The sequence below is a fragment of the Apium graveolens genome, chromosome 2, assembly GCF_009905375.1.
Source record: "Apium graveolens cultivar Ventura chromosome 2, ASM990537v1, whole genome shotgun sequence".
Classification (NCBI taxonomy): domain Eukaryota; kingdom Viridiplantae; phylum Streptophyta; class Magnoliopsida; order Apiales; family Apiaceae; genus Apium; species Apium graveolens.
This window is the reverse complement of record NC_133648.1, coordinates 4,573,571-4,645,659: the sequence shown is the minus strand read 5'-3', so window position 1 is coordinate 4,645,659 and position 72,089 is coordinate 4,573,571. Positions and strand designations below refer to the sequence as shown.

The window sequence follows — 72,089 nt, the reverse complement described above, 5'->3', positions numbered from 1 at the left end:
GACTCAAAGGCTAATGAGTCATTGACTGATTTATATGATAGATTTGTCAAACTCTTGAATGATTTGTCACTGGTTGATAAAGAGTATGATCTTGAAGATTCAAACCTTAAATTCCTGTTGGCTCTTCCTGAAAGCTGGGATTTGAAGGCAACAACAATAAGAGACAACTATAATCTTGATGAAATGACTCTTGATGAAATTTATGGGATGCTCAAGACTCATGAACTTGAGATGGAACAAAGAAGCAAGAAGAAAGGAGGAAAGTCAAGGACAATTGCTCTTAAGGCTGAAGAAGAATCCCCCAAGGCATTTACCTCAAATAAAGGCAAGGGTAAAGCTCTCTTCACAAAGTCTGATACTGAGTCATCAAGTTCTGATGACTCATGATGACTCAGAATCTGAAAGCTTGCCTGAGACGGATGCTGATGAAGAGATGATGAAGCTGTGTGCCCTTATGGTGAAAGGAATCACAAAGATTGCATACAGGAAGTTCGGGAAGGGAAAGAAATTTTCCAGGAAAGGTGCAAGTTCTGATAAGAAGAATTTCAGAAAAACTGAGGGCAAAGGAGGAAAGTCTGACAGAGGAGATTATACAAATGTCAAATGCTATAACTATGGTGAGAAAGGCCACATATCTCCTGATTGCAAGAAAGTGAAGAGTGACAAAGTCAAGGCTCTTATCACAAAGAACAAAAGCTGGACAGACACCTCAAATTATGAAAGTGAGGAGAATTATGCCTTGATGGCAAATGCTGATATGGCAAGTGCTGAAAGCAGTTCTGAAGCTGCTGAGTTAAAGGTACCTCAAACTACTTATGCCTTTCATACTGATGATATTAATGAGTTGAGAAGATATCTTAAAACCATGTTCATTAGCTATAGAGATCAAACTTTAACATGTGAAAGATTAACTTCTGAAAATCTTGCTTGTAAAAAGAGGAATGATTATTTAGAAAAAGAGTTAGTCATGTTCCATCAAACTCAGAAAGATAGAGATGATGCTTTCTATGTTAGGGATGAAGTGCTTAAAATGAATGAATCTCTAAAAGCTGAGTTAGAAAAGGAAAGAGAGATTATCAGGACTTGGACTAACTCTGGCAGAACAACTCAGAATTTGTTAAGTAGTGAAAACTGGAAAGAGGGCTTAGGTTATGGAGATGATAAGAATGATAAAGGAATTATAAAAATTAAGCCTATAGTTGTTAATCAAAAATCTAAGTTAAAGCCTGTTAAGTTTGTAGCTGTAAGTCTGATAATGAGAAATCAGAAGTTAAAAATGAACTAACTTCTGACAAATTAAAACAGGAAAAGACAACTGAAGTTAACGTAGGCTTAATGACAAAGAAGCAGCTTAAGCATAAGCTGAAAGATGTTAAGAATGCAAACAAGGTAAAATCACCTAGGAAAAATAGGTATGGAAAGGAAGGTGTGAATAAAAGCAATGATTATAAGCCTGTTCCTGATGCTCCTAGAAAAACGTGTCATAACTGTGGAAGTTCTAACCATCTGGCTTCTTTTTGCAGGAAGAATAAGAACATAAACTACTTACCTTCAAAGTCAGGAGTTAAGAGTCAGTCTGTTAGATATAAGCCACAAAATCCTTGTTTTCATTGTGGTAGTTTATGGCATTCCATTTATACTTGTAAGGAATATCATAGTCTGTACTATGATTATTATCAAATAAAACGTTCTTTAAAGAAAGTTAGCATTGTTCCTTCTAGTGTAAGTTCTGATTCAAAGTCTGATAGTGTAAATTCTGATAAGAAAAATGTTAACATAAACTCTGATGCTAAATCCGCTGCAAATGTTAACAAACTTAATAAGGCCAAAGGATCCAAGCAAGTTTGGGTCCTTAAAACTAATCATTAGTGGTCTTTGTGATTGCAGGGCAACAGAAAAAATATCCTAGTTCCGGACAGTGGATGTTCAGGACATATGACTGGAAATAAAGCCCTGCTATCAGACTTTGTGGAGAAGGCTGGCCCAAGTGTTTCTTATGGAGATGGCAACATTGAAAAATGTTGGGATATGGTAATATCAATCTTGGGAATGTCATCATTAAAGAAGTAGCTCTAGTCTCAGGACTTAAACACAATCTGCTAAGTGTTAGTCAAATTTGTGACAGAGGTTATCATGTGGATTTCTTTGAAGAACACTGTAAAGTTATTAGTAAATCTACAGGCAAAGCTATTCTGAAAAGATACAGGCATGGTAACATCTATGAAGCCAAGTTTTCAACAAGTACTGATGGTTCTGCAATCTGTCTGATGAGTAGAACATCAATTGAAGAAAGCTGGAATTGGCACAAGAAACTCTCTCATTTAAATTTCAACAGTATAAATGAACTAGTCAAGAAAGATCTTGTGAGAGGACTGCCAAAGTCAGTATTTGCTCCTGATGGCCTTTGTGATTCTTGTCAGAAGGCTAAACAAAGGAAATCCTCATTCAAGAGCAAGACTGAATCATCAATTCTTGAGCCTTATCACCTACTACATGTTGATCTATTTGGTCCAGTAAATGTCATGTTTATTGCAAAGAAGAAATATGCTATTGTCATAATGGATGAGTTCACCAGATACACATGGGTGTATTTCTTGCACACAAAAATTGAAACTGCATCTATCTTGATTGATCATGTCAGGCAACTGGATAAATTGGTCAAAGATTCTGTGAAGATAATAAGAAGTGATAATGGTAAATTTGATAATGGAAGAGTTCTGCAAAAACCATGGAATCAAGCATGAATTTTCTGCTCCTGAAACTCCACAGCAAAATGGAGTGTTGAAAGAAAGAATAGAACTCTCATTGAAGCTGCACATACAATGCTTGACGAAGCAAAGCTTCCAACCTATTTATGGGCTGAAGCCGTGCAGACTGCTTATTTTACTCAGAATGCAACACTCATTAACAAGCAAGGAAAGACACCATATGAGATGGTGAAGAAAAAGAAGCCAAATCTAAAGTATTTTCATGTATTTGGATGCAAATATTTTGTTCTTAAGACTCACCCTGAACAGCTATCCAAATTTGATCTAAAAGCTGATGAAGGAATCTTTGTTGGATATCCACTTTCCACAAAAGCCTTCAAAGACTATAACTTGAGAACAAGAGTGGTCATGGAATCTATCAATGTCTCTTTTGATGATAAGAAGATTAAATGGACTTGAAGATTTCAATGATCATGATCAGCTGATATTTGAAAATGAAGACTTAAATTCTGATACTGAAAATCCCAACAGTCTAAATCCTGATACTGCAAACTCTGATGTATTAAACTATGATGTTATTGAAACTGTGGTGACTACACCAAAGGAAGATGCACCTATGCAAGGGGAGCATACTCAAGATACAACCACATCTCAAGAAGTATCAGAACATACAACTGGCTCTTCAAGTTCTGATAGTTCTGAAAACTTAAATTCTGAAGGATCCAACTCAGAGAGCATAGTTTTAGGGGGATCATCAGAAAATGTTGATGAAGATAGCATGGATCATGGGGGAGCATCCAGTTCTAGAGAAAACCTTCCATCTGCAAGGAAGTGGACTAAATCACATACACCTGACTTAATTATTGGAAATCCTGATACAGGTGTCAGAACTAGAACAACTACTTCAAGTGAATGTCTTTACAATTCTTTTCTTTTTCAGACTGAACCAAAGAAAGTGGAAGAAGCTCTTCAAGATGCTGATTGGGTGTAAGCAATGCAGGAAGAGTTAAATGAATTTGAAAGAAACAAAGTCTGGACCCTAGTGCCAAGACCAAAGAACAGATCTGTTGTTGGTACAAAGTGGGTATTCAGAAACAAAACTGATAGTGATGGCATAATTACAAGGAATAAGGCAAGGTTGGTTGCAAAAGGATATTCTCAACATGAGGGAATTGATTATGATGAAACATTTGCACAAGTTGCTAGATTGGAAGCCATAAGGATATTTTTGGCTTATGTTGGTCACAAAAAGTTTACTGTCTTTCAAATGGATGTGAAAAGTGCTTTTCTCAATGGAGAATTGGAGGATGAAGTATATGTTGAACAACCTCCAGGCTTTGTAGATCCCAAATATCCTAATCATGTCTACAGGCTTGATAAAGCACTTTATGGCCTTAAGCAAGCTCCAAGAGCATGGTATGAGACTTTAGCTCAGTTTCTTCTGGAAAGTGGTTTTAATAGAGGAACTATAGACAAAACGATGTTCTACCTCAACCATGGAAAGGACTTACTTCTGGTTCAGATATATGTTGATGATATCATCTTTGGTTCTACAAATGACAGACTTTGCAAGAAGTTTACCAAACTGATGCAGTCAAGATATCAAATGAGTATGATGGGGAAACTTAGCTATTTTTTGGGCCTTCAAGTCAAGCAGAATGAAGAAGGCACTTTTATTTGTCAAACCAAGTACACCAGAAATTTGCTGAAGAAATTTAGAATGCAAGATTGTTCAAGTGCATCCACTCCCATGGCCACTGCAACAAAACTGGATAAGGATACTGGTAAATTAGTAGATATTACTGATTACAGAGGTATGATAGGCTCTCTACTCTATCTAACTGCTAGTAGACTTGATATCATGTATGCTACCTGTCTTTGTGAAAGATTTCAAGCAGATCCAAGAGAACCTCACTTAACAGCTGTAAAAAGAATTTTCAAGTATCTTAAGGGAACAACTGATCTGGGACTGTGGTATCCCTGAGAATCAGATTTTAAACTAATAGGTTACTCAGATGCAGATTTTGCAGGTTGCAAAATTGATAGGAAAAGCACAAGTGGAAGGTGCCAATTTCTTGGAGGCAGATTGGTTTCTTGGTTTAGCAAGAAATAAAAGTCAATTTCCACATCAACTGCGGAAGCAGAATACATTGCTGCAGGAAGCTGTTGTGCACAGATTCTTTAGATGAAGAATCAGTTACTGGATTATGGGTTAACATATTTTAAAATCCCTATTTATTTTGATAATCAAAGTGTTATTGCTATGACAGGTAATCCAGTTCAACACTCAATGACAAAGCACATCAGCATTAGGTACCACTTCATAAGGGAACATGTGGATGAAGGTACAGTGAAATTGCACTTTGTTCCAACAGATCAATAACTAACAGATATCTTCACAAAACCACTGTGTGAAGCTACTTTTACAATATTGGTAAATGAACTTGGAATGGTTTCAGGTTCTTTCTCTAAATCTGCTTAGCTTTTATTCTGATGCATCAGACTTTATGATCAGTATTTTCAGAAATTACTCTCTTTGTGTATTCTGTGCTTAATTGAAAATTGCTTAAGTACTGATTGTTGTTTGATGTGAATTTCTAAACTTTGATAGTGAACTAACTGTTTCTGTGACTATTTAATCCTATGAGGATAACTGTGCTAGATGCTGACCTAGTAGTCTTTAACATACTAGAGATCCCATGTTAAAAGTAATTATTTATGTGGAAATCTATTGACATAAGCAAATCCTGATATTGAGCTTAGTCATGTTACTTTGTCTATCTTATTACTAAGTCAAAAACTAGAATAATGCTTCTCATCTGTTAAGTTCTGATGTTAGTAAATCTGATGGATGTACTAAGTGCTGATAAACCTCACTCATCAAAAGAAAAAGTAAAAGAAAAGGGAATAAAAATCAGGTACTCCTTTAAGATCTAGAGTAAAAATGTGGAAGGGATGACCCAAGTGCATTGCTGGTATTAAGTAATATGCATCAGAAAAGCAAATAATTATTTTTCTTGGTGACTTTTCACATTCTATGATTACTGGAGAAATACTCTGATAAAAGCATAAATTCTGATAAGCAGTCGTGACTCACTTACACTGAGAAGCCACTATAAAATGGAATTTCAAAAGATGCATAAAATAAGCACAAAATAGTTGAGGTGGACTCGTGCATGAACTCATTCAAAAGTAAATTCAGAATAATGACAGATTTTTAGTAAAGTTCTTAGTTATGCCTTATTTCTAAGATGTACTGAAGTGAATCAGACTTTACTCTTTGTCTGATATTTTGCTTAATGCACACACTTACACTCCATATGAATGATGAAAATTACTGTGGCGTTCAATGTTATTTTAGATGAACAGTTTATATGTCGGATTGCATAAATTCTGAGGACAAGTTCTGCTGGAAGTTCTGATGAATAAGTTCTGAAGAACCGAAATCAGAATTTGTGTGAAGAATCATAGAGATGGGCATTCATTTTTTGAGTTAAGATATCATGTTCTGATGACTGTTAAGTTCTGATATAAGTCTAAGTGCTGATATTAAATTCTGATCCTATACTTGACTTATTTGTGGTTAAAAACTGAAACAGTCTTATTTTAAATCAGAATATGTACGGGTGAGATATTAACAGTCAATACAATTAGGGTTAGTGGAACACGTACATGCACAGTAATATTTACTTGTTTCTTGTACGCATTAAACCCTGTTTTACACTTCCAATGACTGTTTTTCTTCTTCCCAGTCTAGGGAGACGAGGTAGAATTATTTCTACCTATCAGCATTAAATTTCCTTGCGTCTCCTGGCATTCTATTGCCTATATAAACCAACACCTCAAATCAGCCTACACATCATTTCTTTTCTCACATACTCACTCTCTTTTCCTTCATACCAACACAATCATGGTCAACTACAATATGTTTTTAAACTACGAGACCTTCAACATGGAGTTGAGCTGTGAGGATTGGCAGCAGGAATGGCACGTAACTGTCATTCCTGATGAGAATTGGGACTCGGTTCCCCATGAGGTTCTCACACACCTCCTGTTCTTTTACATGGACTACCATCGCCATCTGGAGCGATTGGAAGAAGAAAGGCTGGAAGCTCTCCGCCAACAAGAGCGAATCATTCGACTCGCTATTCTTTTTGTAGATAGTCGGAAGAAGAAATAATTTGTTTTCTTCTTCCTGTTTTTCTTCATCGTTAGCTTTGTCTAGCTTCTTAGCAAAGGACAAAAGTTGTTGATGTTGGAGTTTGTAGCTTAGGACAGTCTTGTAATGTTCTGATGTAAATTTCAATTTCATGAATGTATTCTCTTAATATATTAATGGAATTTTATATCTTTGCAAGATTTTGTCTCTGAGATGTTTGCAATTTTACTGGATTTTTAAATCCTGATATATCCATATTCTGATGACCATTTTAATTGCTGATATAAATTAAGTTCTGATTCTGAAATGTCGGTACTTGTTTACTTGATTTATTTTTTGGTCATTCTCACACTTCATATTTTTTCAGAAAATGGGTTTTGCAGTAAAAATGATTAAAAAAGTGGGAATAGTTTAAATTTTGAATTAAAACTGACTTACCTAAATTAATGGAATTACTTGGTAAGTGGAACGGTTTTTCCTTGAAAAACTGCATGTGATAAGTCATGATTACTGTTTTCCTGTGCCCATTAACTATTCATTATTGCTGCATGTCTGACAGGTGTCCAACGGTTATTTTTTTTAACCATGTATAAGTAAGAGAGAGAGAAGATTATACAATCTTTTATTTACTTTTACACTTTATCTCTCTTTCTTTACTTTTACTCTCTCTCATCTCCTGACGCTGTTTTTCATACAGGCATTTTGTCAAACACCTTACAGGCAAACTTATTTCGTAATTTTTCTCATGGCACCTAAGGATCTGATCATAGATGGAGCCAAGTTTGTTCCCAACAACTATGCTGCCATCTTAAATCATGATGAAGCTCCATCTGAGTTGCACTTTGTGCAAGATCTTCTTGCACACAGTGAAATTGGGTATGCATTGACCCAGCCACCAGTCTTTTCAAGCCAACAAGTTCTAACGTTTTGGCGGACTGGACATTTTGATAATGGTGGTGCTACCGATACTCCCAGCATTGTTTTTGAAGTCAATGATGTTGAACATGTGGTAACTCCTGGAACAGTTCGCAAGACTCTACGTTTACCAGAAGGCTGCATTTTCTCAACACCGTAGGAACCAGTTCTACAGCAGCTCATGGCCAATTTGGGATATGAGAAGAGTTTGGCTAAGCTTAGACAGTTGAAACGAGCACATATCAGAAAGGAATGGAGCTTTTTCTTCGACTGCATCACTAAAGCCTTCGGGAATAAGTGTTCCAACTTTGATGCCATTCCAATAATGAGTCAGTACATCGGGTATGCTATTATTAACCAAACTCATTTTGATTTTGCAAGTGTTGTGCTAGGTTTTATAGGGGATAGGATGACAGAGGATAGGAATGTTGTCTACTTTGCTAGATTCTGTCAGCTTATATATAATTTATGTTGTGTTGATGAACCCTAACCTACCACTGACTTATTTCCACCCTTTAAACTTGCAAAACGGGCTTTTAATGACTTGGTAAATGCTGATCTTAAGAAAACGGTGGTTAGACCTTTACAGATTCCTCAGTCTGTAAAACAGATCCTGGTAAATGCTGATCCTCAAACCTATAGATCTGTTTATCCTGATGTTCAACCTACCACCACATCCCAAACACCACAACAACCATCAGAACATACCACTCATACATCTATACCTCAATCCTCTATCAGAACACATCTCAAACCTTCATAGATAGCTCAACCTTCATCATCAGCACATACTGTGAAGCCTTCATCTTCCAAGCCAAGAGGACAAAGACTGTCCCTCAGACACCACAGAAGAGAAGGAGGACTGTTCTGAGAGATGAGTCTGATAGTGAGGAACAGGTTTCTGCATCAGAACCTGTTATGAAAGAAGCTGAGAAGGTCCCTTCTCAGAAGGATTTTGGAATTGGGGGATCTAAGCTTCTCAAAAGGCTTAGAAGAATGACTTATGCTGAACCTCCCAAGGAATCCCCACCTTCTAAATGATACAAGAAACAGAGAGCTAAAAGGCCAACTTCAGATGATGAGGAAGCAGCAACTAAGGAAGGAGATCAGGAATCTCTGATCTTAAAAGAACCAGAATTTGTTGAAGCTACTGCATCTCCCTCTCCATTGTCCCCAACTCAGGAAGCTGCTACCGATAAGGCAAACACACCATCTGTGTCTCTTGTACATGAAACTGTATCTCCTGTAGACCCAGGCACAAGTGCTGAAATTGATATTCACAACCTGGCTGTGCCTGAGGTTCTCTACTTAGAAGTTCCAACAGCAATTAATCCATCAACAACACCTTTTACTGATGCTACTCAAACTTCAGAATTGTCTACAACACCTTCTCTGCATCTAGATGTTGATGATCAGAATATAGGTGAGCATCAGGATATGGCTGTTGATCAGAACTTGGAAACAGATCAGCACTTAGAGGATGATGCTGAAGCCTCAATTGCTTCTCATACTGTTGTTTTATCAGAAGATGTTGATTCTGTCAGTTCTGATGCTTCAAATGCTGATACTACTGGTGATGCTGCTATTAATGCAGATGCTGATGCACCTCAACAAACTGTTCATAAATCTGAACTAGTTAAGAAGTTTGTTACAAGAGCAACACCAGTACCTTGGAATGAAACTCCTAGAGGACAGGAGTGGAATAAGGAATGGAACTCAGTTACCTTTGTTCCATCTGAAAAGATTCTTGCTGAGCACTTGGCAAAAGCTGATGAAATGTTAATTAATGATGATTTCAAGACACAGCTTCGAGTCACTGCATTGAGTACTAGACATCTTCAAGGTCTCCATTCAACAACTCATGCAGAGTTACATAAAATTCAGTATGAATTGCTCAAGCAAGAAACGACTCAGAAACTTGATAAGAAAAAATTCTTCCAACCTACATTTGACAGAGTTGCTTACATTGAGAAGACCCAAGAGAAGCAGCAGTCTCAGATTGATGATATTTTGAAAAATCAAGCTTCTCAGCAATCTCAACTCGATGAAATCTAAGCCTCAGTGGAATTGCTTGTCTCTCTTCTCTTACCTGCTGATACCAAAAAGGGGGAGAAAGTAATTAAGTCCAAATGCAAAACTGTTAAGACACTGAAGGGGAAGGATGATGAAAAAGATGATCAGGGAAACTCTGGAATGGGTGGAGGTCATGGTCAAGGTAGAAGTTTCTCATCAAGAAGAGCTGAAATTACAAGTCACAGGACAAGTTTTGATGCTGGAAAAAGAATTATTTCTGCTACTGGTAAAAGGATAAGTTCTGATGAACTTTTGGATCTTGATGAAGAAATATCAAGACAACTATTTCTGAAAGAAAATCCAGGAATGGACTTTGAGAGTCTGATGGAAGAAGAAGCTAGACTTAAGTCAGAAAAAGTCAAATCTAAATCTGAAGCTTCTGTTGGTAAAAAGAAACTTCTAAAGGTCAAAGGCATTGTGATAAAAGAAAGGTCAAATCCTGAAGTAACCAAGGCTAAATCACAATTGCAGATAGATCCAAGGTCCAAGGGAAAAGAGAAAGTTGGTGAACCTATCAAGGTTTATGTGCCTCCTGTGGATGAAGAAATTACTGTTGAAGATGTTGATCTTGCTCTGACTTCAAGAAAAATTTCTAAGAGAACCTCTGACATGGCTCAAGTTGTTCAGAGTCAAGATATAGTTAGTTCTGATATCTCAAAGAAACAAGTAACCTCTGACATAGCTCAAGTTGACTTGATATCAGAAGATAAATCAAAGGAAACCTCTGACATTGCTCATGTTAAACCTTCAAAGTTACTCCTACCAGGATTTACCAAAGCCAAACAGACTCAACCTTTGAAGACTGCATCAAATGGTTTTGAAGCAAGAGTGGTTACTGGAAAGGAAGCAAGAGATAAATCTGGATTGGGTAGTGCTGATGAAAGAAGAATACAGAACACAACCAATGATCCAACTTCCTTAAGTGAACCAGGTATTGGACCAACTCCTGAAAGATTGAATCAACTAGAATCTGTACAGATGGTTTACCATACCTACTTGAAAGAACACATCTTATTGTACTTCATGACAGATGGTAGGGTTTATCATATAAGGGAAAATGTCATTCCACTGAAGTATTTTGAAGAATTGGAACATGTATTATTCTTACTTCAAGTGAATGAAAAAATAACAGAAAGTGCTGCAAACTATTTGAAGAGTCAAATTCAGAGACAGAAAAGGCTTTATTCTGTAAAGTCTGACATCACATATCTTCCAAAGTACAGAGATCACAAGGGTGATATTGTTGAGATGAAGCCTAACTCTGCTAAGATTATAACTACCTTTCTGGGTTACAAGGCTGTGGAATTCAATCTTGAGTCTGACAAAGCATATTTGATCAGACTGGATTAGGACATAAGGAAAGCTAAAATTAATGATCTCAGGGCTGCAATATTTCAAACTGGTGAAGATTCTGCAGAACTTAAAGATGCTAAAAGAAGGATGATTGATGAACTCAGATATGCTGAGAGATGTTTGTTAAAGAACTATCTCAGAACAACTCCTGACATCAGAGAGATCAGAAAGTGAAGCCAAGTCAAGATCTACAACTGCTCAAATTCTGATATGTATACATACTGAAGTTGTTATCAGAAGTTAAAGTTGGTAAAGCCTTAAGGACTGTAAGTTGTAGTTATCTAGTCAAATTCTCATGCATTTGTACTTAATGTTTTTGACATCATCAAATATCTGTTAACTTGTATATTATGCTAATTTACAAGTTGGGGGAGATTGTTAGATATATTTGATAATGTCATGTCTAATATGATTTATGTTTAGTTTTCAGATCTTACTTAAACAGGAAAAATCAATACTTAACTGAAATCAACACTTATACTGAAGTCAGAACTTAAGTCATCAGTACTTAAGGTTCAGGGGATATTTATCAGAAGATAATATCAGGACTTAAAGGAAACGTTCAAATAAGGAAGGCGGCTGATTGAAAGGAAAAGAAGATCAAGACAAACGTAAGAAGTGATATGCATGAAGAAGGAATTCTATGAAGAATGGAATACTTGGAAGAAAAGATATCCGATTGATATATTTTAGGAAGCAGAATTATATTCCATATCAATTAGCGATTATCTTGTAACTGTGTAGTATATAAACACAGACATAGGGTTTACACTATAAGTGTTATCATTATCGAGAAGATTATTAATTGTAACCCTATCAGCTCTCGTGATATTTGTTCATCACTGAGAGAGGACAGTTCCATACTGTAACAGAGTTTATTATTTTGAATAAAGTTTGTTTTCTGTTACTTGAGTTATTAGAGTTCGATTTGATTGTGATATACACTGTATTCACCCCCCTCTACAGTGTGTGTGACCTAATACTTTCTGAGAAGAAATCTTCTCAGCTTCTACAACAACAGGTTCTGATAGAGGAACCTGTTCCTCATTATCTGACTCATCTCTCAGAACAATTTTCCTTCTCTTCTGTTGTGTCTGAGGTACAGTCTTTGTCCTCTTGGGTTTTGAAGATGAAGGCTTCACCGTAGGTGCTGAGGGTTGCGGTTGAGAAGTTTGAGGTGTTTGTGTAGAGGTGGTAGGTGATGATGGATGAGGTTCTGATGGTTGGACATCAGGATATAGTTCAGTGTATTTAACTGGATCATAGGTTATTAAGGCTTGTTGGACAGATAAAGGAACTTGGAGGGGTCTTAATACAGCCTTCTTATTATCAGTGGATAATAAGTCATTAAAAGCTCTTTTAGCTAGTCTGAATGATGGAATTAATTCACTAGCTGATTGGGGCTTATCATCACAACAAAAACTATAGATAAGCTGACAGAATTTAGCAAAGTAAACAATATTTTTGTCTTCTGTCATTCTATCCCCAATGAAACCTAAGACAGCACTTGCATAATCAAAATCAGTTTGGTTAATGAGAGTATACCCGATTTGTTGGCTGAATATGGGGATTACATCGAAATTAGAGCATTTGTTTGCAAAAGCCTTGGTTATGCAGTCAAAGAAGAAACTCCATTCCCTCCTTATGTAAGATCTCTTCAACTGACCCAGCTTTGCCAATGTCCTCTCATACCCCAAACTGGCCATCATGTTTTGAAGAACTGACTCCTCAACAGTAGAATAAACACAGTTCTCAGGTAGCTGCAGTGCTTGTCGAACCGTGGCCAATGTCATGACATGTTCATCCTCCCCTGATGAAAAAATAATACTTGGGGACCCTTGAGCACCACCATCATCATATACTCTGCTTCTCCAGAACTCCAGCACTTGAGTACCAGAGACTGCATCAGGTTGAGTCAGAGCGTACCCAATATCAGAACTAGTAAGAAAGTCCTGAATGAAGTGAAGTTCTTATGGAGCTTCTGACTTGTTAAGAATAACAGAGAAGTTATTAGGAACAAACTTAGCCCCATTGAAAATTACGTCTTTTGGTGCCATCTCTGTAAGAAATTATGTGAATAAGAGTATGTTTGCAAAGTGTTTGTAAAAAGTCCTGAGAGAAAAACAACTTCAGAAAATAAGAGAGAAAGAGAGAGAGAGAGAGAGAGAGAGAGAGAGAGTAAAAGAGTTTTATAATAGAAAAGTAAGTAAAAGATTAGAAAATCTTTTATCTCTTATATATATACTTTCTCCACTTAACAGTTGTATTTTTGAAGCATGGGATACACTTTACACCTGGCACCATGTGAACAGTCAGTAAACGGTTAGAACAAGAGTTAATGGGCACGTAAAATAAGCAATAATTACCGTGCACATGCAGTTTTTCAGGACATACACGTTAACCACTAACCCATAATGATTATGACCGTTTTATCTCACATTAAGCAATATTCTGGAAAAAAAATATTATCATTCAAGTAATGACCAAAAATAAACCAAGTAAATAAATACTGCCACATCAGCATCAGAACTTGATTATTATCAGAATTTAAAAGTCATCAGAATATGGCTCCTTAACTCGAAAAGTGAATGTTTATTCCTGTAGTTCTTCACACAAATACTGATACGGTTTCCTCAGAATTTAATCATCAGAACTTGTCCTCAGAATTTATGCAACTGACACTTAAACTGTTCATCTAAAATAACATTGATCACCACAGTAATTTTCATCATTCATATGGAGTGTAAGTGTGTGCTGTGAGCTAAATATCAGACAAAAAGTAAAGTCTGATTCACTTCAGTACATCTTAGAAATAAGGCATAACTCAGAACTTTGCTCAAAATCTGTCATTAGTCTAAAGTCAACTATAGAATGAGTTCATACATAAGTCCACCTCAACTGTTTTGTGCTCATTTTATGCATCTTTTGAAATTCCTTTTTACAGTGGCTTCTCAGTGTAAGTGAGTCACGACTGCTTATCAGAATTTATGTTGTTTATCAGAGTATTTCTCCAGTAATCAGAGAATGTGAAAAGTCACCAAGAAAATTTTATTTTGCTTTTCTAATGCATATTACTTAATACCAGCAATGCACTTGGGTCTTCCCTTCCACGTTTATTGTTCTCTAGATCTCAAAGGAGTACCTGATATTTACTTCTTTTCTTTTTCTTTTGATACGTGAGGTTTATCAGCACTTAGTACATTCATAAGATTTACCAACATCAGAACTTAACAGATAAGAAACACTATTCTAGATTTTGACTTAGTAATAAGATACACAAAGTAAACTTCAACTAAGCTCAATATCAGAATTTGCTTGTGTTAAAAGATTTCCACATAAACAATTACTTCAAACATGGGATCTTTAGTATATTAAAGACTACTAGGTCAGTATCTAACACAGTTATCCTCATTGGATTGAATAGTCACAGAAACATTCATATCACTATCAGAGTTTAGAAATTCACATCAGACAGCAATCAGCACTTAGGAAAATTTGCATTTTAAGCACATAATACACAAGGAGAGTAATATATGTAAATACTTATCATAAAATCTGATGTATCAGAACAAAAACTAAGCAGATTTAGAGAAAGAACCTGAAACCATTCCAAGTTCATTTACCAATCTAGTAAAAGTAGCTTCACACAGTGGTTTTGTGAAGATATCTGCTAGTTGTTGATCTGTTAGAACAAAATGCAATTCCACTGTACCTTCATCCACATGTTCCCTTATGAAGTGGTACCTAATGCTGATGTGCTTTGTCATTGAGTGCTGAACTGGATTACCTGTCATAGCAATAACACTTTGATTATCACAGTAAATAGGGGTTTTAGAAAATTCTAACCCATAATCCAGTAATGGATTCTTCATCCAAAGAATCTGTGCATAACAGCTTTCTGCAGCAATGTACTCTGCTTCTGCAGTTGTTGTGGAAATTGACTTCTGTTTCTTGCTAAACCAAGAAACTAATCTGCCTCCAAGAAATTGGCAGCTTTCACTTGTGCTTTTCCTGTCAATTTTGCACCCTGCAAAATCTGCATCTGAGTAACCTATTAGCTTAAAGTCTGATTCCCTAGGCTACCACAATCCCATATCAGTTGTACCCTTAAGGTACTTGAAAATTCTTTTCACAGCTGTTAAGTGAGGTTCTCTTGGATCTGCTTGAAATCTTGCACAAAGATAGGTAGCATACATGATATCAGGTCTACTTGTAGTTAGATAGAGTAGTGAGCCAATCATACCTCTGTAATCAGTAATATCTACTGATGTACCAGTATCCTTATCCAATTTTGTTGCAGTGGCCATGGGAATGGATGCACTTGAACAGTCTTGCATTCCAAATTTTTTTAGCAAATTTCTGGTGTACTTGGATTGACAAATAAAAGTTCCTTCTTCATTATGCTTGACTTGAAGGCCCAGAAAATAGCTAAGTTCTCCCATCATACTCATTTGATATCTTGACTGCATGAGCTTGGCAAACCTTTTACAAAGTCTGTCATTTGTAGAACCAAAAATGATATCATCAACATATATCTGCACCAAAAGTAAGTCCTTGCCATGGTTGAGATAAAACAATGTTTTGTCAGTTGTCCCTCTGCTAAATCCACTTTCCAGAAGAAACTGAGCTAAAGTCTCATACCATGCTCTTGGAGCTTGCTTAAGGCCATAAAGTATTTTATCAAGCCTGTAGACATGATTAGTAAATTTTGAGTCTACATAACCTAGAGGTTGTTCAACATATACTTCTTCCTCCAATTCTCCATTGAGAAATGCACTTTTTACATCCATTTGAAAGACTGTAAACTATTTGTGAGCAGCATAAGCCAAAAATATCCTTATGGCTTCCAATCTAGCAACTGGTGCAAATGTTTCATCATAATCAATTCCCTCCTGTTGAGAATATCTTTTTGCAACCAGCCTTGCTTTATTCCTTGTAATTATGCCATTACTATCAGTTTTGTTTCTGAACACCCATTTTGTACCAACAACTGATCTGTTCCTTGGTCTTGGAACTAGAGTCCAGACTTTATTTCTTTCAAATTCATTCAACTCTTCCTGTATTACTTGCACCCAATCATCATCTTAAAGAGATTCTTCCACTTTCTTTGGTTCAGTTTGAGAAAGAAAAGAATGATAGAGACATTCATTTGATGTTGCTGTTCTAGTTCTGACACCTGCTTCAGGATTTCCAATAATCAAGTCAGGTGTATGTGCTTTAGTCCATTTCCTTGCAGATGGAAGGTTATCTCTAGAACTGGATGCTCCCCCATGATCCATGTTGTCTCTAAAACATCTTCTGATACTCCCCCTGAAATTATGCTCTCTGAGTTGGATCCTTCAGAATTTGAGTTTCCAGAATTATCAGAACTTAGCCCATCAGAACTTGATGAATCAGAGCTTGAAGAGCCTGTTCTAGGTTCTGATGCTTCTTGAGATGTGGTTGGATCTTCAATATGCTCCCCTTGCATATGTGCATTTTCCTTTGGCGCAGTCACCACAGTTTCAATAACATCAGATTTTAACCCATCAGAATTTGCAGTATCAGGATTTAGACTATCAGAATTTGGCATATCAGAATTTAAAACCTCATTCTCAAATCTCAGCTGATCATGATCATTGAAATCTTCAAGTCCAGTAATCTTCTTATCATCAAAAGAGACATTGATAGATTCCATGACAACCCTTGTTCTTAAATTGTAGACTCTGAAGGCTTTTGTGGAAAGTGGATACCCAACAAAAATTCATTCATCAGCTTTTAGATCAAATTTTGATAGCTGTTCAGGATGAGTCTTAAGAAAAAAACACTTGCATCCAAATACATGAAAATACTTCAGATTTGGCTTCTTTTTCTTTACCATCTCATATGGTGTCTTCCCATGCTTGTTGATAAGTGTTGCATTCTGAGTAAAACAAGCAGTCTGCACAGCTTCAGCCCAGAAGTAGGTTGGTAACTTTGCTTCATCAAGCATAGTTCGTGCAGCTTCAATAAGAGTTCTATTCTTTCTTTCAACAACTCCATTTTGCTGTGGAGTTCCAGGAGCAGAGTATTCCTGCTTTATTCCATAGTTTTTGCAGAACTCTTCCATGATCGAATTCTTGAACTCAGTGCCATTATCACTTCTTATGATCTTCACAGAATCTTTGACCAATTTATCCAGTTGCTTGATATGATCAATCAAGATAGATGCAGTTTCACTTTTTGTGTGCAAGAAATACACCCATGTGTATCTGGTGAACTCATCCACTATGACCATAGCATATTTCTTCTTTGCAATAGACATGACATTCACTGGACCAAATAGATCAACATGTAGTAGGTGATAAGGGTCAAAAATTGAAGATTCAGTCTTGGTCTTGAATGAAGATTTTCTTTGTTTTGCCTTTTGACATCAATCACAAAGGCCATCAGGAGCAAACACTGATTTTGGCAGTCCTCTCACAAGATCTTTCTTGACTAGTTCATTTATATTGTTGAAATTTAAATGAGAGAGTTTCTTGTGCCAATCCCAGCTTTCTTCAATTGATGCTCTGCTTAACAGACAGATTGCAGAGCCATCAGAATTTGTTGAAAGCTTGGCTTCATAAATGTTACCATGCATGTATCCTTTTAGAACAACTTTGCCTGTAGATTTGCTTACAACTTCACAGTGTTCTTCAAATAAATCCACATGATAACCTCTGTCACAGATTTGACTCACACTCAGCATATTGTGTTTAAGTCCTGAGACCAGAGCTACTTTTTTAATGATGACATTTCCAAGATTGAGATTTCCATATCCCAGAGTTTTTCCCATGCTGCCATCTCCATAAGAAACACCTGGGCCAACTTTCTCCACAAAGTATGATAGCAGGACTTTATTTCCAGTCATATATCCTGAACATCCACTATCAAGAACTATGATGTTTTTCCTGTTGCCCTGCAATCACAAAGACCACTAATGATTAGTTTTAAGGACCCAGACTTGGTTGGATCCTTTGGCCATATTAAGTTTGTTGACATTTGTAGCGGATTTAACATCATAGTTTATGTTAACATTTTTCTTATCAGAATTTACAGTATCAGACTTTGTATCAGAACTTACACTAGAAGGAATTAAAGCAACTTTCTTCAAAGAAGGTTTTATTTGATAATAATCATAGTACAAACTATGATATTCCTTACAAGTATAAATAGAATGCCATAAACTATCACAATGAAAACAAGGATTTTGTGGCCTATATCTAACAGACTGACTCTTAACTCCTGATTTTGAAGGTAAGGAGTTTATGTTTTTATTTTTCCTGTAAAAAGAAGCCATATGGTTAGAATTTCCACAGTTATAACATTTCTTTCTAGGAGCATTAGGAACAGGCTTATAATCATTGCTTTTATTCACACCTTCCTTTCCATTCCTATTTTTCCTAGGTGGCTTTACCTTGTTTACATTCTTAACTTCTTTCAGCTTATGCTTAAGCTGCTTCTTAGTCATTAAGCCTATGTTTACTTCAGCTGGCTTATCCTGTTTAAATTTGTCATAAGTTAAATCTGCCTTAACTTCTGTCTCAGTATCTTTCATCTTTTCAGAATCAGACTTTACAATTTTATCTACAAACTTAACAAGATTTATCTTTGGCTTAACAGTTTGCTTAACAACAGTTGGCTTAATTTCAACAGTTCCCTTATCATTCTTATCCTCTCCATAACCTAAGCCCACTTTCCAGTTTCCACTACTTAGTATATCCTGAGTTGCTCTACCAGAGTTAGTCCAAGTCCTGATTATCTCTCTTTCCTTTTCTAACTCAATTTTCAGAGATTCATTTATTTTTAGCACTTCAATCCTAACATAAAAGGCATCATCTCTATCTTTCTGAGTTTGATGGAACATGACTAACTCTTTTTCTAAATAATCATTCCTCTTTTTACAAGCAAGATTTTCAGAAGTTAATCTTTCACATGTTAAAGTCTGATCTCTATAGCTAATGAACATGGTTTTAAGATATCTTCTCAACTCAGTAATATCATAAGTATGAAAGGCATAAGTAGTTTGAGGTACCTTTAACTCAGCAGCATCAGAACTGCTATCAGCATTTGCCATCAAGACATAATTTTCCTCATCTTCAGAATCTGAAGTGTCTGCCCAGTTTTTCTTCTTTGTGACAAGTGCCTTACCTTTGTCACTCTTCACTTTTTGGCAATCAGGAGATATGTGGCCTTTCTCACCACAGTTGTAGCATTTGACATTTGAGTAATCTCCTCTTTCAAACTTTCCTCTTTTGCCTTCAGATTTTCTGAAACCTTTCTTATCAGAACTTGCACCTTTCCTGTAAAACTTCTTTCCCTTCCTGAATTTCCTGTATGCAATCCTTGTGATTCCTTTTACCATATGAGCACACAGCTTCATCATCTCTTCATCAGGGTCCATCTCAGGTAAACTTTCAGTTTCTGAGTCATCATCATTATCAGAACTTGATGACTCAGTATCAGACTTTGTGATGAGAGCTTTTCCCTTGCATTTCCTTGAGGCAGCTGCTTTAGGGGATTCCTCCTCAGCTTTAAGATCAACTGTCCTTGACTTTCTTCCATTCCTCTTGCTTTTTTGTTCCATCTCAAGCTCATGAGTCTTGAGCATCCCATAAATTTCATCAAGAGTTGTTTCTTCAAGATTATAGTTGTCTCTTATAGTGGTGGCCTTCAAATCCCAACTTGCAGGAAGAGCTAACAGGAATTTAAGATTTGAATCTTCAAGGTCATATTCCTTGTCCACTAGTGACAAATCATTCAAGAGTTTGACAAATCTGTCATATAAACCAGTTAATGACTCATCAGGCTTTGAGTCAAAGTGCTCATACTCTTGAGTGAGTATAGTCTTCCTGTTCTTCTTAATTGAATCAGTTCCCTAACATCTTATCTCTAAGGCATCCCATATCTCCTTTGCAGTCTTGCAGTTGATTACCCTGTTTGACATGACATTATCAATGGCACTATGCAGCAAATGTCTTACCTTTGCATCCTTTGCAATAGATGAGATATCTTCAGATGTGTATTCACTTTTCTCCTTTGGTACAATTTGTGCTGGCTTATCTGCAACTACAACAGAGAGCTTGGTTGGCTTATGTGGTTCTTCATTAATTCTGTCAAGGTATTCTGGATCTGTGGCTTCCAGAAACATAGTCATCCTCACTCTCCATATGGGATACTCAGATGGTCTCAGTATGGGAACCCTAATAGTCTCATATCGACTATGGATTTGAGTCTTTAGAGTTTCTTCAGTATTGGTGGGCTTGATTGGAGTTTCTGCTTCTTTAGACATGATTGTATTTGGATCTTAAACTGTATATGTGTTAACAGAAGGTTCTGATACCACTTGTTAGGTCACACACACTGTAGAAGGGGGTTGAATACAGTGTTTACTACAATCAAATCGAGTATAAAAACTCAAGTAAATAAACTCTGTTACAATACGGGACTATCCTCTCTCAGTGATGAACAAATTATCACGAGAGCTGCTAGGGTTACAATTAATAATACCTTCGATTAAGATAACACCTATAGTGTAAACCCTATGTCTGTATTTATATAGTACACAGTTACAAGATAATCTTCTAATTGATATGGAATATAATTTTGCTTCCTAAAATATATCAATCAGTTATCTTTTCTCCCAAGTATTCTATTCTTCATAGAATTCTTCTCCATGCATATCTCTTCTTGTTTTAGACTTGATCTTCTTTCCTTTCAATCAACCGCCTTCCTTATCTGAATATCTTTCTTAAGTCCTGATATTATTTCCTGATAAATATCTCCTGATATCTTAAGTTCTGATAACTTAAGTTCTGATATCTTAAGTCATGACTTCAGTATAAGTACTGATTTCCAGTTAAGTACTGATTTGTCCTGTTAAGTATGATCTGAAAACTAAACATAAATCATATTAGCCATGACATCACAAATATATCTAACACACTGTTAGTTACGTTAACTATTGGTCGAAAAACTAAATTAACTCGCTGTTAATAACCTTAACTATTGGACATAAAGCTAAATCAACTCGCTTAAATGGCATGCGTTTGACTTATATGATTGTTTCATATCCCAAAATCCACATTTAACAACCCATAACCCATCATATTTTCTTCTATTATTCATTTATTTCCTTGATTTAAATAGGGTTTATCGCCCCCTCCCATTTCCACTTCAAAGAACTCCGCTACTTCAAATTATTTGTTCAAACCCACGTAGTCACATAAAGTGATTATTCTTCGGATGATGAATTATGCAATGATTCTTTTTCTCATACGACTTGATCTCAATATATATTCTTTAAATTATACAAATTCTTCTAAAATCAAATCAACTTTATCTTCGTCTTTAATATTTTTCTTTGTTTGTGAATTAAATGTTGCTCAATCCTGACCGTGTTCTCACTATCTTTACAATTCAGGTTTGTATGTTTGAATTAGGTGTGAAAATGATTTGGGAAAAGTATGAAATTAGGGGTATGATATTAATTTAGGTGTTAGTTGGGTTTTTGTTCAACTAAAATCGATCGGGTTGTAACTTGATTAGGGCCAGTTCTGGATTGGGTAAAAATTAATTAGGCGGGTCAATAGTTGATGTGCCAGCTTTTTTGACGAGACTTAACGGTCTTCCGTTTAAAGTCAACTATAATTAACAACTATGAAAATTTTAATTTGTTTGGTGATTCGGATAAAATGTTTAAGATGCTAAATGACCAGAAAACTTGTTGAGTTCGATGGGTCAGTTGAAAGTTCGTAATGAGTTAAGTGACGAATATGCCATTTAACCCAATATTATCCAAAATATATGAAACTTTATCAAATTAATAAAAAAAATTTGTTTATCAAAATGATATGTAATCTTAAAAGAACAGAATATAAATAAAACATAATAAATAGACAAAATTATTATTGATCGTATTTTTATTATAAATTATTTTAATATATACTCATAATTTTGAGTGTGAAATTATTTAAATATATGCAGGCTCGTGCCTCGCACAGGTTTTTATGCTAGTTACATATATAAATACGAGGAAAATATATTATTCATGTAAAATTACCATCCCCAATGAAATCTTATCCAAGATTTCTTCAAATTTATTCTAGAAATAATAGATATTATATATTATTATATATAATACGGGGAAACATTATATTCGTGTGAAATCAATTCCTGTAAAGCATAATTTAATGTAACATGTAATCGAGGAATTATAACTCAACATGATAATAGAAACAGATAAACAACATTAAACTGTGAAGCACAGGAACCCTAAAGGTGAAGACATGATACATACAAAGAATCAAAAGATGCAAATGACTCTCTAAGTCCACACTTAGGTCATAGGAAGAAGTTCATTAAAATGTTCAAGCATCCATTAAGAATAAGACAACAAAGGACTTCCAGTACCAGTTACATAGTTTGATTTGAAGTATTAAAGATCAAGGGTTCAGTGTTTGAAGCAATGTATAATCAACCAAGATGTATCAGCTCAGAATTGTCAAGGAAATTGAACTGAATCATTTCATGCTAGTTGTTTGTGAACCAGACCAGTGCACCAAGCATCAGCGTATCAGAAAGGATTTGATTTGATTATTCAGAAGGAACTTTGTGTAGTGATACAGTTATGGAAACCTAGATTTTTTATAAGGAAAAGAATACCCTCTAGTGTTACAAGGTCGCAAGTAAAGATAACAAGAAATTTGGTTAAGTCAAATGTTCACCTCTGTGACTCTAAGGTCGCAAGTAAAAGCAAGGTGATAATTTGTCTAAGTTAGAAAGCCTGGTCGCCAGTAACTCTATAGGCTTGTTCGCAAGTAACTCAGCATATCTCCAAGGCAAGCAGTCGCAAGTAACTGCCACAAGAGGTCGCAAGTAACTCTAGAGACTTGTTCGCAAGTAAACCTACATCTCCAAGGCAAGCAGTCGCAAAAAAGTGCCACATGAGGTCACAGGTATCTCAACAGGGGAATTCAAGGGCACAAGTATCTATCAACAGGTCGCAGGTATCTAGTATTAACAGGTGGCAAGTATCTCAATTAACAGGAAATCAAGGTCGCAAGTAACCCTATTCTACAGGGTCGCTAGTAACATACTTAGTGTGTTTTCCATTGGTTAATTGCAGCAAATTCAATTGAAATGATTGGTTCAAATCAAGCCACATGTCCAAATAAATTTGAAGACTACAAAAGCAGCAATTGAAGTTTATTTCAATTGGTTATCTTCTCCAGTTTCAACAGAGTGTTTACGGGAGCTCCATTAAAGAACCTCACTTATTATCCTTGTAAACGTAAAGTTGTGTTGTTGAATTTATTGTAGCTAATCAATTTATTGATTAGATTGTAGCAACCTCAAGGATTATATTAATAAAATAATATATTCCTCGAATTGTTTGTGTGTCTATTTTGATTCAAGTACTTATGACGAAGAACTTGTAAACGAATCGAAAAAAATTGTAGGTATCGTATTCAACCCCTACTTCTACGATACTTTGGGACTAACACTTCCCCCTCCCCACCTTGTGCTCTTGTGAAGGCCCCCAACTTACTTTTAGTTATATAAAAAATATTATTGTCAATGAATATTAAATCTCGGTGCAAATTAGCAACTTCATTCATCTAAGCCAGTTAGCAGAAGCTCATTTGGTTAGCTAGTGAAAATTCTTAACTATAATAATAGGTGGCCCGATTAATATTTTATTTAATATTTGTTTTAACATTCATCTAAGATAAATAATTCGAGATATGGATATTTATCCCGATGTGATATATTAACTTTATACCCGGGCCTTACTTCGAGAATATTATGATTTTTTTTAAAAAAAGTTGTTGTTATATAAGATGTAAAAAATTTTGCTCAAGATGTTTGCCTTTAATTTAATTTTTTATAATATTTTAATATACAATTATAATTTATTCATTATGTTCCATAAATTTCTTAATTTTTGCTCTGAGGCTAATATGGTAATTTTTTCTTATTTCCAACACTTTTATAAACATTCTCATGTATATTTATATTTTTAGATCAAAATTTCGTATGGATCGTAATTCACTTTATCTTAGTAATAAATCGGACCATGATCTTCTAATAATATTAATTTCAAAATTTTAATTTTAATCGTAACGACAAAATCATATTAAGCCTTTTTGGATAACTATAAATAAGAACTGTCTGCAAAATAAAACGTGCATGTGTAAATACATACTTGTGATGATTCCATCATCCCCTTTAAACTTCAATAATCCCTAGCCCATCTATAATTCTAATGTCATTTGAGTACTTTTTTTTCATCAATACGATATTTTGGTAGATCAATTTTTTGATTATTTGAACTAACATATAATTTATATGTGTGTTGTATAATAATAATAGAATGTCAGGTTTACACCGACGGGAGCAAAAAAATCAAAAGAGGGTAGGGCGATACAAAAACAATTATATTTTTAAGTCTATAAATAAATGAGATCTTTAAAAATAATAGATTTAAAAGGACTGCAAGATTCAGAGAAGAAAAATATTTTCATTACCAAACATATGTTATCCAATCATGAATTTGTTGGGCTTGAGAAGCAGCCTTAACTCCACATTGGTGTGATATTGTTCGTTTTGGGTTGAGCTTGCACGGGTTTATTTTGGATCACTCTCAAAAGGCCTAATACTAATGAGTTATCTTGTTGCTTATATTATAGCAAACTGCCCCTCACACAAGCGATGTGGGACATATTCTAATAATCTCCCATTTACACATCGGGCTATACACCTGTCAGACCTGCCTCCTGATTGTGTAATCTGGCTCCCCCTTGACCCATACTGAAAGTCCACCTAGCTATCTACCTCCCCTTAGGCCCATACTGGAAAGCCTGCCTGTTTCCCCTTTAAGCCCATCCTGGGTTGGCCCACATGTCTCTTCCTAGGCCCTTTTGGGGAGCATGTTGATGAGATTATTATGGACCGTTATAACCATAACTCTGATACCAATTTTTGGGCTCGCTAAGCAGCCTGAACTCCATATTGGTATGATATTGTTCACTTTTAGCCGAGTCTGCATGAGTTTATTTTGGGTCACTCCTAAAAGGCCTCATACTAATGAAGTTATCTTGCTCCTTATATTCTAGCAAACTGCCCCTTCCACAATCGATGTGGGACATATTCTGACATAACTAATAAGAAAAATAAGTCTTTCTCGATCAATCAATAATCATTACAAAATTACGAACATAAAATAATATTTACGAATCTACAATTTTAGAATCAACAGAACTACATGTAAGCGTACAATGTCTTAGAGTTTGCCAATATAAGCACAAGCGAAGTGGTCATTGTTATTGACATTGGACTCGAAAAATTCATTACAGTTCTTCACTTTAATTTTCAGATCTACTAAGGTAAGAGCTTAGATTTTATAATAAAATTTCAGTTTTTGGATTCAAAATCTCTGATCTAACAACATATTACAACTTGGTGTTATTCCGAGATTTCTGAATTTTGGGATTTTTTTGTATTGTTCTGTTTAAGTTATTATTTGTGTGTTTGATTGTCTCGCTTTATGCGATGTGTCTCAATTTGTGCGATATGGCGGTTATGTTGAAAATTAATTTGACGGTGTATTGGGATATCTGGATATCTCGCATCAACAACACTTTCGGCAAGTCTATAGCTGGTGTCCGACAGGTAGATATCTGGGGTGCTCTTAGAACGGTGGTAAAAATCACATGTGCTCACTTCTCACAAAAAATATTTGTTCATAACATATGGCTTCTAAGCTCAGTTGTTGCAACTGAGTCCTCTGAACATTGCACTATCAATGTAATTAATGTGAGGATCAATTGTGAAGCTACTGTTTTCGGGGGAAATGAATGCTGGATTTCCCGGGAAATCATTACCATCATTTTTAAATTTCAGAATATTTGTATTCAGTTTGTTAAGCAATCCAAAAATAAAATGGCTAATTATTTAGCTCTATTTGTTTTTCAACCTAGTTGCATGATTAGTTGGGGGGTTTGTCCCGATTGAGTGTCTTTTAAGTTATTAATGAAATCTGTTTTGGCAAAAATAAAATGGGACGGGACATGAGTTATAATTTCAAGTTATATTTGCTTCCACCACAATTTCAAATTACTTCATCAGTATCCAATATTGCAATTAATTAGAATTATAATTTATATTCAATATTGCTTATTAGGGGTTCTATTACATAATATTGTAGTTCTCATACATAATATTAGAGTCTCATTGTATTTTAATACACCATAAAATAAAATATGTTTGCCGATATATTTTTTAGCCATAAGTATTATGTTTATGAACAATTATTATGACAAATAATCTTTTTAATAAGTTAATAAGTAGATATGTCTATGTGAATAGAGTAAGTAAATTAAGTAAATGTGTTAATGGTGGTTTTATAATTATATACGTGTAAGTATATATATCCGCATATATATATATATATCTGTGTGTGTGTGTGTGTGTGTCTGTGTCCCCACCCTGGCTCACGGAAGTCCAAAATTTAATATCCTCCAATCCTAAGTCCTAGAACTCCAATGATTTCAACTCGAATCTTATACGAAACCTGAAATATAAAAGGGGTGAGCTACAAAGCCCAGCAAGTACAAATTGACTAACTATTTAACCGGAAAATAATGGGTGTTTTTAATAAAACAAATTTTCTCAAAACGATAGTAATTTTGTAAAAACAATTTCTAAAATAAATCCAACCCAAAGTTTTATATTTTAAAATTCAGAATTTAAAACAGAACAGAGCATATTTTATAACAGATCAGAACAGAATAAAAGAGAACGAAACGATAATTCTTATAAATACCACAGTCTTGATCTACGGCCATACTTTGCCAGTAGCCGGCATCTAATTCTTATTCTTATTCTTATATACCACACTTTGCTAGTGGTCGGCATCTAAAGTTCAATAATTACGCGCCTTTAATAGGTATCTAAAGTTGCACACTTGTACGCCTACTAAGGGTATCTAAGGCTAGTTCCAGAACTATAGCGTAAATTACGAACGGGTTCGAAAACGTAGAGACTGGGTTTCAACAGATTCTCGTATCTTATATCTTATACAGTTTGAAACAGAATTCTTATATCTTATACGAAATTCAAAAATCAGAGTATCAAAACTTTTCCGAAAATAAAAGTAAGTCAAAAAGTACTTACCCCAAAACCTGACCAGATCTGAATATAGCTTTTTTGACCCTCTAAACGACGTTTTCTTGGAAAACACAAAGCACAAAAGTTGTAGAGAACGAAAAGATCTTTCCGAAAAGTCTAGAATCACTGAATTCCGACTCACGATGAATTTTTTACAAATTTTAGAAGACTGCTGATTTTTGCTGAGAAGAGCCCTACTATTTTTATATAAAAAATGAGGAATACGAATATGGTGTATTTATAACGATACCAAACCCTATATCTTAACCTACAAGTTATCCATATTAGAATTTGATCCAAATTTTCGGCCCAATATTCTAACCCAATTTTAAATCCTAGTCCTTATCTAATTTTAATCATTTTTATTCTATTATTCTTTTATTAATCGAATTCTAAAAAATTACAGGATATTACACTTACCCTCTTGGCCTGTGCTCTTGGCTGCGAGCTTTGTTCAATAGTCACATCCTTTTGGGAGGATGCAACTAGTAATGAGCTTAAATCCTTTTTAATCACTGCAGTTTGTTGAGAAACTGCAGTGTGGCTAGGCTGGGAAACACTCACCTCTCCAACCTTATCCTTAGGACTTCTTTGATTTTCACCCTGTCCCTCACCTTTCTTGCCCACCTTCACACTCCCCTCTTTAGGTTTGGTGGATTTTACAACTGATTTCTTTTGAAAGAAATCAGAGGGGGGCTTTTTTAGCTTTGTATTTAGAAATTTTTGATAGTTTGGTAACTTGGGTAGGTATCTGTTTGGTCATTGGCACAGATACCATAACTACACTAGAATGCAAAGAAATGTGTGAGGTTGGAAGAGTAGAGACAGTAGAAATTACCTCACTTACCCGAGGTCCCTCCATTACTGGAAAATAGAATAAGGGTACCTCCTTGTGATGATTTGCTCTATTAAGATCTGCAATTATTCTTCTTTCTTGAACCCAACAATTCAGCTTGTTGGTTGGGTTCTCAATCACAATATTCTCAATAAGATGGTTAACAAGCATCATAAAGAATATAGCATAATAGACACTTGTACTTCTCTTATTGATATCACCTAACTTATAGCCTAACTCAAACAAAACCAAATCACTGAAATTAAAGTACTTATCAGTAACTAGCATGTAAAGCATGTTTAGCATAGAAATGTTGATAGAATCAAAGTTACTAATATTACCAGAAAACACCTTAGTTACTACATCACACAGATAACTCCATTTTTTCCTAAGATCCAACCTCCTAATTTCACTTAATTTAGAAGTAGTGAGTGCATAGCCCATGGAATTAAGCATATAAACAATGTCAGTGTCTGTGTGTGAAGCAGTTACAGTATTATCAGGAATCTTAAAGCATGCTTTAACAATATCACTATTTATGCAGAACTACTTACCTTTCAGAGTGAATGAGATGGTCTTATCTGTTGAGTTGTATACTGCAGTTGTCCATATCTCTTCACCAACCTCACAGTAAATGGTGGGTGATTCCAGCATGGCATAGTTGAGTTTGCAGTTCTTCACAAAATCCATCATTTTGTGATAGTTACCAGACTGCTGAATCTCCTTGTTCACCAAGGATGAGAAGTTGTTTTTCTCATAGATATAACCGGTTTGAGACATGATTTTCACTTCAGGTGCCATTGTTAGAGGTTTGGAATTTGCAGAGAGAGTTTTCTTTTGAGAAGAAAGAAATTAGAGCAATTGAATCTTGAGAATGATAAAAGAAATGAATACAAGTAAATTTGCTTTTATACTATCTCAGAAATAAACTGACAAAATAATAAAGTAAAATAAAATAACCAATAGAATTGACCAAAATAGCCGTTTAAAATAAATAAACTGTAAAAATTATGTCACTTATCCGTCGTGTCATGCTTACAAACTGTAAGTATACTCGATGGATAATATTCAGAGTTTTAACGGCTAGGATTGAGACAATTCGACGGATGAGGATAAATCAGTTATCCGTCGAGTTATAAAATATTCCAGAAATATAATTGATTTTATTGACAAATTGTATTCCGACGGATGATCAAACTCGATGGAAAATGAACATCCGCTGGGATGTAAATTTTGACTTAGCCAAAATTTTATCCAATGCAAAAAAATCAATTAAATTTCTGGCTGCATTAAGACTTGCAAAAATATCTGAAATAATTCAAGAATAATTAAGCATACCTAACTCACTTACCAACCTAGAAAAGGTAACTCACTTACCAACCTAGAAAATATGGATTCATCAAGTGGCTTGGTAAATATATCTGCAAGCTGCTTTTCACTTGGAACAAAATGCAGTTCCACAGTACCATTCATCACATGTTCCCTTATGAAGTGGTATTTGATGTCTATGTGATCTGTTCTTGAATGCTATACTGGATTTTCAGTGATGGCAATTGCACTTGTGTTATCACAAAAAATAGGAATCCTATCCACTTGTAGACCATAGTCCAACAATTGGTTTTTCATCCACAAAATTTGTGCACAACAACTACCAGCAGCAATATATTCAGCTTCAGCTGTAGAGGTAGAAACTGAATTTTGCTTTTTACTGAACCAGGACACAAGCTTGTTCCCTAGAAATTGACAGGTTCCTGTTGTACTTTTTCTGTCTATTTTACAACATGCATAATCTACATCTGAATAACCACTTAGATCAAAACCAGAATCTCTAGGGTACCAAATGCCAAGTTTTGGTGTTCCCTTGAGATATCTGAAAATTCTCTTAATAGCTACTAAATGAGATTCTCTAGGATCAACCTCAAATCTAGTACAAAGACAAGTAGCAAACATTATATCTGGCCTACTAGCTGTTAAGTACAGAAGTGAGCCAACCATGCCCCTATAACTTGAAATATCCACAGTTTTTTCAATAGTGTTTAAAAGCTTAGTTACAGTGGTCATGGGAGTTTTTGCAGATGTGCAATCCATTAGATCAAACTTCTTTAAAAGATCATAAATATATTTAGTTTGACTAATGAATATTCCATCACTAACTTGCTTAACTTGTAAACCAAGAAAGTAAGTTAGTTCTCCCATCATGCTCGTTTCATACTTACTTTGCATCAATTTGACAAACTTTTTGTAAAGTTTTTCATCTGTAGAGCCAAATATAATATCATCTACATAAATTTGAACAAGTATACTAGAGCCATTAAAGAATAAAGTTTTATCCACGGTACCTCTTGTGAAGTGATTTTCCAAAAGGAACTTTGATAAAGTGTCATACCAGGCTCTAGGTGCTTGCTTCAGTCCATAGAGTGCTTTCAAAAGATAGTAGACATGATTTGGGAAATTTGGATCTTCAAAACCAGGAGGCTGACTGACATAGACTTCCTCCTCCAAATCTCCATTTAGAAAAGCACTCTTGACATCCATTTGATAGACCTTGAAATTGGCATGGGCTGCATAGGCTAAGAAAATTCTGACAGCTTCAAGTCTTGCAACAGGAGCAAAAGTTTCATCAAAATCTATTCTTTCTTGTTGACAATAGCCCTTAGCAACCAATCTAGCTTTGTTCCTGACCACTATTCCATTTTCATCCATCTTGTTTCTGAATACCCATTTGGTGTCAATTGGACTCTTTCCTTTAGGTTTGGGTACCGGCTTCCATACCTTGTTCCTTTCAAATTGGTTTAGCTCCTTCTGCATAGCTAAAATCCAATCAGGATCCAACAAAGCTTCTTCTACCTTCTTTGGTTCTTCCTTAGACAGGAAGCTGGTATATAGACATTCTTCTTGAGTTGCTCTCCTTGTTTGAACTCTAGAAGATGCATCACCAATGATGAGCTCAAATGGGTGATCTTTTGTCCATTTTCTTTGTTGAGGTAGATTAGCTCTAGATGAAGAGGCCTCATTGTTGTCTTGATGTGTAACTGAGTTTTGATTATCAGAAACTCCCCCTGAGTTTATGGATCTTTGATTTGGGAAAGGGGAACTTTCTATAAGTGATCTATTTTGACTTTCAGCTCCTTTTGATGACCCGACGAATGGTGCATTTTGAGTTCCGACGGATGAAGCTGATTTCTCCCGACGGATAAAGCAGATTATCTCCCAACGGATGAAGCATTTTGCAACTCGACAGATGTTGAATTTTGTGTTTCATTGGTAGTAGATTTTTCTGCATTATCCTTTGATACTATTTTTTGATCACTTTCATCATCACTGTCATCACCAATCATCTCCACATTATCAAATTTGAGACTTTCATGAGAATCTTCATCTTGCAGTCCTTCCATCTTTTTATCATCAAACACAACATGTATTGATTCCATAACAATGTCGGTTCTAAGATTGTAGACTCTATATGCTTTTTCCACAGCATATCCAACAAAAATTCCTTCATCTGCTTTAGCATCAAACTTCCCATGTTGGATCAGTCTGATTTCTCAGGATATAACATTTGCAGCCAAAGACATGAAGAAGATTTAGAGTTGGCTTCTTGTTCTTGAACAATTGATATGGTGTCATGCACTTTGCTTGATTAACCAAAGAAATATTCTGAGTGTAGCAGGCAGTATTTACAGCTTCAGCCCAGAAATATGTTGGTAACTTTGATTCTTCAAGCATTGTCCTTGCAGCTTCAATAAGTGATATGTTCTTTCTTTCCACTACTCCATTTTGTTGTGAAGTTCTTGCTGCTGAAAACTCATGCATAATTCCATTCTCTTCACAAAATGCTCTCATAACAGAATTCTTGAACTCAGTTCCATTGTCACTCGTGATTCTTTTAACTTTGAAATCAGGATGATTGTTGAATTACCTTATGTGATTGATGATGATTTCACTAGCCTCATCTTTAGACTTTAGGAAATATGTCCAAGAGAACTTTGAGAAATCATCCATAATTACTAGGCAAAATCTTTTCCTTGAGATGGACAACACATTGACTAGTCCAAACAAATCCATATGTAGCAGTTGCAAAGGTTCTTCAATTGTTAAATCAAGCTTCTTTCTGAATGATACTTTAATATGCTTTCCTTTCTGGCAGGCATCACACAGTCCATCCTTAGAAAACTCCACTTGAGGAATACCTCTAACCAGTTCATTCTTGACAAGCTCATTCATGGTCTTGAAGTTTAGATGGGACAACTTCTTGTGCCACAACCAACTTTCATCTTGACTTGCTTTACTGAGAAGACAAGTAACAAATTCTGCATTTGATGAGTTGAAGTTAGCTAGGTACACATTTTCTTTTCTCACTCCAGTGAGAACCACTTTGTTGCTCCTTTTGTTTGTCACAACACAGGCTTCTGAATTGAAGGTTACTGAATTGCCTTTATCACAAAGCCGGCTGATACTCAACAAATTGTGCTTGAGACCATCCACTAAGGCAACCTCATCAATGATGACATTGTATTTTGAAATCAAGCCATTTCCCACAGTATAACCCTTGCTGTTATCTCCAAAAGTAATACTTGGGCCAGCTCTCTCCTTGAACTCTGTGAGCAGGGTAGAATCTCCAGTCATGTGTCTTGAACAACCACTATCCAAGTACCATAAATTCTTTTTGTTTCCCTGTACACATCAAAACCAAATCAAGTTGATTTTGGTACCCACGTTTCCTTGGGTCCTGCCTTGTTAGCTTTCTTCTTTTATTTCTTTGGTTTGGTCTCATTTGACTTGAGAATATCAGATTCATCCTTAGTCATCTGAGTTGGACCTTTGAAACCAGTCATTAAAACATAATTATCATGCACATTTTGATTAACAGGAAAAAGGCATGCTGTTTGCAAACATGTTATTCCAGTAAGGCATGCTAAATGGCATTTGAGGCATACTAAATGCAACATAATAAGGATTAGGTGCAAATGGCATATTAGCAAATTGTGCATTCATATTCTGTGCAGACATAGCATTCATAGGCATGACATTCATGTTAGGAAAATGAGAGGGTACAGATATAGGAGTAGGCATGGCAAGTTTGCAATTAACAGACAAATGAATAACACTACCACACTTAACACATATTTTTCTTGGAGCATATTTATCAGGTGTGTAGTTGTTATGTTTGTTAGTCCATACTTTCCCATTTCTATTATTTTTCTTTTTAATTTCTGTTTTAACCTCTATCTTTTCTAATTTGTCATTTAATTGCTTGATGGACAGATGACCAAATTCACTTTCTTCTCCTTCTTCACTTGACTTGATTCTCCTAGAACAAAGTTTTTGGAAACTGATCCATATTTCTCATTTAGCTTGGCAAGTTTGGTTTTGCTCACAGGTTTGCTCACAGCCGACGGATGATGATTTATGTCATTCGACGGATAATCCTTTTGGTTATCCGACGGATGACTCTCATCATCCGTCGAGTCTACATCTGTTAGCAATCCTTCAACCAAATTGGATTCCAGCTTCTCCTTACTCTTCTTCCAGGCTGTATCACAAAAGGACTCAATACCTTGAACTTTGGTGATTTGAGAATGAACATATCTAGATGATTTCCATGCCTTAATCACCTCATGTTCTCGTTCAAGCTGCTTCTTCAAAATCTCCTCTTTCTACAAGGACTCAGTTAATTCATCCTTAACAATCTTACATTCAATTCTCAATTTTTCAAATTCAATAAACTGAGACTCTAGCACATTATTCCTCTCACTTAAAAATAAATTGTTTTCTTTAATTTTAGCATTTTCCTTATGAGGGACTTAAGTGTAACACGCAAGTGATATAATTATATAGACATGTCAATGATTGCATCATTACACTCAGCTTTAGATAAATAAGCTAGGTTAGTGGTGATTACCTGATTACTTGAAGAACTTGTTTCTGTTTCATCAGACTTGGCCATTAGGGCTAGATTGACATAGTTAACATCTTCATCTTCATCCAGTCCATCTGCTGCCCAGTCATTTTCTTGTGTAATAAAAGCCCTTTCCTTTTATTTGAGCAACTCAAAATACTTCTGTTTATAATCCACAAGCTCAAACTTCTTCTTGATGGAATTTGACTTTCTACACTCACTAACAAAATGCCCTGCCAAGCCACAATTGAAATATTTGAATTTTGATTTATCTACCATGTTTCTATTTGGCTTAACTGCTCTAAAGTTCTTCTTGAACTTGAGCTTGGAAAATCTTCTGGAAAGGAATGTAAGATGTTTATCAATATCATCCATATCATACTGGCTCAAAGAATCTTCATTTTCAGCTACCAGCCCCTTGCCCTTATTTTCACAGACCTTTGAAGTAGATTCAACAGCTTCTACCTTCACCTCTTTCTCTTTCTCCAACTCAGCAACCAGTGCTATGGACCCTCCTTTCTTCCTTCTTTTCTCCATCCTCCCATCTTGCTCTATTTCAAACTCATAAGTTTTCAAGATGCCATACAGTCTCTCCAAAGTAAACTCCTTGTAATCTTGAGAGTTTCTCAATGAGACTGTCATTGGTTTCCATTCCTTTGGAAGAGATCTAAGGAACTTGAGATTTGAGTCTTTTGTCTGATAGACTCTTCCATGCAACTTCAGAGCATTTAGTAGTTTTTGAAACCTACTAAAAATGTCAGCGAGTGACTCACTATCTTCACAATGAAAATGCTCATATTGCTGAATTAGCAGCTGCATCTTATTTTCCCTTACTTGCTTAGTACCATCACAGATAATCTGAATTGTGTCCCAAACCTCCTTGGTTTCTTTGCAGTTAATGATGTTATCAAACATATCACCATCAACTCCATTGAACAATATATTCATGTCCTTCTTGTCTTTCTTGACTTGCTCAATATCAGGATCTGACCATTCATGCCTAGGCTTGGGAACAGATGGTTCATTCCCTGTTGCAGCTCTCATTGGTACATGAGGACCTCTCTCTATGCAATCCACATATGCCTCATCTTGAGAAAGAAGATGTAGGTGCATCTTCACCTTCCAGTGGTGATAATTGTCTTTGTCCAGAAATGGAATCTTGACTCCAACATCCTTCTTGTTCATCTTGCTGTTTTGTTGTGATCTTTAAACTCTTTTTACTCTTTTTACTTCAAGAGCTTGCTCTGATACCAATTGTTATTCCCTAACAATACAACAAGAATTACAGAAGGGGGGGGGGGTTGAATGTAATTCTGGCTTCTTTTTGAGATTTATGAAAAATGGTTCTAACTCAATAATATATATGTGTTTGATTTGCAAAGTGCGGAAAGAAAAAATTATATAAATCAAAACACAAGTAATAAAAATACAAGTCTTTAAAACTTTCTGGAGGATTTGAATGTATCCACCATATATATATATATATATCAAGAGAACCCTGTGAAACTTGAATAGCTCACAGCTGCTTTACAAGTGAACAAACAAACTACAGAGAAATTCTACAGAATACAGCTTACAAATGTTTCTCTGCTAAGAATGTGTTTTCTTAGTTGTTTGTGTTGTTGTTCTACTTGCTACACTTGGTTTATATATCACCAAGTTTACATAGTAATAAGACAAGATAATAAAATAAAACATATCAAGTCTAATACCATGCTGCTTCACTACTCTATTCTAGCATCTTTGAATATCTTCAAGATAGCATGAAAATGGTAATGCTTCTTTGTTCTCAAAACCCCGCTAAACAGGCCGCCACATTCCTTTTGCAAACACTCGACGCATGTGACTGTGTTGTCACTGTCAACAAATATTTGAATTGATCATCCGTCGGGTACATGCTTGTTATCCGTCAGGTAGCCTTGTTGATCATCCGTCGGGTAACTTTGTTGATCATCCGTCAGTAGCCATTTATCACTTAACTCCATTTCATTTGTGTAGAATTATAAGACATCTTATATTTACATTTAATCAACCTATTCTGCACATTTACTAGTAGTCTACATGATTCATAAGCTACTACAGAATCTATACAAAGTTGTTTGCAGAAATGTGCTACAGTATTTATGGTTACATAAGCTACTCACCCGGTGGATATCAATTAGTCATCCGTCGGGACTATATTGAATCATCCGTCGGGACTATAATTGATCATCCGTCGGGTGCTACAAAATTCACTAAGTTAAATCTACTAAGGTGTTTTGTTTAGCTTATCATCAAGTATACAACATATTCCTAACAAACACGCAACTTGTAGAGAAAGAGTTTTAATGTGTCATCTTCAACCACTACACCACATCATTAATTGTGTTATTATATGTATAGCTAATATTTAAAAAATCAACTCAATTGATACATAGTTTTTTAGATTTATTACTAAAAGATATTTTGTTAATCTTATAAACCTTATCACCCGTTTAAATGATTGAATAATTATATTTAATTAAACTTTATAATTAGTTAATTTTTAACATAAATATAAAAATATATGTTCTAAAAATTATAGAATAATATGTATAATGTATATTATTAATATATATATATATATATATATATTATAATGTGTAATATATAAAATTCTAATATTATATATACAATTAATATATATATATATATATATATTATATATATAATAATTCAGGTTTTTTTCGGATTTTGGGTTCGGATCGGGTTTAGATAGAGTTTCGGATTTCGGATCAGGTTTCGGATCGGTATACCTAATATCCAAATCCAAATCCAAAAATTTTCGGGTTTAAAAATTAAATCCATATCCAAAAAATCGGGTTCGGTAAATCCAAAATTTCGGGTTTCGGATCGGGTATCCGTCGGATAGGATTATTTTGCCATTCCTACAAAATACTTTAAGATATGTGTTGAAAAGACAAATTCGTCCCTCAACTCGAACGCAACTTGCAATCTGGTCATCAAATTCAATTTTTTTTAAACATGTTACTCAACTAATTAACATTTTCATTTTTCTTGACAAATATGACTTATAACCTTACAAATTCTCGGATTGAGCAATGATCGAACCTAGGATCTGAAACGACATATGATAATTTCATAATCATTTGAGTTATATAACCGTGCTCACGAACACTTTCATTTTCATCATTTATCTCATAAATCTTTTTATAATTGTTAAGTCTCGCTTATTTTAGACGGATCGTCGTCTAATTCGTACAGTATGGCTGTCACATTGGATTTTAACCCGATTAAATAAAAAATCAACCTGTATCTTAGATTTTTTTAAGACACAAGTATCCACTTTTAAACCAAATTCAAGTCTGAGAGTGGAGATTAGGGGGCTATCGATTAATCAAAAAATAATGATGAGGATTGAAAAAACAAAAGTTTTAAATGACAAGAACAAAGCGGAAAATGATGAAAAATTAATGTAATTGTTGCTCCTCTTTACTCTTCTATGTGTTCTTCATTCGAAATTAGAGTTTTAGTTAAGAAATATGAAATATGTTGACGAGAAGTTTGAATTTGTTAAGATATATATTCAATAAAATGATAGTTCAAGATAGTAGATTTAAAGGTAGAAAAATATATAAGTAATACGAGTAACAGGTAAGTTGACAGAGCATGGTTGGATAGTTCAATTGGTTACTTATTTGTAAGGCTATAAGCCATATTTGTCAAAAAAAACATGTAAGTTGACAAGGTAGTTAAAAATGAGTTTGGTGACCGGTCATACCATGTTTTAAGCAGTGTGAGACACAAACACATCCCACTCATATTTCTGTCTAAATATATTTAACATTAATAATGACAATAATTTTAATGAAAATTTTAATTAATTTAGTGACACATCCGTAAATTTTTTGAATTTAATGATCTTATTTCAAATCAAATTTTAATCGAGTGACGAATTTGCCGTTTTACCCCTCTTTTATTTATACCTACCTAAAAACTAGAATCCTAAAACAAAAGGACAAACAGAAAAATTTTAAACTCGGCCCAGGCCGTTTATCATTACAGCCCAAAACAAAGCCCCACTGCAGAAACAACCCAGAAGCTCCTCTTCTCCATTTCTTCGAGGCGAAGCAAATTAAAACAGAAAAAGCACTTATAAAATCAAACTAAAAGCTCAAAAACAATCAAAAATGGCGGGGAGATCGGCGGAGATGATCGTCGCGAGCACACCAGGCAAAGATCTAGTTTACACTAACTTAGCGTATTGTTCGCACTCAGATCTTCATCGTTTCGCTGTTCCTGGATATAATTCTCTCTATCTCGCTCTCGTTGGTGATTTTTTCGTGCTCTCTTTCTCATATCCTTTTAATCATGATGTAATTGTGTTTACATTTCGTTTATTCGTGCCTTTTTAGCGTTGTTATCTCGATTGGAGTGATTTTGTGTGAGATCAGTTTGTATTATGAATCCGCGTAATTGATCCGGTAGTTTTAGTTGTTTCGTTGATTGCGGAGACTCGTGTGAAATGTTTTTGCTGTTCGTAAGCGTGTTGTGCTTCAGGAATGTTCATTATAATAAAATAGAAAGAGGATTTTAGTTGCAGTTATGTAGATATGTATGTTGTGTTATGACTTATGTAGACTACATTACGGCGACTTGTCTGTTTCCTTTTTAATTGTGCTTTAGTTGTGTTTATATTTTGTTAATTCATGTTGTTTACTGTTGTTAGAGTTTGTGAATCTCGATTGGAGTGTTTTTGTGTTGGTGATTGAGTTGAATTTGTGTGAGATCAGATTTGTTATGGACTAATTTTACTTTAAATTTATGTTGCGAATCTGAGTGATTGATCCGGTTTAGTTGTTTCGTTGATTACGGAAACCTGTGTGAGTTGTGTTTGCTGTTTGTAAAAGTGTGGGAGCGCAGCTTGTGCTTTAGGACTGTGCCTGAATAAAATTGAAGAGGATTGTAGTTGTAGTTATGTAGATATGTATATTATGTTACGTAGACTACATTACGTCACGGCAACTTGTCTGTTTCGTTTTTCTATTTGTAAAGTGTGGTAACTCAACTTGTGTTTCCTGACTGTTGCTGCTAATAAAAAAATGCTGTTATATGTAGTTGTTTAGATATGTATATTGAATTATGGACACCAAGTCATGACAGCTTGTAAGTTTTTTTTGCTCTTCGTGAAGTGTGTTAACTAAGCTTGTTGGCTTGCTTCCGGGTTGTTTTGTTTAGTAAATTGAATAGAGGCTTATAGTTGTAGTTAAGTATATTGAATTATATTCACCGGTCACCACATTATACTTCTAGCATTTATTACCTGAACATTTCCTTTGAACCATGACACATAATTCTTTCTTTAATTTTATATGGCATTTGTTTCACGTATTGTTACGTCTAGTGATGATTAGAACTGTGCATATCAGCGCAATGTGCGTAATTTTTTAACTTGTGTAAGAGATATATAGTAATTATGTTTAATGTTTTTGAGATTTTTTCGAGAATGATATGGTCTTATTTCAGCTTATTTTGATTTTTTTTTTAATCTAGAGAACGATATTTGAAATATTATTATTATTATTATTATTATTATTATCATTATTATTTTCTGGAGTTATTCTATTTCTTTAACTCTAGCATACTGCTCATGAGGCTATGCCCAATGGCCAAATTGGACTCAATGCAATCCAACGTCGTTGTGCCAGAGTTTCTACCGGAGACAAGATATCTGTCAGCAGGTTTGTTGATGTTAGCTTCTTGGGATTTTCTACTGCATTTTTACCATTTTCTGATGGTGTGCTTCTGACTCTTTGTACAGATTTGTTCCACCTGAAAAATTTGACCTTGCTCTGCTTACTCTAGAATTGGAGTTCGTGAAAAAAGGGACTAAAGAAGAACATGTATGTCCTTCTAGCAGAATTTACTTTTATGCATTGTATGCTCAGTTTTTTTTACGCCTCCATCGTCAAAAAATCATGTGGCTACCCATATTACATTGATAGTTTTTTTGCCTTATTTGCTCATGTATGAATTGTTATTTATTGAGTGAGAAATATTAGGTCTAATTTTTCTTGTTGATAAATTTACCCATTTATTCAATTGACGGACAGTGCCATTACTTTGCAAATGGTGTCTTGTAGTTTGGTTTCACCATGCAAGCACATGTAGTTCCTAGGATGTCATCTTGCAGACTTACGGCATTTTTTTTTCTGGTCAAGCCAGCTACACTGTGTTGTGTGATGCCATGTCTTATATTTGGTCCAGTAGCTCAACTAGATTTTTTTTTGCAGGTTGATGCTGTTTTATTGGCTCAACAGATCAGAAAGAGATACAGTTACCAGGCAAGATCATGTTCCATATCTATTATAATTGTGTGTGGTATCTTATCAATTGGCATATTTGTTTTCCCAATAACAGCAGTTTTTATATTTGCTTATTTCAACCTTCATTATGTTAGTATATCTATAAATGAACAATGACAACCTTTCTTATATAAGAAGCACTGAATATCCTATAGACGCTACCATAGTTAGCTTTAAATCTCCTTAGTAGTTTCTGAATAATCTTTAATGACAGTTTTATACCTTTTTAAGGTGATCCGTGATAATAGCTAGAAACTACTGATTCGTCAAAATTTCGTTTTGAGTTTCAGTTTGATGTCCATAATTACATCTCTGTTATTCAGATAGTTGACAGTTGAACTGAACTAACTGGGCTGTTTTTAATCAAAATCGTAAAAATATAATAATCTAGCTATAAGAAATAAGTATAAACCCACCCATAAATACAAAAAGTACGGGTATATCTCTATCGGTATTAAGATGCCGTCGCACTTAATAAGTTGGCCCTCACCTCCTACTTCTTAGAAAGCGGTGTAGCCGCATTTTAGTTTTTGTAAATCACGTTTCTCGTTTTGACAAATTAAATGATTCTTTTCCACTACCAAAGTAGTTCTTAGTCTGTCTATCCGGATCAACAAGCTTCAGATATTCCTCCACTGATCCTTATGGTCTTTTTTTTATATTGCTTTTAAACTTTTTTTTTTGGTTTCAATAGTTTGGTAATTAATATGTAGGTATTGTTTGCGTGCAGGTTATGACAGCAGGACAAAAAGTAACAATCGAATATCACGGAAATAATTACGTTTTCATTGTCAATGGCGCTAGCGTAGAGGGGCAAGACAAATCAGAGAGAGGGATGATCACAGATGACACATACATTGTGTTTGAAACACAAAGCTCTAGTGGAATTAAGGTAAATATCTGCTAAAGTTATATATGGATATTTTTTGGCTGTTCTTGAAAATTCTTGGCTAATTGGCTTATCTTTTTCCTTCCATACTCCCAAACTAGTTGGAAATACTATACAGTACTGCTGGGCTAATATTTTGGAATTAGAATATTGAAGTTATATATATATGCTATTTATGCAGATTGTAAACCAGCGTGAAGGTGCTAGCAGCAACATTTTCAAGCACAAAGAATTTAACCTTGAGTCTTTAGGTATAGGTGGATTAAGTGCAGAGTTTGCAGATATATTTCGAAGGGCATTTGCCTCGAGGGTTTTCCCTCCACATGTGACTTCAAAGTAAGTAGGATCTTTCATATTTCATAATTGCACTATCAATCTAAATGTAGGTTGCCATTATATTTGTCCAAAGTTTGACGAGAAAATCTTGCACATTGCAGGCTTGGCATCAAGCATGTCAAGGGAATGCTGCTCTACGGGCCTCCTGGTACTGGAAAGACTTTAATGGCTCGTCAAATAGGAAAGATGTTAAATGGAAAGGACCCAAAGGTGTGGCTCTGAGATTTTTATTAGTTATTTCTACCTGTTTTTATGTATAAAATCTTTTATAAGATATGAGACACTTTTATGCGATTTAGTAACTAAATTTTTAGTTACAACTAATCCAACACTACTCGATATATACATATACATATTAATATCTACGTTTTTTGATTAGCAAAGGAGATAAACATATGTTTCTTTGTATTTTTCACGTTCTTTGAAGTTTTTAATAGAAAAGTGTACTTGCATTAGAAGTAGTAAATTACATAACCTATGTTTTCCCACACAAATACACAATTTTTTCTTACGTGTTTTGGAAATATTTTATTTACAGATTTTAAATAAAAGATAAAATATAATAGACAGTTGAAGGAAATTAGACTATGAAAGTCCTTATTCTGTATCTTAAGTATTAAAGTGAACAGATTTATGTGATGGAAAGAAAGTTCTTGTATTTTTATAAATTCTGCCAGCTTGTATATTTGGAGCAATATAGAAAGTTTAAATATATTTGTTAATCTGAAATTTTGAAATGTATATAATAAAAGTCAGGGTCCGCCCAAGCTGTAGGCACTCACGAGACTTTCAACACAGTTTGTAAGTTTATTGTTTTTTAAAGTAGTCTGCACATTTTGGTCTTTCTGTCTAATTTAAATAAAATGGCATGGAAGTCGCACAATTGAATTTATATATGGACAATGTACAACATGCTTATGTGGTTTGTTGCATGAAAATAAATAAGATGGTAGTTTTAAAATTTAGAACCATATTATGTATCAAAATTTTGTTCGAGTGATGCTTATATAAATACATAACATAACTTCTATAAATACTTGGAGAATAGTTTAGAATTATGTATCCACATAAATCTTGCAAATTTATCAATCAATAGTGTAGCTTATAAACAATTATAATTGCATGCAAGTCTGGAATGTTCTGGACATTATAAGTTGGCAGATGTGTAAACTATCTTACACAGATATTCCAGGATGCTAATCTTAGTCGTAAGATGTTCATGGGATGCATGGACAGAGTCCCTGTCGACATAAAGAACAATAGCTTAAATAGTTTGGTTTTTAAATCACTTCACCAATCTATTGGACTGATGTGTTTTAAAACATCAGATTGTCAATGGGCCTGAAGTTTTGAGTAAGTTTGTTGGAGAGACAGAAAAGAATGTAAGGGATCTATTTGCTGATGCGGAACAAGATCAAAGAACAAAAGGTAAGGAGTTTATGTTCACTATGTCACTTGTCGAATTTGTCCTATGACATTAATATCTTCTTATGTTCTTTTTAGGGGATCAGAGTGAATTACATGTCATCATCTTCGATGAAATTGATGCTATTTGCAAGGTAAATTCATTTATATTTTAGTCTTGATGAATAATATTACAACACATTGGTTTTTTTAAATTTTGATTCTGTTCCCTCCTTCATTAACATTGGAATCTCATCTAAATCGGTCTACTATCATCTTTTTGCATCTTGTATTGTCTTAAAATATGAAAGATTATATAAATAAAAACAAGGCTTTGGGATTAATGTTAAGTACAAAATTAATGAACAAAAGAAAATGTCCTTGGCCCTTGGACACCTTACAAGGCACATTTCGAAATAATTTAGGATTTTTATTGGTGCAAGTGATGCCTAGGTCTACAACCCGATTCACGCACAGCATCCTAGATATTTATTATTGATTACTGATTCATTTTAATAGTATATTTAATTCCCAAGCAATTCTTTTTGTTTAATTTATTTCACAACACCAATTTTTGTATCAATTCCTGATGCTAAGAGTTATTTGAAGGCCTTATATAGTGGGATCAAGCTTGTGGTAGTTGCTTATGTACTCGAGCAAATTACTGAACAGCACTTCTTTTATCCCCTGCATTTCTCTTAATTTGATTTATCTGTGTGTATTTTACCCTTTCTGTAACAAATATCTATCAGTAAGGATTTCACCACTTTGAAATAAATTATTCCTTGCCTTTGCTAGCAACTAATATCTTAAGCTACCTGTCATTCCTTTCTTAGGAGAAAGGCATTTTTATGTTTCGATATACTATAATTGCCAATGTCTTTACAGGCAGATCTGACGGATCTGAAAAAGTTACTGAAATATTGCTTTATATTTGTTTGGTGATCTTTGCAGTCCAGAGGTTCCACTAGGGATGGTACTGGAGTTCATGATAGTATCGTCAACCAACTTCTTACAAAGGTTAGTGCTGAAGCTTTCAGTTGTATTCCAAAAAGAATCCACAGTGAACTAATTTAAGTAATTAACTTACTGGACATCATTTTCTTTCTAGATAGACGGGGTTGAGTCTCTAAACAATGTTCTGCTCATTGGGATGACCAACAGGAAGGATCTGCTTGATGAAGCACTTCTAAGGTGATGTCGTATATAATGTTGCCTTGTGCTAAGAATGAAAATTCTTTAGTAAATTAATATTCTATAAATTACTTTGTAATGCATCATCTTGGCCAATGTCCCAATGCAATCATCTCGATTGATGTATGCATGTCAGTATGGTAACTGTTTGATTTTTTGAATTAGGCCTGGACGTTTAGAAGTCCAAGTGGAGATTAGCCTTCCAGACGAGAATGGCCGTTTACAAATCCTTCAAATTCATACAAACAAAATGAAGGAGAGTTCTTTTCTTGCTCCAGATGTAAACTTGCAAGAGCTTGGTAATTGCCCCATTTCGTTTGTGTGTGTGGCATATCATTATTGGATTGGGAATAATCTCATTCTCGTCAACATTATTATATGTAATATACTAATATAAATTTGTGTTGGGTAGTTTGTTTATAGCCTAAATATTTCATTTTAAATTTTTCGTATGGTTTTGTTCTTGCATTTATCATTTCCCTTCTGTTCTTATACCTAAAAGAGAGATTAACATGTGATGCATAAATCATTTAGATTCTTCAGCTCTCGAGGTTTGTGCCTCAAGTGGTCGATCTGATAACTCACTAAATATTTTTTAGTGTGACATAATATTTTTTTAAATCTAACAAGAAACGAAGGGCATTATTTTGATTACAGGATTCTGCTATGATTTTCCTCTTCAGTGTCTATTTTTTTTACTGAACATCATTACATTCTAAATCTGTGTCTTTGGAGGGTGTTTTATTACCAGCCTTGTAAAGCCAAGAACTAAATGTAACAAGGAAACTTTAACCTATGAGTGCAGCTGCTCGGACGAAAAATTATAGTGGAGCAGAACTAGAAGGTGTCGTAAAAAGTGCTGTATCCTATGCTTTAAATCGGCAGCTAAATCTGGAAGATCTTTCTAAACCTGTGGATGAGGAGAACATAAAGGTCACAATGGAAGATTTTCTTAATGCTCTCCATGAAATTATTCCTGCATTTGGAGCATCTACGGATGATCTTGAACGTTGCAGGTATGAGTGTGTGACTATTTTACTATTTGAGATTTCTTTTTCTTTTTAGGCATTTATTAGTGTTAAATTTTAGCTGAAATTTGGATTTATTCATATTAAGTCAGACTATGTGCGACTCATGTTGCATGAGGGAAGTCTGAGCTCTTAACTTGTAATGGTTCCTAGGTTGAACTATGAAAGTGCTTGTCGTAGTCACATCTGTCAAAAACTAGCAATAGACGCTTTTCAAATAACAAGGCTTTTGTTTTTTCTCTTTATTTCTGTTGGCAACTTGAAAGAATCTTAGGTTTCATATGGACATTGTTGCTGTATGTTATTTTGATCATGTTACCATTTTTGTTTTGAGTTTTGACAATGAATCACTTCAGTTGAAATTTCAATGAGAAAAATGGTATTTACATTTTGCATTTCCAGCTGCTTGCTACTTCTATCAGTGGTGCACGGCTTGTGGTTGCTTAATGTTCCATTTTTGTGCATTGCACATCTACAGATTCTTATTCTAGCTATGCGGAGTATCCCTAAAACTTAATGCCTATTATCTTTATTGCTAAAACAAAATGACTAGTATCCTTAAAAATCAAGGTTGTAATCTTAAAATTCACAATAATGTCTTCGTAATGTCATGCTCGGATATCGTACAATCCCCTCTATATATCAAGAAACTTTGACTTCCTTAAAAACACCATTTTCACCCTATATCTGCATCTTGCAGACTCAATAGTATTGTGGAGTGTGGCGGGCGACATGAGCACATATTCAAAAGAACTATGCTATTAGCAGAGCAAGTCAAAGTTAGCAGAGGGAGTCCACTGGTTACATGTTTATTGGAAGGCCCAAGCGGCAGGTAAATTTAATTTCTTATCTTTTGATTAAATCAGCTTCTTAGATGACTAACGTTTGATCTCATTGACCAGTGGCAAGACTGCAATGTCAGCTACTGTTGGTATTGGCAGTGATTTCCCCTACGTCAAGATAGTAAGTGGCTTTTTAAGATCCAAATTTAAGCATCTTGTTAAAACAATCATTTCCCTTGCTTCCTTTTCTTTCTTGGATGTTTCTAAAATTTATTCTTCGTATGTGTAGGTTTCAGCTGAAACAATGATCGGTCTCAGTGAAAGCACTAAATGCGCCCAGATCGTTAAGGTTTATGATTCAGATCATACTTTTTCCATCTACTCTGCAAATATATTTGTACTTTATTTTAGTAATTGCTAGGGGGTCAAATTGGTAGCAAATATCCCAGATGATTTTAAAAAACAATTCAAATGGACCATATTCTTTTCTGAATAATCATAATATGTATTTACTTTAAAAACTTGGCCTGGGCTGCTAATTTGGTACCTTCAGCATTACTTTACTTGTTAAGGAGCACATATGTAAGAAGCTTCTAAGCACTTAATGTGAAATGTCAATTATAGGTATTCGAGGACGCCTATAGGTCACCACTAAGCATTATCATCCTAGATGATATTGAAAGGTAATACTAATAACTAATGATGTTAGACACTGTAGTGTCAGATGTTTATGCTCTTTGTTGAATTGATAATAGGTTTTCTCTGTGATCCGATTGCAGACTTCTGGAATATGTTGCAATTGGACCACGGTTTTCAAATTTGATTTCTCAGACATTATTGGTCCTGCTTAAACGGCTTCCTCCCAAGGCGGTTCCTTAATTTATTTTTTCATTATTTTATTTTTCAGTATCTATTTTGTTTAGTGGTTCTCTGATGTTGCAATCATTTGCAGTCTTATAAATTTACAATGTTTCATAATCTGAAGATTTATTTGTATTTAAAACGATTCCATGTAGATTTAATGCTCATGAATTTTGTCTGTCTTGTTATTACACTATTTGCTGAATCTAGCTTCTTTCACTCTCATTTCCCAGGGGAAGAAAATTCTGGTCATTGGAACTACAAGCGAGTTAAACTTTTTGGATTCTGTTGGTCTTCAAGATGCTTTTTCGGTCACATACAATGTCCCAACTCTAAAAACAGAAGATGCGAAAAAGGTACGTTATATTCATCTGGTGAGCTTTTTGTTTCTTTTTTGTGGATAATTTATTATAGGTTGCACTTGAGAGAAACACCACTATATAAATAACACTATCATCTCCCTTCGTTTCTTATAAAACACGGATGTTGAAGCTTAGATTTACAAAATTTTAACTAATAAATTTAAATCTAATGTAGAATATCACCTAAATTTTAATTAATAATTGTTATAGAATCTAGCATAGATTCTGTTATATATTTTTGTCATAAGGCGATTTTACATGTAATAATGTTATATTTGAGTCTAATTTTTTGTTCCATTCTAGAATCTGCCTTTTTGCATTAAGAAAATCCTAGATAAACTTAGGATTTAAATGAGATTTTACGCTTACTATGTTTGTTCTTTCTTGGTTTTAAATAAGAGTGTGGTTTATTGAACAATGACTTAATTTTTTTTTATTGTTTTTAATTTATGAACACTTGTCTCGCCGGTCTCTACTCAATGCATGTTTTTTTTGAAAAATAGTTTCCTCGTAATGAGGCTAACTTGATCTTAATTGATGTAAGGGATAGTACTGTACATTAACAAGTGAGTAATTTGCACAATCTGATGGGGTCATACTTTGTTTGGAGTGCATAATTGCTGGACCAAATGGTCTCCACTAATAGAAGAGTAGGATACTGTTGCCCAGTATATGATGTGATGGTGCAGGTCTGTTACTATAATTAGTTGGTGCTTATAGTATGTATCTACATTATGTAAAGAAGAGATGTACTTTGTTCAGTCAGTGCCCTTTTATAAATCTTTGATCTCGTGCCCCTTGGGCCTTAAAGATATAGATCCTAGGACACTCGGCCACACATTATATGTTTATAATGAACCTTCGGAGGATAAATAAGACTTTATGTATGTACTGCCTTGGTGAGGCTTGAACTTTTCATTAGCGGCAACATCATTTGAAATAGTGGCCTCTTCTTTGCTGTAAAGAAAATAAACCTACCAAAGAACCATTTGAACAGCTTTTTGCATAGTCAATGTTGGCACGACCAGAAACACAATGTGTATTTAGTTCACTAGATAATAAGAAACTAAAAACTTTAAGATTAAGTTTTCATAATAAGGCTTGGTCTTTAATTTCCTCCGATCGAATGCAGAGACCTCTCAAAAAACTTCCTAGAGTAAGCGTAGTTGAGAGCAAGTCCAGTGCAATGCTAAAGTTGGTTCCATTTCTATAATTTGGAACCAAATGTTAAAAAACTCAGCTCCAAAGGGGTTCTGTATAGAGCCGGCAATTTCGTACACGACACGATAACACGACACGAAAACGACACGAAAATAACGGGTTTGGGTTGACATTTTTGGTACACGAACAAGAAAGTACACGGATGAATTTAGTGTCGATTTTGGGTTTACACTTGGATACACGACACAAAACGAAAGTACATGAAATAAATAAATATTTAAATAAATTTATCAAAATTATTTGAATACATATATCTTACAATAATATTTTACACATAATATTTACATAAAATAGATACAAAATATATTCAAATTTAAATTTCATAAGATTTGACTGCACTTGACCCTTTATGACTTATTTACTTAAGACTCGACTAGTAAAATCTTAATATTTAAATATATATATTTTTTATCTTTATTTTTATTATTAATGTTAAATTACACGAAACCCGACACGAAACGTACACGAAATGAAGGTACACGAACACGAAACAAAACGAATCCTTAACAGTTCGGGTTTGGTTTAGGCATTCATGATACGAAACACGAAAGTACACGACACGAAAGTACACGAAACGAACGAATTGCCAGCTCTAGTTCTGTATGATGCAAATATGCATTAATGCGTACTTGGTTCTGGACTTTTCATTAGCGGCAACATCATTTGAAATAGCGGCCTCTTCTTTGCTGTAAAGAAAATAAACCTACCAAAGAACCATTTGAACAGCTTTTTGCATAGTCAATGTTGGTACGACCAGAAACATAATGTGTATTTAGGTTCACTAGATAATAAGAAACTAAGAACTTTAAGATTAAGTTTTCATAATAAGGACTGGTCTTTGATTTCCTCCGATCAAATGCATAGACCTCTCAAAAAACTTCCTAGAGTATGAGTAGTTGAGAGCAAGTCCAGTGCAATGCTAAAGTTGGTTCCATTTCTATAATTTGGAACCAAATGTTAAAAAACTCAGATCCAAAGGGGTTCTGTATGATGCAAATATGCATTAATGCGTACTTGGTTCTGAATTTGAAACCAAGGATGCATATATGCATCTAGCCACATCATCAACTAAGCATAAATGAAATACATATTGGTGTGCTTTAAATGAAATTTTGGGGAGAAACAAAAAATTAGGAAAATTTAGTGCAACTAGCATTGGAGTTGAAGTTCTATTTCATCACTAAAAGTACTTTTTGGTGCAAATTATAGCAAAGGATTTGTTCTGGTAGAATGTTTGGCGGGCTAAGATTCAGTGTCGTCTTTAAGTTGGAAACAGTTTTCAAAAAAGCTTTTAGCCACCTATCCGGCTGTTCAGTTTCTTACTGACAAAATTCACATTATTTTTTTTGAAGTACAATTTTTTTTCCATGTCAAGTTATATGTCTGCATCGATATTCACTTTCCCTCCCTTCACTCCTCAATGCAGGTGTTGGAGCATCTTAATGTTTTTGCGGAGGAAGATGTTGATTCTGCTGCAGAGGCTCTGAATGATGTGAGCTCAAATCTTGATATATAAATTTCAAACTTGATGATAAGAAATATAAAGTAGCGTTTTAATCACTAAAAAAATCTGTTGACAACAACCTTGCTCTAGATTAAGGTCTAGGGGGTCGCAGTGCAAGTGTTCAAGTGTTCAGAAAGAATCATAGGAAGTGGTAATCTAACTTTATTGTGTTAATTCTTGTTTTAGATGCCGATCAAGAAGATCTACATGGTGATTGAAATGGCTGCTCAAGGGGAACAAGGCGGAGGAGCAGAAGCCATTTACTCGGGGAAGGAAAAGATCAAACTTCTACATTTCTTTGACTGTCTACAAGATGTTGTCCGGTATTAAATGCAGTTACACCTCACGACAGTTTGGACAACAGTTTTGTAAATTATGCATTATAAATTTATATTCATCTGACTAATATCGTTGGTCGAAGTTAATATTTTGGTGAAGAGTTATCCTCGAGGTTGTTATAATTGGGTGTGAGGTTATACCTGAGGTTATACGAGTTACATGGTAAGTCTTCTGATTCGCCGTGTTGTCATTTAAACGTTTTGAGTTGAGCAATTTTGTCAATCTCTTCCTTTAGAATACTGATAACTCTGCTCTTTGTTCATCTTTTTAATCAATGGAACATTTAGAGTTTGTAATTCTATTAGCTATTGAATTACCATTTATTTTTCTATATTAACCTTATTACCGGTTTGTATGAGTTTTCCCCCCTTCATGTCCATTCACCTTTACCTTGGGTCCTGCTTGAACTAGAGGTTACAACTTTGAAATGATATGCAAGTTCAATTTAAAATCATCAATTTTTGTGGAGTATAAAATCGAATAATTTGACCTTGGATTATTATGGAATGGAACAAAAGCATAGATTGAGACATGTATGGAGAAGATAGTTGAAAAGGAACGAAGAAGACGGCCATGATTTTGTTGCTGAATTATGCATACATGATTCATGATAATGTACATATCCTTTTCTTGTACAGAAGATAAAAAAGGTTGAAAATTTGAACGAAAGGCTATGCTCTGTTTGGAAACACAAACTACAGAAAAGGTTTATTGTTTCAAGAAGCAACCATTATAAGCTACACAAATATAAAGGGAATAAATAAATAAACACTTCAAAATAGAATTTCTCGAATTTATATAATTGGTCCGGAAATAAAAGGAATTAGTGGTCTTTAAAGCAACGATTTCTTTTTACCAAATTTTGTTCTTTATTCTGCAGCTAGAGCCTACAAGAAAGTGTTCCAAAATATCAAAAGTGCCTAATCGATTAGTTATAACTTAACATGTTTTAACTGGTGTTTTAACCGAAGAATGCATATATTAATGAATGCAAGATCATCTATTTACGAATAAAAAATCAATAATTAATTGACATATATCGTTTTAGAAAGAAAGTGTTCAAAAATATCAAAAGATCCAAATCGACGAATTGTAACTTAACATGTTTTAACTAGTGAATGCATATTAATAAATGCAAGATCATCTATTTACGAATAAAAAATCAATAATTAATTAACACATTTTTATTTGAAAATCGTTTTAGAAACAAATTTGGGAGTTTCCGATTCTCTTTTAAGATTAATATATTTGAAAAGTTAAAAACACAATTAAATTCAGAAAATGGGAAAGTATCAAGTTGATGAATATGAGATACTTAAAATGGATGGACGAGAGAAGGATAGCATAGGCCCCAAGCTCCATTATCAAGATTCCTCAAGTAACCTTTATTCATTGAAGCGTGTGCTCTTCTCGTGCCACTCCATCTATAAATACCAGCCCAAATCACACTTCTGGAAAATATAGCAAACTACAAAGCTCTACAATACACTCTTGCATACCACCTTACTTGAAGCTCTTAACAACCATGTCGACCAACTGTGGCAACTGTGACTGCGCTGACAAGAGCAACTGCGTGTAAGTGTGGTTTCCGTTACTCGAATCCTCGATCTCTTGTTACCGAGAAAAAGAAAGTCCACTAGACCATAATATTATCGAGATTGTCATACTATTGCTACTACCTTGTTTATCTTTTCTTACCGAGAAAATTAAAATTCACTAGACTATAATATTATCGATCTTGTCATGCTATTGCTACTACTTTTTTTTCTTCTAATAATCAACACATTCACACACACATCTTGTGTCTTTGACAAGATTTGATCTCTCGACATCCTGTAAGGGAATACCTTTTTTTAATCAACACAGTTACACACACACATCTTGTCTTTGACAAGATTCGACCTCTCAACATCCTGTAAGGGAAGTGAGGGTGATACCAGTAAACCGAAGTCATTGGTATAGACATAGTATGGTACTAATATATACTATGTTTTTGCAATGGTAACAATACTAATGGAATAGACATATGGTGTTTGTTAAGCAATATTTACTGACAAATAGAAATACATGAATTGCAGGAAGAAGGGGAACAGCTACGGCATTGAGATTGTCGAGACTGTGAAAAGGTACCTTCTTCTTCTTCTTGAAGCCGTAAACTGTGAATTGAGATTTTCTCTGGTTCTAGAGAAGTTTTGAATACTCTAACTAAGGGAAACTAATTGTGTGTGCAGCTCTTTCGAGACTATAATGATGGAGGGGTCTGAGAACGACGGGAAGTGCAAGTGCGGAACCAGCTGCACCTGCGACAACTGCTCCTGCGGTGGCCATTAAGCCAAGCGGCTAAAATGGAATTTAGTTAATTAATTACTTGTGCATGCATTGCTTGCATGAGGTTAATTAACTAATTCCCCTATCCCTGTTATCTATCTATAGAATAAAAGTCATGTAACTGTAACACTAAGTACTGTTGAAATGTGTTCGTGTTCGTGTTTGTGCGTGTTATATATGGTCACGACTCGTGTGAGCTGCGACTATATATGTTCAGTCATTGTAACTTGTTATGAATCTATAAATTTGTATTGATAAAAACCGACTCATCCCTGATCTCCCCTAATCTTACCATTCATATGCATTACGGAACACAATAAAATAACACACAGCCAAGTCACCAACTGATATTTTAAAAAGAGAAAGTACCAGAGACAGAGAGTACCATTTTGGAATTCAGAGAAGACACTGGCCTCCACTTAGCCTTGCTTCCAAATTTCAAACTGCAGCCGCTTCAATGGAATTAGCTAACTTCATGAGGGGGATATTAATATCGATGTTTGCTGTAGGTGAATCGAGAAATGTTAACATTGATCTCTGTACACAAGCAATGACTGACTTTAGCTACAATTTCTATAGACAAAAGTCGCAGATCTATACACAGCAGATGGGTACTTGAGCTATGAAAGACCTTTAGCCTCCTTATTAGGCTACAAACGCCCTGCTCCTTCCGTGACCTTAACACATCTCTAGGCTAATCTGGAACTATAACTCTAAGATCATTGTAACCTTTGTCTGTTGGGAATTGCTAATTCTAAAACTAGTCAGCATATTAGTCTTTTGGGTACTACTGGCTCATCTCAACTCACAACTAGTTCAGAGAGCTAAACTTTTTATAGCACTTAATCACCAACACCATGTCGACCAGCCTATCTTTACTCAAAAACTATTACAGAGAGCTAAAAATTTATCGCACTTGCTACCACACTTCACCACTTCTTTTGACTTGCTCACATGGGAGTCCAAGTCCACCACCAGGAGACTGGAAGGCAACATAAGCATTTAGACATTAAAGGGAAACAGAAAATGCAAATTACCCATATCATTGCTTCTCAATAGCAGACTTACATTGACCATGACTTCATGAGAATAATGGATGAACTATTTTCCCAAAAGCGAAGTAAAATCACCAAGTCTAATACTGTTATTAGTTGTTCAGCATTTGAAACAGTAATACTGTACTTTTCAACATCTATTAAACAAACCATCCTGCAATCTGCTCAATCATACTGACAGGCGACAACTAACAAGGTAATTAATCTACCTCACACAATTAACCAACGATCATTAGAATTTCATCTTCAAAATTACAATAGTATATCAAGAAACCCTCTATTCATCTTCAATATGAATAGACAAAGTATCACCGAATGATTAAATCATGATCATCTACTTCCAGATAATACCAACTAATCATGCTTCTCACTCCAAGTATAAAGAAGAAAGAACACCCAAGACATTGCCAAGACAATATCCGCAACCACAAGCCTTAACCAACTTCCACCAAGATCCTCGAGTTCCTTAATAAAGTAAATTCTCCACACAGCAGTAACCAAATGTAAAAACACACATCCCCTTGCAAAAAACCCTTGAAAATTTCTATCTTTAACAAATGCCACCATGAACAAAAGAAATCCAAGTGCAAACAAAAGCAAACCCGAAAACGAATCAGATGTTTGGATTAACAGCTGATCATGTGGCGTCGAGCCCATTAACTTAACAGCAGTTTCTCTTCCATGGGTTAATTCAAAAACCTCATTAGTATAAAACATCAATAGAAGTCCACAAGTAGTAGCTGCCACAGAGTGGAGTATACATACAACGTGAAAAGTATATGATCCCATTTATTAACACACTAAACTTGTAACAACACAACTTCAATTCAACTCAGCAAACAAGCCTGAAAATTTTCAAGTGCCAGAACAAGAATGATTAAAGCCACTCATCAAATCATAACCATAATTTAACATATATACAAGTTCAACTAAATTTTTAAAAAACTGAATTGAACTGACTGATCAAGAACACACTTTGGAAATCCAACTACAAATCCTCAAGTCTTGGAGTTAAAGTTGGAATCTTTTTAGCTCCAGAGTGCTCAGAACACACAAAACTTACATATATACTACACATATATACAAGTTCAACTGAATTCTATTAAGAACTGAATCAAAATGACTGATGAAGAACACACTTTTGAAACCCAACTACAAATCCTCAAGTCTTGGAGTTAAATTTGGAATCTTTTTAGCTCCAAAGTGCTCATAACACACAAAACTTACATATATACTACACATATATACAAGTTCAACTGAATTCTATTAAGAACTGAATCAAACTGACTGATCAAGGACACACTTTTGAAACCCAACTACAAATCCTCAATTCTTGGAGTTAAAGTTGGAATCTTTTTAGCTCCAGAGTGCTCAGAACACACAAAACTTACATATATACTACACATATATACAAGTTCAACTGAATTCTATTGAGAACTGAATTAAACTGACTGATCAAGAACACACTTTTAAAACCCAAGTTTAAAACCTCAAGTCTTGGAGTTAAAGTTGGAATCTTTTTAGCTCCAGAGTGCTCAGAACACACAAAAATTACGTATATACTACACATATATAAGTTCAACTGAATTCTATTAAGAACTGAATCAAACTGACTGATCAAGAACACACTTTCAAAACCCAAGTTTAAATCCTCAAGTCTTGGAGTTAAAGTTGGAATCTTTTTTGCTACAAAGTGCTCATAACACACAAAACTTACATATATTACACAAAACTTAAAGTTGGAATCTTTTGAAACTGAAAATTTAAAACCTTAAACCCAAGAATCTACATAAAATTAATAAAACGAAAGAAGGGGTTTGCTTGCCTGGTTAAGTAGTGTTGTGTTGCTTTGAGATTGTCTGTCACCTTGCTGCTTAGGTTTTTACAGCCTCAGTTTTTGAGTTTACAGTCTAGAATTAATGGATAAGGATTCTGAAAAGACCATGATGTTTTAATTGTATGTGTTTCCTATATTATCTACTTTGATTGTCAATTGTGTAATAATAATACAGAGGCTATCTATTTTTTATTTTTTTAGTATGTTTTTCTAGAAGAAAATTTGTACTAATAATAAATTAATTTAGAATATCATGTATTTTAAATTAGGTATAAAAAATTAAAATATTTGTGTTTTGAATTGTAGGAGGATATTTTTTCGTGCCTGAAAAATTGAGGGAAAATAACATATTAATTTTTTTGACACCACATATTAATTTAATATTATAATAAGTATGATCCAAGTAATATATTAGCCTAATTATTAGTAAGAAAAAAATAATACCAGAATTTAATAAGATCCCATACAAATTCAGATGTGTTGACTGTTAGGTGCACAACATGATGATAAGATTTTAATTTCTTGACAAATCTGCAATACTGACCTGAATCACAGTATAATCAATTTCGGATTGAATTTTTTTATATATATTTTCAATTTTTCTATGTTTCTTAAATCTAGAAACGAGGAATGCATTGTGTTTGTGACAGTGCAAAAAAAAATATAAAAAAAAAATTAGAAGCGAAAGTTATATTAAAAACTGTATGTGTGACATGGACTTTTAACCTTATAATCAGGAAGACAAAAATAATTTTTTACAAATATTTTTATTAAAACTCATTTGTCGAAAAATTAAGGGAATCTATTATATTTGCTCATGCATTACTGATTTATATTATTAAAACCATAAATATTCGAGTTAAACTCTTAAATATAAGCTAAAAACTCCAAGTAATTTTTTTAAACAATACACATTATAATAGTAAATTGAGAGCTGAAGTAGTGAAGTACAACTGTCCAAAGACCATAGCAGAGTAAATCATAAGCATATTCTGATTTTATTTCCACTAAACAGTGCTCAGGTATCTTGTTAAACAAAAGTGCAGAATGCACTTGGAATCCCAGGTCACAAAAAGTATAGAACTCTGAAAAAAAAATATCTATTAGTATCTGGTTGTTTCGAATGTTAATGTAACAACTCTTGTAACTTTGTTTACAAATTACATGGAAGTAATGCAGTAAACAGGAGAATGAACGGTAAGATGTATCAAAATCTTTTTAATTTATAGTATTTACAACAAAAATGAATAATTATCGACAAGTTTTGAACAAAGATCGAATTCAGCTATTCTCTGCAGATCATTCTAAGTGAGTGTGCCAAATCAATCCCAACTTTTGGTGGGATAACTTGGCTGAAAGGATGAGGGGACCAAAAAAACTATATTGCACATTGTGTAAAAATAAATTTATATAAAAAAAGGTGAATGAATCATATTGAAGTATTTTCTTTAATACCAGATACAACTTTGCGATGCCGCCTTAGACCGGGTCTTTTATCTCTTCCACGTTTAATAGGATTCTTTTTCACTGGTGTCCTTCCGGTCCTATTAGCATGAAGCTCTACTGGTGGAGGGTAATGTACAATACTAGTTCTCGCATTCCTTTTCTCACGAACCACTACTGGTGGAGGGTAACGTACAATACTAGCTGGTGGAGGCATGAGCTCCAGCAGATCTCGATGATACGCCTGTAAAATATATGCATATACCACTTAGTTTTTATAATATAAATAAAAGGATATCCAGATGCAAAAAAAACAAACGCTTAAAGGCGAACATCAACTATCCATCAAGAATTAGGATAATCACATGACAACCCAACTACTTAGCTAAACTTCTGCAAGGTACCAAGTGAAGCTACTCTTTCTTATATCTTGTTCAAAGTATGCTAATTTATGTAGAAACAATTCCTTCAAGATTAGAAATTCATGGATGGACACGCCTGATGAATAAATAAATCACAGAATGTCATATATATACATGCTTTACCAAATTCAGATATGAAGAAAAAAATTAACAAGTTGTGAGTGATAAGGTATTTCAGATATGTTTTACCAAATTCAATTTATTACCTGTATCACGAAATTCCGTCTCTCACAATCCAAAAACATAAAAATACCCCATTTAACTTTAGCCCATATCTTATCCCTCACAGTGGAGAAGCTTAGCTGATCCCTCGAAGTGAACCGATCAACTTCGTTGAACCATAAACAAGAGAAAAGATTTGTGATCGGAATGTGCTCCCTTATGATGACACACCCTTCAGGAACATCTGCAAAAAATTTACTTACATAGTAATTGATCCAAACTTGAAACCTTTCACTAAATTTATTGTCAGAAACTCATTAAAGATCATTAAAACATGAACCTACCACTTGTTATTGGAAGCTTAGTATCAGAATATGGTGTAAGACCTTCTTTTCTATAAAAGTCAATCTGGTAATCAATGGAGGCATTCTCATATTTCCCTGCAGCTTTATTAGCTTCAGCTTCTTCAAACACATCAAAACGAGAATAATGTCTTGAAATAGCAAAAGAAGCATTTTGCCGCCACAAAAACCTGAGAGGATGCAGGAAAAAGCATACGCAAACCGATGCATACTTGATTAATCGGCTTTCACTTCATACAAAATTTAATGCTGATTAATGGCCTAATAATTGTAACATGCACTCTTGTTCTAGCATGCACCACCGCAGTATTTGTAATTATTATGACACTGGTTTTTCAAAAAACCCAAACATATGCACTACAATTTATAAGATGTACCTTTCAAGAATTTGATATGGATCAGCGACAAGCTGAAGTTTTCCATCAATCCATAAAGAATATCGTACATTAGGAAAAAGGCGATGTAATAGAAGCTTTGGAATCTGTCAAAAATGCATCATTATTTAGTAAAGACTAATAAGCTTGCCTAGATGATTCACATGCATAGGATAATGGCATAAAACAGTTCATAGCATACTCAGTCCTTCAATTTGCAGAAACAGTCAAATATATAACAAATATCCAATGTCTAATATGAAGTCCTAGTCCTCCAAGCCAGCCTTCTGTGTTTTTCTGTTTTAAATACATCTGTAGAAGCAAGAACTTGTAAATTCTGGACAGGAAGGAGTGATAGGGATGTAAGACGGAGATAGAAAAAGACTATACATCAACTATCAAGTTTGCGCCCATAGACCATAGTGGTATTTCATGTAGAAAACCCCCATGAGTGTAACTGCACTCCAACTTCATGTACACTATGCAACTCTCTAGTCCTTTCACCTCTTTTAGTCTTTTAATATGCTTCTCAAAGTCAATAATAGCTTATGACTTCCATTTTTAACTTTTAACAGATTTCCGGGAACTTGCTAAGCAAGTATAAAGTAATAACGACTAAACAAATTGAATAATCTCATCGATGCAGCATAAACCAGATGCAAAAATGTTCTTGAAGACAAAGAGAGATAGATTCCCTGAAGCTACCATACACTAATAATAATCTACTTTTTCAAATAACCAACAATCTATCGTTCGCCTGTCCAAAGAAAAAAAATCAATTATTTGAATTAACTGGTAACAATGTACTTTTTTTTATCTTATTGTATTAACATCACGGTTCGCTGGCATAAAGTTGTGAAGGAAACCTCCAAGTTTTGATATATAAAGGAGAGACTAAAAAAGTTAAAATAGAATCAAAGAAAAATGGAATTAAGATGGAAATAAAATATAAAAAGGCTACTGGCTTATTTGTGTTGGGAGAGGAAGATATAGAAGAACATAAAAAGACTTAAGAATTGCGTTCATCAAGAAAGAGGCTTCGAAACTGCTACAGACACTTAAACGCAAAGAAACGAACAACAGAAGCAGCAACCTGACAAATCGAAGTTTTACTATAGTATATTTTAAGTAAATTTAGAAATAAAATCTCTATTCAGAATATTATACTACCAAGTGAAGTGGCTTTTCATTACACAGACAAGCTTCTGAGCAGGGGAGGACCAAGAAGTAATTTCCAGTGGGAGCTCACTGAATATGTACATACATGTATAAAGTTATTAATCAATTTTAAATATGTACCCTAAGAGAAATTTGAAATTGATCTATCCCATACACTAATTTTTCTCGCCACCTGAGATGGAAATATCAGAATAAAAAACAAAGAAGATTGTAATTTTCGCAAGATTTATACTTCAATCAAGCCCATACACTTTTTTACCATTTAAGTTATATCGTACAAAATAGATTATATATAAATAATTAAAATATACAATTTTTTTGTACCATTTAAGTTATTTCATAAAAATAGATTATATAAATATATTAAAATTTTTGTCAAAATATCCAGTAGGGGTCCCACTCTAGATCCGCTTTACCCTCACTCTTCCATTTTGGCCTTCGTACCCATGTTAGACACTCGGGCATGACACTTATTCTCATATTCTCATGTCTCAAATGTTTGTGTAACTATAAAGCTTCTCCCAAGTCCCAACAAATGGGCGCAAAAATATTAACAAAGAACAAACCATATCCAATGCATAACTATAGATTGGAGTCACTAAGACAATTCAGTGTATAGCTTCTGCAACAAAAATGAGCTTGGTGTCATGCACCACCACATGACCCAAGATAGGAAAAAACCATCATATAATCTTTAAAGCACTGACATCTCACAGAGATTTACTTATTAATGTCACTGTCACCATGTAAAGGAAAAAGATACAGGGGGCGTGAATGACAGTCTGGATGATCAACACATTTTCCCTAGGAATAAACTGGGAAACTAGGAGTGAATTGAACACATAAATAGAACTAACCTTTCCATTTCGTCTTGCATCAGTGTATGGAATGTTACGGACAACGATAATCCTCCATATCCCAACCCTCTTTCTGCTGTCCAGGACACTTGAATTCTTCATAAATACTTCCGTCTCTTCATCAATAAACATGTAAAAAGGAATGTTTTCTTTTGCAGTTTTACTAATGCCTTTGGGCTGTTGAATGATGTCATAGTTTCCTAAAATCCAAGCAACTTGTAAGAATAAATCAAGGCAATAATGAAAGAAAATCAAACTGCAAAAAACCTCTACGTTAAAGATTACAATATATATACAGAGTTTTTGGTGGTTGCCAATCACAAAAGTAGAAACTTAAAAAAAGAAAGCCTTAGACCCAACATTACCGAATATTGCTGATGCTACTATGACGTTGTGAACCTGCTCTAGCTTGCGAAGATCAACTACATCAATATCAAATCCAGTTTGGTGACCAGGTCTACATCCTTTAACAAATCTACGAGGTGCGGAAAAGTACAGAAAGCATGAAGTACATGAAAAAAAAATCAAGGAATGTTATAATGGTACCGATATTCATATAACAAGAGACCTACCCACAGTGCATAGTCATAGACTCTCTAACAGAAAAAGAATCGTTCCTCTGCTTTTGAGAAGGATAACCACCAAAATCAGAGCCTCCATGTGGTTCAGTTTTGACAGGATGCGCTTCATGGTAGTAGCTTAAATGATGCACAGGTGAAGCGGATGGGGAGCTTGGCATACTTGCAATAGCCTGCTCCACAGGAAGATAACACACCGGACATGCTGAGGAACATGAACAAAAAGGCTATTAAGATCATAAAAGTTTCATACTATACTTTAGTCAAAAGTGTTTCTCTATCTAAATTAACAGCTTGACATATTCATAAACTCATCAGTTCAGACATTCAGAATTTACAAACTACATAACGTATGACTTGTATTATTATCTTCTTAGGTTAAAGTACGTCGAGCGTCATAAGAATAAAATCTTACGTCGTGGTCCAATGCGTCTTCTCTTGCTAGGAGGAGGGGGAGGAGGGAAAGCGAAATGTTCACATAGATTGTTTTGAACAGTTACAGATCCTAAAACAGGTGTAGCAACTGAAGAATTAAGATCAAGAGGATTAGGAGGTGGAAAGCCAGTAATTTCGTCACATACTATCAGACTGTTCATTGCGGAAAAATTATCCATCAGGCTGCTTCCTTTCTTGGCAAACTCTGACGTAATATTGAATGCAAAGTAGTCCATGCTGTTGCTCACCAATGAATCTTCAACAAAAAAAAAACTAAATTAGTTTAAGGAAAGATTAAGAATATGAATAAGTGATCCAAAATAAAAATACCACATTTCGCATCTTACAGCACCAATTAATAAATAATGACTTATGTTAGATAGCATGCATAAACACTTGACATATCCAAAAACTTAATATTTATATTTTTTGTGAGGCAATATGCCACTAAAAAATCTCAAAGTTGTGTTAATTAAAAAAAATCCCAAATTAGTAACTGATTGTGTGATTACGAATGTGTTATAAGTTATTTACTTAATACTAAAGTATGCAAGGCTCAAGGCACCACAAATATATTTGTACTAACTAGAATCTGAAAATCAACCTATCCCTCCCTTCTGACTTGCTTCGGTAATTTATTCCCAGAACAAAAGATTTATGGTTTGTGTCCTTATGATTCTTCTTGGAATCTTCTCATCAAGATTTCAAAGAGTCCTTAACTTAGCCACATAGTATGTATAAACTTAAACACAAAAGCCCTAATTAGCAAAACTACCATAACAACATTCCTCCGAACTAAATGTCTCAATACATACGGAACACAAAAGCCGTAATTTTACTGTATGTCCCATTTTAAAAACTGATTGATGAAAATATCCCATTTATAATTGTATTTATAAATATATCCTATATTCAAATTTTTTTACAATTTCAAACTAACTATGGTTGGCTTTGCTATTTTAAATATTTAAATTACATATATACCCTTGTAACCTTTCTATAACCTTTCTACATTGTCCGTGCAAGTATGGACGTTGGACTCATTTATCAAATATATGTAGTGACTTGCAATTTTAATCTTAGTTACCCAGACTCTTCATTTTGCTTCGAGTACCCGTGTCGGACACTCGGACATGGGTATGGACACTTGGACACTTATTTTAGGCCAAAAACATGTAATTTTTTCAGAATATTTCCGAGTCCGACACTTGGATACGAACCTGTGTCCGACACCCATACCCGAGTCCGGGTAACATAGATTTTAATTCTAATTTTTTTTCCTTAGAAATTTAATAAAGAAAGGAAAAGAAGTATTAACTTTTAATAGTAAAATAGTATTAATTCTAAATATGTATTACTTTTTAGTAGAAATAAATTACATATTAATTTTTAATACTAATATGGTGTTAATACTAAAATATGTATTTATTTTTTTTTTAAAAAAACATGTTTTAATTTAATTGAGGAATTGAATTCCATATATATAATAAAAATGGTAACTACATTAGTACCGTTCAACTTCACTAGATAGTTGTGAAAAAAGATGAAACATCAGAAAATATTTAGAGTAGAGAACGTCAATGAAAAAACATATATAGAGCAGAGAACAAAGTTATTATCTTATACTATCATCGGGATAAAGGACTTGGCATCAGGTTAAAGTAGTATTCTAAGGAGAAAACTACCTACTACCCTTTCTACTCCTCCATCTTCCATCTGACTTGCAACAAAAAAAAATCAATACTACATAATGGAATACAAATAGTTGCTCTAAAAAAATTAATACTACATAATGGAATACAAATAATTGATCTGGTGTTTAATTAGTATTATTTTTATGTTAGGGACATTTTAGTCTTGTTTAGTGACAAATATTTATATATTATATTTATATGAGTTATATATGAGTAAAAAAATTAACCATGGGACATATTCATAATTAATAAATAAAATGGGATATATTGATAAAGTAACTCCTTAATATGGGACATGTTATACAAATTCCCTAGAAAATATTAAACAACAAAAAATGTCTGATTAAAGTCTATATATTCCACCGCATTTGGACAATGCAGCATGATATCTAGAAATAATACAATTGACACCACTCACATAACAACTGTAAAGAACTGGACACCGGAGAATCAAAAGAGAAAGCAACAATAACACAAACCTTTATTTACTTTAAAGAACCCTGTCATACAGAACACAAAAGCCGTAATTAGCAAAACCACCATAACAACATTCCTCCGAACTAAATGTCTCAATACATACGGAATCACCCTTTCTTTCTCCCGTGAACCAGAAAGCGACATCTTTGCAGGTTTCCGCACCACAATAAAATTCTGAGCACGTACCACACCATTTGTACTCTGTTGCTGTACCAACGATCCATAACTCCCCGTTCGTAAACCTAATGACCCTCCAGTCATTATACTTCAAATCCTACACTTCTTCCCTTCATTAATCTCACAAAATCTGTAATTCAACAAACCGCCTTAACTGCCAGATCACTACTTAAATCTCCTTAATTCCACTTCAAAAACACATCCAACACAAACGCACCGTCAAAACAGTCAATTACGACAAATGCAGTAAAAAACACCACCAGATCAATCACTTTAAACACAAACTCAATTCCACAATCTCGCACCGTCAAAACAGTATACAAAACACAATTAAGACAAATGCAATTAAAAACACCACCAGTCACCAGATCAATCACTTAAACACAAACTCAACTCCACAATCTCGCACCGTCAACACAGTATACCAACACAATTACGTCCAACACAAACTCGATTGCACAATCTCGCACCGTCAAAACACTACACCAACACAATCACGACAAATGCACTTAAAAACACCACCAGATCACTCACTCCCCACACACTTCCTCAATTCCACAATCTCCCCTCTTTTCGACAAAAAACCCGATATTTTCACCGAAAACTCAACCGAAACAACTTCAATCACTCCAATCCAATTCCACATCAGCACCTCCAATCCAAAACCTCAACTTACATCAACTTCACTAAAACAACCAAACTCAACTCAAATTAACACAAAATTACACTTCAATTCAACTTAAAAACCACAATTAACATCAAAATCATCAGATTCGAACGCAAATTCGCTCAGATCAAATCGAAAAACAAGTAAAAATCGTCAAATTCGAAGTCAAGACTGAGAAATAAATACCGTTAACGTACCTCACAAGTTACGTATATATGAAGACAAGTTGTATGTATATGTGTATGTATAGATTAGGGTTTGATTTGATGCAGTAATGGCGGTTCAGAGCTGTTTGTTATCTTCATTATTTTCTGAATCTCATGTTTTTATTTTATTTAATTTATTTATTAAATTGTATGTGTTTAATTAAATATTTAATTTATTTTGTATTTTTGATTAGTCAACATTACAACTCATCCTCAATTATATCAGAATTTAGAAATGATTAATTTTTAAGAGTAGTGCTGGGAGCTTGAAATTTAGTGAAAAATAATATAAGAATGAGGTGACATAGGTGATTTATCAATTTTAATTGTTAAAATTACCGGGATCAACCAACACGTGTGATTTTGAAACTGTTTTGAGATTCAATTTTAGGTACTAGTATTTCTCAATTTTTAATGATAATTGATCGCTCTATCTTTGAGTAATCAGATATAAGAGACTTTTGTTTACATAATTAACATAAGTGCATTCACATTTTATTTTTTATAAAATTCGATCAACTAAGACTCTAGAGTGATTTATTTTCTTAATAAATCAATTACTTACTTTTTAGAAAAATCTCTATTGAGTAGACAAATTTTAAAGGATCAAATGAAATATTTGAGGTGGATTTTCTAAAAGAAAAAGTGAAGTGAATAAAGAAAAGATAAATACATTATTTAATCATGAAATTGACATATTATAGCAAGATCGTAAAAATCGAAACTTGGGTAGACTTCGTTTGTTTCCGAAAAAATGAGTACTCGAATTTCGAAGAATACTCTAAATAAGTACTCGAAGAACAAATTAAATACATTTTTTTAAAATTTTTAGATATATCAATTTGATTTCGTTCCAATTTTATTATAAATATGTAAAATTTGAAACTTAACAAAGATATACCATATTTTGTTATATATATATATATCGCTTTTATTTATAAATTTTCTTATTAAAAATAAGGTCATGTGATAAAAATTGAACCCTCGAGTAAAAATTAACCCCTCAATTAGACTTTGAAGACCCATTTTTCACAAAATCGTTGTTTAACTCAATTACTCGAAATTCGTATCAGAGTAGGGTTTAAAACTCGGACCGAGTACCGGACAAATTACCGATTTTTGAAACACCAATGATAAGAATTGACTATCTTAATCAAATAACTCTATTTTATCTTTTGTATTATATAGCAACCTTAATCACTTGCCTGCAACGATGACTATACACCGGCCACACACTATACACCGGCCACACACTCTATTTTTTACTTTAATATTGTTTTTCTTTCAATTAGGGTTTTCCGTAGGTTAGATGAGTTACATGCAAAACCTAATAGCCATTTAATTTATTTTAATATTTTTTAGCCCAATTAAAGTTTAATTTAAATTTTATTTGATTGAGTCGGTTATAATTTGAGTTATGTTGGGTCGGTTCAGCTACAATGCACCTAGAGTAAAACTATCTTTTGCTTTATTATAACAACAATAACAATAACAATAACAATAAACAATACATTATATTATATACCAACATGGAAAACTAAGTAACATTTTAAAACAATTTTTTTGTAATGATTTTATTATTATTGAAATTATTGTAATTACTTATACTATAATATTCTCTTGTGATTTAGAAAGCAAAATTTTGAGAGGATGGAATTTGATAAACTGTTAAATTATTTATAATAATTTTAATTATGCATGATTATACTATCCAAATAACTGAGCACCTGCATATTTGTGGTGCAAGACATGCCTATGTAATAACAAGACTAAGTCACATTGACAATACTGAGATTTAGTTGTTTGATAATCAATTCTGTATTGTATTTCTTGAGTCTGTAAAAAGGTTAGAAGATTAGACTGAAAGATTTTTTCTGTGAATAGATTCAAGTTAAGGAATAAATTCTGGAAGAAGATCAAGTCATGATCATGCCTCAAAGAAAAGTGTAGAAGTTTGGAGTTAATAAAACTGTTCTATGAAAAATGTTCTAAGTCAAGATATCGACAAGTCACAGATCTGAAGGGTTTTTAGCACATAAACGCAACGAAAACGTAAATTTAAATCTTCAAAAAAACCGAAACCCTCTGTAGGATCCATGCGAAAAATAATATTTAATTCGTAGTTCAATATGTTTACCTTAAGAAACTTTACGTTAATGGAAAGTTGGAGGTCTTTAATAGCGATCCAAGAACGATGAACGGAAATCCCTAACAGCTGCTCCTCAAGTGTGAAGCACTCCACCGGTATCCACCAAGAGTACAATGTGATGGAGGACGAAGAGGTTGAGAGAATTAGTTGTCTCCCTCTTGTTCTACTTTAGAATTAGGGTTAATTATTTGGGTTGAGGCAAATAGGGTTTATAATAGTATATTTATAGGCAAAATTTTCAGCTGAAAATTTTCCATAAAATATTATTATTATTAACTTTTTAATTGATTATTCTTATTAACCAATTAACTAATAATTAAAACACCTTTTAATCATTAATCCCTTTTCTAAACACTTTAGAAAAATAATTCTCTCACTTGATTTAATTTCCAAAATTAAATTCTTAATTAATAATATTAAGAATTCATTAAATCTCATTTAATCAATTATTAAATCTGCTAATTAATTATTTATTTCACAAATAAATAATTACCAGCCATTATTAATTAATTCCTCCACCTTTAAATCATTCTCTTTTATGGTGTGACCCTGTAGGTTCAATATTAAGCCGGTAGTAGAAATAAATAATAATAAAACTATTTTATCATTATTTATATAAATTCTCTAATTCATTAAATATGATTAATTAATAAATTAATCATATTTATTCTACATCGTGAGGGATACTTCTCAACATATCGCGACTATCCGGATAATACGAATTCACTGCTTAGAATACCAAGAACCTATTCAGTGAGTAGTTACCGTACAATCAATTCCTTCTACCCTGCAATGTCACGATTAAATACAAGGCATGGAACTTGTGTCAAGCCTATCTTATTTAATCATTTGCTTTCCGATTCACTATGCTTAGTTCTATATAATGTAAATTAGAAACTCCTTTCTAATTTCATTCACTCTGGCCAGAGATTCCTGAACTAGCATAAGTGGATCAGCATTGAAAATTCTCTTCCTTCACTGGAAGGGCTAGATCCTTTATTGATCATACACTATCTTCGTGTACAAATTCCTATACCCAATAGAGCCCTTATAATTGTCCCTGGAGACTAAGAACTAAACTAAAGCATAGTTCAGTGTACACAAGATGACTATGATGACCTCAAGTCTAAGGATACTTGTACAACTATCACTATGTGAACAACTGCTGACACGTGAGTGAACTCCATCAGTTTTTCAGCTGTGTGAGTCATGTTCAGTGAACTTATTCTATAATAAGCACCTACATACTAGTTATAGTGTCACCACACAAATGTCTATGAGAACAGACATGCTTCATAATGAAGCAAACATAGTATGTACCGATCTTTGCGGATTACTAATTACCAGTTAGTAATCCCACGACCAGGAAATATTTAAGTTTAGAGTTATCATCTTTCAGGTCTCATTATTATGATCTCATCATAATCCATAAAAAGCTTTACTCTAAACTATGGTATATCTTATTTAAACACTTAAATAGATAAAGCCCGCAATAAAACCAAAACAAGTCTTTTATTAATATCAATGAAATCAAAACAGATTACATAAAAGTTATTCCTAAATCATCATACATGATTGGACTTAGGACACATCTCTTTCAATCTCCCACTTGTACTAAAGTCAATCACTCTGGTATCTAATACCCATCTTGTCTTTATGACGATCAAAGTGACTTTGAGAAAGTGGCTTTGTGAGTGGGTCTGCTACGTTGTTATGTGTGTCAACTCTCTTGACGTCTTCTTTTTCAATACAATACAAGAAATGTTACCGCGCTCCCACTAACCTTTTGTAGACACATGGTTCATCTATGTTTTTGATAAAACCAAACTCTTTGATTGTCTCATCAAAACGGATGGTCCATCTACGAGAAGCTTGCTTTAAACCATATATGGTTCGCAGCAGCTTACACCCTAGGTGTTCATTTCCCTTGGAAAGAAAACCTTCTGGCTGTGTCATATACACTTCCTCTTCAAGTTTCCCATTGAGGAAGGCCGTTTTCACGTCCATTTGCCAGATCTCATAGTCGTAGTAAGCAGCAATTGCAAGCAAAATCCGAATTGATTTTAACAGGGCTACAGACAAAAAAGTTTCATCAAAGTCAATCCCTTGCCTTTGTCTGAATCCTTTTTCCACGAGCCTGGCCTTATAGGTCTCCACCTGCCCATCTGCTCCAATCTTTCTTTTGTATACCCACTTGCACCCAATAGGCTTAACGCCTTCAGGCGCCTCAACCAGAGTCCATACTTGGTTGGTATACATAGATTCCATTTCGAATTTCATGGCACTATGCCATTTCTCTGAGTCAGCACTACTCATAGCCTCATTATAGGTCACAGGGTCGTCATCATCAATGATTGACAACTCATTGTTATTCTCAATAACAAGGCCATAATACCTCTCAGGTTGGCGAGACACTCTCCATGACCTACGAATGGGCTGTTCCACAGAAGGTTGTTCAGTCTGAACAGGTGTTTCCACTTGATCCGTAGTAGTTTGTGCTTCTTGAACTTCATCAAGTTCAATTTTGCTCCCACTGTTTCCTTCAAGGATAAACTGCTTTTCTAAGAAGGTAGCATGTCTGGAGACAAACACCCGATGATCGGTGTAAAAGTAATACCCTAAAGTCTTTTTAGGATATCACACAAAATTACATTTTACGGATCGAGATTCCAGCTTATCTGGGTCAACTTTCTTGACATAAGCTGGACATCCCCAAATCTTAACATGTTTAAGACTCGGTTTCCTTTCTTTCCATATCTCATATGGAGTTTGAGGAACAAATTTGGAAGGCACCTTATTTAGTAAATATGCTGAGGTTTCCAATGCATAACCCCACAGGAATACTGGAAGATTCGCATAGCTCATCATGGACCGAACCATGTCTAACAAAGTTCGATTTCTCCTTTCAGATACCCCATTCAACTGTGGAGTATATGGAGGAGTCCACTGGGAGACTATACCATTTTCTTTGAGATAAACTAGAAACTCTCCATTCAAGTATTCACCACCTCGATCCGATCGAAGAGTTATAATACTATGTTTGGTTTGTTTCTCCACTTCATACTTATATTCTTTGAACTTTTCAAAGGCTTCAGACTTGTGTTTCATCAAATACACATATCTGAATCTAGATCGATCATCTATGAAAGTAATGAAGTATGAAAATCCACCCATGGCTTGCGTAGACATTGGTCCACATACATCTGTGTGTACCAATCCTAGCAAATCTGCAGCCTTCTCTCCATGTCCACTAAATGGAGATTTGGTCATTTTACCCAATAGACAAGACTCGCATGTAGGATATGATTTAAAATCAAAGGGGTCAAGTAACCCTTCCTTATGCAATGTCCGCAGTCTATTTTCACTAATATGACCAAGTCCGCAGTGCCACAAGAAAGTGAGATTTTTATCATCCCCTTTTCTTTTATTAGTATGTTCAATTTATAGTAAATTATGCTCTACGTCACATACATACAGACCATTGTTTAAAATATCACTTCCATAAAGAACGTTATCTCTAAGAATTGAACATTTATTATTCTGAATAACAAACGAAAATCCAGCCAAGTCTAACATGGAATAGAAATAATATTCCTGACAATCGAGGGAATAAAATAACAATTATTTTGAACAATAGTCTTGTCCGTAGGCATATGTAAATGAAATGATCCTACAGCTTCAGCAGCAACTCTTGCTCCATTTCCCATCCGTAGAATCACCACCTCTTCTTCAAGAGTCCTACTTCTCCTTAGTCCCTGTAACAAATTGAAAACATGAGAACCACAGGAGGTATCTAATACCCAAGTACAAATTTGATTTAGTGACATATTAACTTCGATCATGAACATACCTGAATCAGAAGCGGTAGTCTCACTACCCTTCTTCTTCTTCTTCAATTCTGCAAGGTAAACCTTGCAGTTCCTCTTCCAGTGCCCTACCTTGTTACAGTGAAAGTAAACAGCTTTGCTCTTGGGGTCTTCAGGTTTTGGGGGAATCAGCTTTTTTTCACCTACTTTCTTCTTCTTGGAAGGGTTCTTCTTCCTTTTTTTAGGATTGGAACCTTCACCAATTAGAAGAATATAACTCTTCTTAGGGGGAAAATTCGATTCCGCAGTCTTCAACATATTGTGGAGTTCAGGCAGGCTGACATCCAGCTTATTCATGTGAAAGTTCACAACAAACTGCGAGAACGAACTCGGAAGTGATTGCAAGAGAAAGTCTTGGCTCAGCTCCCCATCCATGGCAAAACCAAGTTGTCCAAGACGTTCAATCAAATTGATCATCTTAAGTACATGGTCATTCACAGATGATCCCTCAGACATCCTACAACCGAACAGTTCCTTCGACATCTCATATCGAGCTGTCCTCCCTGCCACATCATACAACTCTTGTAGATACATAAGGATAGTGTGAGCATCCATATGCTCATGTTGCTTCTGTAGCTCAATGTTCATGGAAGCTAGCATGATGCATTGAGCAACATTTGCATCATCTATCCACTTACGATATACAACATGTTCATCATTATGTGCATCGCTAGCAGGTTCAGTAGGCTTAGGTGAGTCAAGCACATATTCCAGCTTCTCAACCCTGAGAACAATTCTCAAGTTTCAAAGCCAATCAGCAAAATTAGGACCAATCAACTTGTGAGCATCTAGTATACTCCGGAGTAATAGTGCAGAAGACATAACGAATATAGTAAATCTGTAAATGATGAACACATAACAACACTTAGCAAATATTCAATTTCATTTCAAGACACTATATAAATCGGGTCTTTATTCATAAGTGGCTCCCACTAGTTTATCTAATTTATACAACCCCTAAGTGAAAATTAAGCATTCATAATGCTAGTGGGAATAGGGATCCTACATTCCATCACACAACCTCGGCTGTAGCACGAAACGTCATGTGATGTTCAATAGGCAGACAACTCTTGTCAATTACATCTTATGTTATTCCCTAATAAAACTTTAGCCTCTTGAATAATTGAGTCACGGCTGTAGCACGACAAACTCAATATTCTAAGTCAAGTCTAACCCAACATTTTGTACAATTGAATCAGTCTCAAACGGCCCACGGCTGTAGCACGTAACGACCTTTAGATTCTAATTCAATGTACACATCTCTATATAATAGAAAAGTATTTCTTATTTCGAAATCAAATCCCTCGGCTGTAGCACGAAACGACAATGATTTAAAAATAAGAACCACTTTCTACCATGTTGGAAGGCTATGACCGACACAAGCCCGTTGTGTCATTGGCCAATTACTACTTGATATTATTTAATTTTAGAGGGATTATATTATA

The 72,089-nt window shown here is 34.5% G+C and overlaps 2 protein-coding genes and 1 long non-coding RNA gene across 3 annotated transcripts; 1 reads left to right on the top strand and 2 right to left on the bottom strand.

Moving 5' to 3' along the window:
* Positions 1–38,162: 38,162 nt before the first annotated feature.
* Positions 38,163–50,680, top strand: LOC141706763 (vesicle-fusing ATPase). Its single transcript, XM_074509591.1, has 21 exons — positions 38,163–38,448; positions 39,737–39,832; positions 39,913–39,994; positions 40,385–40,435; positions 41,187–41,348; positions 41,527–41,681; positions 41,783–41,891; positions 43,010–43,109; positions 43,185–43,240; positions 44,040–44,105; positions 44,197–44,279; positions 44,445–44,578; positions 45,085–45,295; positions 46,008–46,139; positions 46,210–46,270; positions 46,379–46,438; positions 46,714–46,772; positions 46,869–46,956; positions 47,184–47,306; positions 49,960–50,025; positions 50,224–50,680. The coding sequence occupies exons 1-21, from the start codon at positions 38,282–38,284 to the stop codon at positions 50,365–50,367; spliced, it is 2,205 nt and encodes a 734-aa protein (XP_074365692.1). The 5' UTR covers positions 38,163–38,281; the 3' UTR covers positions 50,368–50,680.
* A 2,145-nt stretch (positions 50,681–52,825) lies between these two features.
* On the bottom strand, positions 52,826–55,730 carry LOC141706762 (uncharacterized). The gene is made up of 2 exons (XR_012568886.1): positions 55,585–55,730; positions 52,826–54,604 (listed from the first exon to the last, which is right to left on the bottom strand). It is a non-coding gene; the product is annotated as an uncharacterized LOC141706762 (long non-coding RNA).
* A 1,057-nt stretch (positions 55,731–56,787) lies between these two features.
* On the bottom strand, positions 56,788–64,747 carry LOC141706761 (putative hexosyltransferase MUCI70). The gene is made up of 9 exons (XM_074509590.1): positions 63,582–64,747; positions 61,389–61,664; positions 60,968–61,178; positions 60,761–60,870; positions 60,396–60,595; positions 58,363–58,466; positions 57,968–58,155; positions 57,668–57,867; positions 56,788–57,283 (listed from the first exon to the last, which is right to left on the bottom strand). Exons 1-9 carry the CDS (start codon positions 63,838–63,840, stop codon positions 57,026–57,028), a joined length of 1,806 nt encoding a protein of 601 aa, XP_074365691.1. The 5' UTR covers positions 63,841–64,747; the 3' UTR covers positions 56,788–57,025.
* Between the last annotated feature and the right edge of the window lie 7,342 nt (positions 64,748–72,089).

Bases quoted from the DNA above. Each gene is read 5' to 3' on its own strand.
- LOC141706763 (XM_074509591.1), top strand. From the start codon at position 38,282: ATGGCGGGGAGATCGGCGGAGATGATCGTCGCGAGCACACCAGGCAAA. The intron at 38,449-39,736 runs ATATCCTTTTAA...ACTCTAGCATAC, and splicing joins TTTTTCGTGCTCTCTTTCTC to TGCTCATGAGGCTATGCCCA. The intron at 43,241-44,039 runs GTAAATTCATTT...TGATCTTTGCAG, and splicing joins AAATTGATGCTATTTGCAAG to TCCAGAGGTTCCACTAGGGA.
- LOC141706761 (XM_074509590.1), bottom strand. From the start codon at position 63,840: ATGACTGGAGGGTCATTAGGTTTACGAACGGGGAGTTATGGATCGTTG. The intron at 61,665-63,581 runs GTTTGTGTTATT...TTTTTGTTGAAG, and splicing joins GTTCTTTAAAGTAAATAAAG to ATTCATTGGTGAGCAACAGC. The intron at 61,179-61,388 runs GTAAGATTTTAT...CATGTTCCTCAG, and splicing joins AAGACGCATTGGACCACGAC to CATGTCCGGTGTGTTATCTT.